The 72,089-nt window shown below is 38.2% G+C and overlaps 1 protein-coding gene and 1 pseudogene across 2 annotated transcripts; one reads left to right on the forward strand and one right to left on the reverse strand.

Moving 5' to 3' along the window:
* The first annotated feature begins 10,791 nt into the window (after nucleotides 1-10,791).
* On the forward strand, nucleotides 10,792-46,525 carry CLEC2D (C-type lectin domain family 2 member D). Of its 2 annotated transcripts, none has more exons than XM_044385234.3 (5): nucleotides 10,792-10,982; nucleotides 29,672-29,785; nucleotides 35,513-35,697; nucleotides 41,419-41,522; nucleotides 43,070-46,525. In XM_044385234.3, exons 1-5 carry the CDS (start codon nucleotides 10,955-10,957, stop codon nucleotides 43,206-43,208), a joined length of 570 nt encoding a protein of 189 aa, XP_044241169.2. In that variant the 5' UTR covers nucleotides 10,792-10,954; the 3' UTR covers nucleotides 43,209-46,525. The 2 variants fall into 2 exon arrangements, with proteins under 2 accessions (XP_044241169.2, XP_026358268.2); XM_026502483.4 differs by lacking the exon at nucleotides 10,792-10,982 and adding an exon at nucleotides 26,477-26,713.
* A 15,871-nt stretch (nucleotides 46,526-62,396) lies between these two features.
* On the reverse strand, nucleotides 62,397-62,831 carry LOC123001243 (60S ribosomal protein L27-like; annotated as a pseudogene).
* Nucleotides 62,832-72,089: the final 9,258 nt, after the last annotated feature.

Consider the following 72,089-nt stretch of genomic DNA (forward strand, 5'->3'; position numbering starts at 1 on the left):
AGTGTGGGAGATGGTGGCAAAGGTAAGAAAATTTATCTGAAGGAAAAAAAAAGCCTTAAAACAAAAGATGCTTGGGTTTTGAGCACCATGCAATGTAGAAAATTACATAAAACAATTGTTTATGTTATTTATGAACACATATTTATGGTGAGAAAAAAGGATGCATGCAAATTGTCCACATCAAGCTCAGATTAGATGTTAACTTTGGGAGAAAGGAAAGAGAAAAAAACAGCTTTAGTGGGATCTGTACATTTTGTTCATTTTTTAACTTGATGCAAAGGAAGTCTGGGGACAAGTATTAATACATGTTATATATGTGAGGTCTTATTTTATTGACTCTCTTATTTATTTATTTATTTATTTATTTATTTATTTATTTATTTAACTATAAGTCCCAAATGTGTACTGGGCCATATTTTTATTTTCGATATCTTTAGTCATTTTGCTTACATGCATTTCATAATCAGCAATTTTTATTTTACACAAGTGGCAATGAATTTTGGTTGCTATAACAGATTGCCCCAAATTTTATCTCCTTATTTTGTGCCTGTGTTTGTGCATATGTGTGTTGAAATTATCTTTTGCCATACGATCTATGTTTTCTTTGTTTGCATAGTACGTAAGTGCACATCCTTCTTTTGGAAATTTGGAAGTTTTTTAACCTTATTAAGGTCTTTGGTGGTAACATTTTATCTATATCTATCTATCTATCTATCTATCTATCTATCTATCTATCTATCATCTATCATCACCTATCATCTACCTATCAACCTATTTGGTTAAAAATTTATATTGCTTTTATTTTGAGTGAATTAAGAATCTGCTCAATGCTTTGGAGCCATTTGTAGATCCTTTTGGTAAATTTTCTGTTTTTGACATTTGACTATTTTCATATTGGATTGCTAGAGGTTTTCTTAATGACTATTTAAAACTCTTAATATATTAGAGAAATGAACCCATTTAATGCAGATTTATATGTAATAGTTGTTTTGTTTGTACTCAAACAGTTAAAGGATGTTATCACTTGACTCAAGCTCTTCCGATTTATAACCTTTATATCAGGGATCGATGAATCAGTCAAATCTTCCTGCCACCTGCTTTTTTATAGCCAGCAAACTAGAAACATTTTTTATTTTTACATTTTTTGTTGCTGGAAAAAAATTTTTAAAGAGTAGTTTATACTCAATTCAAATTTAAATATCTGGAAGTAAAGATTTTTTAAAAAGATTTATTTATTTATTTATTTATTTATTTATTTATTTGAGAGAGAGAGAGAGCGCGTGCACGAGCCCATGCCAGAGGCAATGGGGGGGGGACTTGCAAGCAGAGGGAGGGGAGAGAATCTCAAGCAGACTCCCTGCTGAGCAAGAAGCTGAGTGGGGCTCAATCTCACAACCCTGAGATCATGACCTGAGCGGAAGTCAAGAGCCAGAAGCTTAACTGACTAGGTCACCCAGGCACCCCCAGAAGTAAAGATTTTTTGTTTCATTTTTTAAAAAGATTTTATTTATTTATTTGAGAGAGAGAGCGAGAACACGAGCAGGGTGAGGGGCAGAGGGATAAGCAGATTCCCCGCTGAGCAGGGAGCCTGATGTAGGGCTCGATCCTGGGACTCTGGGATCATGACCTGAGCAGAGGGTGGACGCTTAACCAACTGAGCCACCCAGGCGCCCCTCAGTTTTTTTTTTTTTTGATTGAAATAAGATCAAAATATAAGATTGTGTAAGTTTAAGTGTAAAACAGGTTGATTTGATACATTTATATATTGTGATACGAGTACCCTCTTAGCAGTAGTGAACATTTCCACCACATTGTATGATTATCGTTGCTTTTATGTGGTGAGAATTTTACAGATCTAGTCTCTGACAACTTTAAAGTATATAAAACAGCACTGTTAGCTATAATCACTATGCCGTGCATTAGATCCTCATAACTTATTCATTCTCTAATTGCAGGTTTGTACTCTTTGACCAACACCTCTCCAATTTTCTGAATCCCAGCCGTTGATAACCACTGTTCTATCGTGTTTCTACAAGTTTGACTCCTTTGGATTCCACATAGGGGTGCAATCATACAATATTTATCATTTTGTCTGATTTATCTTACCATAAGGTCCATCCATGTTGTTGCAAATGGCAGGCTTTCCTTCTTTCTCATGGCTGACTGACAAATTCCATCCTAAGTATTTACATATTTTTTATCCATTCATTTGTTGATGGACACTTAGGTTATTTCCATATCTTGGCTATTGTGAATAATGCTGCAATAAATATGAGAGTACAATATCTTGTCTCCCCCACCAGTTTTATTGAGATATAACTGATATATAACATTATATTACTTTAAGGTATATAACATAATGACTTCATAAATGTATATACTTTGAAATGATTACAATGGATTTAGTTAATGTGCATCACCTCACATAGTTATAATTTTTTTCCTGTGAGTAGATCTTTTAAGAAATCATTTAAGTAGATCTCCTAAGATCTACTCACTTAGCAACTATCAAATATACAATACAGTAGTATTAACTATAATCACCATGATGTACATTACTTTAACTGTTTGTTTGTACCTTTTCACCACCTTCACCCACTTCTTCTGTCCAACGTGCTCTTCCTCTGGCAATCACCAATCTATTATTGGTTTCTGTGAGTTCAGTTTTTTTGAATTCTACATGTAAGTAAAAGATAAAGTATTTGTCTTTCACCGTCTGACTTAATTCCTTTGCATAATGCCCTTAAATTTCATTCATGTTGTTGCAAATGGCAGGATTTCCATCTTTTTTGATAGCTGAATAATATCCCACTATATATCTACCAATCTATATCACATTTATAATATCTCTCTCACATTTTTTAATCCATTCATCTGTTGATGGACGGTTAGTTTGTTTCTGTCTTGGCTATTGTGAATAAAGCTGCAGTAAACATGGGGGTGCAGATATCTCTTCAAGATCGTGTTTTCTTTTTCTTGGATATATACCCCAAAGTGGGCTCACTGGATCATATGGTAGTTCTACCTTTGATTTTTTGAGGAATCTCCATATTGTGTTCCGTAGTGGCTGATCCACGAATTTACATTTCCACCAACAGGACAAAAGTGTTCCCTTTTCTCTACCTCCTCACTAACACTTGTTATTTGACTTTTTAAAAAAATTAAGCCCTTTTTTTTCAGCCCCAATGCAGGACTTGAGCTCACAACCCTGAGATCAAGACCTGAGCTGAACATGGACAGGACTGGAGGAGATTATGCTAAGTGAAATAAGTCAAGCAGAGAAAGACAATTATCATATGGTTTCACTCATTTATGGAACATAAGAAATAGCAGAAAGATCGGTAGGAGAAGGAAGGGAAGAATGAAGGGGGGTAAACAGAAGGGGGAATGAACCATGAGAGATGATGGACTCTGGGAAACAAACTGAGGGTTTCAGAGGGGAGGAGGGTAGGGGATTGGGCTAGGCCGGTTATGGGTATTAAGGAGGGCACATATTGCATGGTGCACTGGGTGTTATATGCAAATAATGAATCATGGACCACTACATCAAAAACTAAGGATATACTGTATGGTGACTAACATAACATAATAAAAAATTATTATTAAAAAAAAGACAAAAAAAAAAAAAAAGACCTGAGCTGAGATCAAGAGTCAGACGCTTAACCAACTGAGCCACCCAGGTGCCCCTGTTATGTCTTGACTTTTTGATGATAACCATTCTAACAGGTATAAGGTGGTATCTTATTATGGTTTTCATTTGCATTACTCTGATGATTAGTGACATTGAACATCTTTTCAGTTACTGTTGGCCATCTGCATGTCTTCTTGAAGGAAATTCTATTCAGATCCTCTGCTCATTTTCTTTGTTTTTGTTTTTGTATTGAGTTGTATGAGTTTTTTATATATTTTCGGTATTAACCCTTTATCAGATAGATGGTTTGCAAACATTTTCTCTACTTCTACAGATTGCTTTTCATTTTGTTGATTGTTTCTTTTGCTATACAGGAACTTTTAATTGGATGGACTCTTACTTATTGATTTTGCTTTTGTTGCTTGTGCTTTTGGTATTATATCCAAAATATTATTTTGAAGACCAATGTCAAAGAGATTCTTTCCTATGTTTTCTTCTAGATGTTTTATGGTTTGGAGTCTTATGTTTAAGACTTTTATCCATTTTTAGTTAATTTTTGAGTGGTATAAGGGTCTAATTCTATTTTCTACATGTGGATATCCAGTTTTCCCTACACCATTTATTGAACAGACCATCCTTTTTCCATTGCATCTTCTTGGCTACTTTGTCAAATATTAATAGACATTATTGGGAAGTTATTTCTGGGCTTTCGATTCTGTCTGATTGATCTTTGCGACCATTTTATGTTTGTAGCATAGCATTTTGATTATTATCACTTTAGTGTATACTTTGAAATAAGAAGTGTGATAACTCCCTTTTTGTTCTTTCCGAGGATTAATTTGACTATTTGGCTATGCATACAAATTCTAGGATTTTTTTTTTCTATTTCTTTGAACAATTCCCATTGGAATTTAAGAGGGATAGCATCGGATCTACAGATGGCTTTGAGTAATATGGACATTTTGACAAATTAGTTCTTCCAATCTGGGAACACAGGATATTTTCCATTTGTTTGTGTCTTCTTCAATTTATTTCTTAAATTTATCCAGGTCTTTTATTTTTTGGTTAAATTTATTCCTAAGTATCTTATTGTTTTTAATGTTATTATGCATGGGATTGTATTATTGATTTCTTTTTCAGATATTTCATTGTTGGTATATAGAAATACAACTAATTTCTATATGTTAATTTTATATCCTATGACTTTTTTGAATTTGTTGATTAGTTCCAACAGTTTTTTGGTTGAGTCTTTAGGATTTTCTATATATAAGATCATATGATCTGCAAGTAAAGACAATTTCACTTTTTCCTTTCAGATGTGGATATTTCCTATTTCTTTCTTTTTTTTTAAATAAGATTTTAGTTATTTATTTGTGAGAGAGAGAGAGAGAAAGAGAGAGAGAGAAAGCATGAGCCAGGGCAGGGAGGGGCAGAGGGAAAGGGAGAAGCATACTCCCTGCTGAGCAGGGAGCCTGATCTGGGGTTCAATCCCAGGACCTTGGGATCATGACCTGAGCTGAAGGCAGACACTTAACTGATAAGCCACCCAGGTGCCCCATCTATTTCTTTATCTTAACTGATTGCTTTAGCTAGTACTTTCAGTACTATGTTGAGTGTGAATGGTGAGAATGGCATCCTTGGATTGTTTCTGATCTTAGAGGAAAAGCTTTCAACCTTTCACCACAGACTATGATGTTAGCTGTGGGCTTGTTCCATATGGCCTTTATTATATGGAGATATCTCTTTCTGTAGCCAAGCGTCGAGAGTTTTTATTATGGAAGAATGTTGTAATATGTCAGGTGCTTTTTCTGCATCTATTGAGATGATCATATAATTTTTAAATTTTGTTCTATTAACATAGTGTATCATATTTGTTGATTTGCATATGTTAGACCATCCTTGCATCTCAGAAATAAATCCCACTTGATCTTGCTGTATGATCCTTTTCATGTGCTGTTGATCTTGTTTTGCTAATTATTTTGTTGAGAACATTTGTATCTATGTTCATCAGGGATATTGGTCAATTTTCATCAGGATAATGCTAGACTCATAAAGTGACTTTGAAAGTATCTCTTCTGCCCAATTTTTAAGAAAAATTTGAGAAACATTGATATTAATTCTTCTCTAATGTTGGTAGAATTCACCAGTAAAATCATCTGGTCCTGGGATTTCCTATGTTCCTGTGTGGGCTCTTGATTACTGATATGATCTCTTCACTTGCTATTGGTCTGTTCAGATACTCTAATTTTTTGTGATTAATTCCTAGTAAAATGGAATTTATCCATTTCTTTTAGGTTATCCAGTTTGCTGGCATATAATTGCTTATAACAGTCTCTTATGATTTTTTTATTTCTGTGCTATCAAAAGCTAAAGCGAGTCTCTTACAGTCTCCTTCTTCTTCTTCTTTCCATCTGGCCACTCTGCCTTTTCATTTCATAATTAAACCCATTTGCTTTTAGAGTAATTATTTATATGTAAGGACTTCATAATGCTATCTTATTAATGCTTCTGACTATTTTGTAATTCCATTGTACTTTTTTCCCCTCACTTGCTGCCGTCCTTTGTGAGTTGGTGATTTTCTGTGGTAACATGCTCTGATTCCCTTCTCTTTGTTTTTTTGTGAATCTCCTATAGTTTTTTGCTTTGTAGTTGCTATGAGGCTTACGTAAAATATAGGTATAAGAGCCCATTTTATACTGATAGTTACTTAACTTAGATAACATACAGGGACTCTATCACTTAGCTTTCTATGCTTTGAATATAAAAATTTGCCTCTTTACATTTTGTATTTAAGTAGTTATAGTAGCTACAAGTGATTTTTTTTTAAAGATTTTATTTATTTATTTGACAGAGAGAGACACAGCGAGAGAGGGAACACAAGCAGGGGGAGTGGGAGAGGGAGAAGCAGGCTTCCCGCTGAGCAGGGAGCCCGACACAGGGCTCGATCCCAGAACCCTGGGATCACACCCTGAGCCGAAGGCAGACACTTAACAACTAAGCCACCCAGGCGCTCCTATAATTGATTTTAATACTCTTTTTCTTTAATCTTTGTAATATAGTTCAGTGATTAACACACTATCATGTTACAGAAGTAAAGTTTTCTGAATCTATTAATTGGAGTTTTGCATTACTATTTTCATATTTGAAGTAGCAGTCACCTCTTTCAATCTTTACTAGCTGCCTTCTAGTGAGAGGTACTTTTTTTTTTTTTTATGGTATGTTAGTCACCATACAGTACACCATTCATTTTTGATGTAGTGTTGCATGATTCATTGTTTGCCTATAACACCCAGTGCTCCATGCAATACGTGCCCTCCCTAATACCCATCACCTGCCTATCCCATCCCCCCACCCCCCACCCCTCTAAAACCCGAAGTCTCTCGTGGTTCATTCCCCCTCTGTTCCCCGCCCCCCCTTCATTTTTCCCTTCTCCTATCTCCCTGCTAATCCTTGTGTTCCGCAAATAAGTGAAACCATATGATAATTGTCTTTTTCTGCTTGACTTATTTCACTCAGCATAATCTCCTCAAATGAGAGGTACGTTCTGTTGCTCCTGCTCGAATTTTGAGGCTTTCTCTGACCTTGAGTGGATACACTCGCTCCATGCTTCTTACTCCCTATTTTGGTATAATTCTTACGCTTGTGTTTTGCCCTCCCCTCCCCCCACTTCCAACAGAGCAGTTTGGGCTTGGTAACCTCCCTTTTTATTCCTGAGGGTGGTGCTAGAGCTGAAGATGGGGTTTTCTCTCTTGCCTTCTGCGCATACTCTCTATCTGACCTCCTCTTGCCATCCTGGGGAGTGAGCACAAAGAGCCAGCTACAAAGTTGGGGGTGGTGTGGGTTTGGCACTTAGGACTTTGGGTGTGCCCGTCCACCAGTTGGGGTGGATCCTCAAGTGAAGTTTTCCCAGCAGCTCTTGGGCAGACCTCCTACTGGAGTCTAGAAGGCAGTTAGTAGGACTGGTGTTCTTTTAATCCCCTCTCATATTCTCACCTCTCTCTCCCAATCTCCTCCCTTCCCTGAGTCACAGAACTCTTGCTTTAATACTTCAGGTTGTGTGGGAGAGAAGGGTTTCTCTAGCAGCGTCCTGTCCGTGGGTAAGCCAGGCACTCCCTTGCGGTTCTACCTTTTCCCTAATGGGAGGAGTCCTAGGTCTCCTTTTTCTCTAAACTGTGCCCTTTCAGGCTTTACATTTCCTTACCCACTCCAAGACCTCCAAACTCTTCGGGTTTTGTTTTGTTTTTGTGCTCCAGTGGAGTACTGGAACTTTTCCTCTAGAAACCAGAACTTACATAAAGACTCTTGTGTCTGTGAATATCTGCCCAAGTTAGCGTTTTCCAGGCACTGTGGCCAAAAGGGATTGGACCCCGTTCACAGGACCCTGCTGGCTCCACAGCCACACTGGGGTCTGTCTGCCAATTCATAGGCAAGCGAGACTTCTGACTCCCGGGGCATATGGTGCTGGATAACACAAGCTCCCAAAAAAGCACTTTGCTCATGGATGGATGCTAGATTTTCAACGTTAAGAGGCGACAAAATGAGGGTTTTTTATGCTGCTATGACGTTGATGTCACTGGAACTTTTACAATGTAAATGAATTTTCTTAATTTCGTATTTGTTGGCTGATCAAAAGTCTAGCAAATGAATTTCTACCTTTTGCCAGAGGAAGAATTTAGCTACTTTTAAATTTCCTATATTTACATATATTTTTTTAGGTAATAATTTCCATTGTGGTTTAGCCTTAGTTTTTACTGTTGTAGGATTTCTTTTCCCTTAGCGCCCACGGTTCCTCGTCACGCTGCTTTAAAGAATGAAGAGGCAGACCAGAGGGAGTGGTGGGCAGCAAACCAGAACTTGTTCAGCCTTAACACAAAGCTCCCGAAAAAGGAAGGTGATTCAAGCGGGGTTTCTACATCTAGGGGTTTTTATGCACTTGTGGGCCGCCACGCGCCTGTCACCCAATCAGGTTTTTGTCCACGTGCTCAGCTACCAATCAAGTCGTTGTTCACGTGGCAAAGGGTGGCAAGCTCCTTCCAGGCTGGTGTTAAGATCCTTTTAGGGGAGGTTTACTCTTAGGGCCTGTCCCTTTGTCCCTGCCTGTCTTTCTTTTCTTTTTGAGAGAAAAGGCTTAAGACAAAATCTAAATAGAAAGACAATTATAAAAGTTTTGTACAGGGATATCTTTAATTTTTTGGTTTTTTTTTCTTTTTTTAGATTTAAATTCAATTAATTAACATACAGTGTATTATTAGTTTCAGAGGTAGAGTTCAGTGATTCACCTGCCTGTCTTCTGATCATCCTTCATCATTACTTCGTCATACATAGTTTAATCATAGTTATGCAGCACTTAAACTTCGTATTAAATACAGTCATTAGCCCTAGTAAAGAATCTATAGTTCCATTCATTTCATACAACGTCTTTATCTTTCCTGACATCCTTATTTTTAACTATCCATTAGTTAGCTGTATCTATTTAGTCATCAAGTAGTTTATTTTAGAAGGATCTATGTTGTGTATGTTGTATTCAGTAAGTTCCTCATGTTGTTTTGGGTTTAATTTGCCTGCGAACTAAATGGGTATAAGAACTTGCCTCCCTCAATGTTTTTCTCAGACAGTGTTGACATTTTTCTTTTATTCACAGCCATTGATGTGGCTGTGGCAAAGTCTAAGGGGGGGGGGGTTGGCATTCCCCATTGTAAGCAACATACTTTATCTTTATATTGAAAACTAAGAAACTGTACCAAGATGTGCTTTATTTATTTATCGAATGCTCAGATTTAGTTGTCTTCTTATTTCAGGACAGTTTTCTTCTATTAATGCTTAGCTGTTTTCTACTGTGGGCTGGTCTTCAGGAACACACATTTTATGCATGTCAGAACTTTTCTTTCTTAAGAATCACTTTTTAGTCGCTTTGACTTGGTTTGCAGAATCAATAGTACATCATGATATGTCTAACATAGTTTTTCTTTATGAGATATCGGTGGGCATTCGTCTCTTTCTGATAAGACTATCAGAGGTAAATTTCATTTTCCTTTTCTGTGCTGAGTGCTGCCGGCTCATTTTTCATTTCCGTATTATGCCTTACCCTTTTAATTTTGTCTGTTACAGGAGTTCTTTTTTCAGTCTAAATTTGTTCCATACTGTATTTATCCATCTATCTATTGACAGGCATCTTGGCTGCTTCCAAATTTTGACACTTACGAACATAGCTGCTACAAACAGGCTTGGGCAGGTTTCTTGTGGACATCAGTTTGCAAATCAATTTTCAACTCATTTGTGTAAATGCCAAGGAGCAACGTTGCTGGATTGTAGCATAAGTGTATTTAGTTTTTTCTTTCTTTTTTTTTTTTTTTTCTTAATGATTTTACTATTTATTTATTAGAGAGGGAGCAAGCAAGCAAGAGAGAGCATGAGCCAGGGGCTAGGGGAAGAGGGAGAGGGAGAAGCAGGATCCCCACTGAGCAGGGAACCAGATGCAGGGCTGGATCCCAGGACCCTGGTATCATGACTTGAGCCACCCAGGCGCCTCAAGTATATTTAGTTTCTTAAGAAACTGCCAACTGTCTTTCAAAGTCATGTGCTTTTTATTATTACCCCATGCTGAAACTTCTAAAAAAAATCTTCGAGATTAAAATAGTCCACGGGACAAAAAATGTCATTGACCTAAGACTGATTTCTGCAGTTAACTGTCTTGTTTTAACTATCTGAACGTATGTAAAGGCTGCTCCAACTCAACAAATCTCACTGTGGGCAACCCTCAGCTTTGAAATCTAATCACCCCAAGGAAATCCAAGAGAAGGGGATGGAGACAGACTTAATCCAAGAGGCGGAGCCCCGCCCCTAACTTTGCTAGGCCAGGCCATGCCCAGGATGCGGAGCCCTGAGCAGACTTTTACCTGCTGATTCCAGCAGGGACTGGCAGGGACCATTTGGTCCCTGGGCCTGGGAAGAGACTGTGCCCCACATCAGGACCATCTGATATGGACATCCCTCTGGTCCACAGCTGTCCACCAGAATGGCAAAAAGGCACTACAGGCAAGGGGGGTTAAGTGCCCCCACTGCGTGTGGAGGGAACACAGTGACCTGCCAGGTTTCCTGTTTATGAAGTTTTGGCTTCCTGTTCTTTTATTTCAAAAGCTATGCAGGGAAATGCAAGCCACAGACACAAAACTGAAAGTAAGAACTTGGTCTGGTGGCCGATACCTCAGGGGGGCCTGGGAAGCTGCTGGTGCTGCTTCCCCTGGACTGAAGAGGTGATTGTGGCCTGGAAGTGGGGGCACTGGGCTCAGGGGGTCTGCAGCCCCGGAGGAGTCTGGGGCACAGATGGGAGAAGGACAGGCCACATGCAGAGGTCAGCAGCTGTAAGACCCCCCCCTAACTGCACTCTTCCGCTTTGTCCAGAGCTTCCCGTTGGAGTGAAAGAGGAACTACCACCAGGAAGGGGGAAAAAAAGAGGAAAAAAGAAAATACTTTCTGAGTTTCTCTCAGGGTTTGACTTCCCAGGGCCTTCTTAGCCTGGTAAACTTCTGCTCTGGCCAGGCCATTTGAAAAATCTGACCTGATTCCCCCAGCCCCTTCCAGATGTCTTGAGGCCCTGACCTGCTTGTTTTTTTTCATCAGAGTGTTCAGAGCTTCAGGGGTGGGTGGGTGGGAGAGTAGTGGAGTCCCTGGGACCAGGTCCCTTGGTTTGAAGCTTAAGGACTTTTGGAAAGGCTGCAGTGTGTTTAGTGTTCTGGTTCAGACCCCCTCTCTCTCATATTTCTCAATCTCCTCCCTCCCCTCCCCCAACTCCTTGGCCTTCGTGGGTTGAAAATTTGTGAAAGCTGCTCTCAAGAAGCATTGGTATTTTAAATGGAAGATAGAGATCCATTTGAAACTGGGCCAGGTCTCCTTTTCCAAGAACACAAATGCCTCAACTTTGGGGCAGAGACTTGTCTTAAAACTGGGTGTGGGTTCCTGTGTCACATTTAGGTCTTTTATCCATTTTGAGTTTATCTTTGTGTATGGTGTAAGGAAATGGTCCAGTTTCATTCTTCTGCATGTGGCTGTCCAATTCTTCCAGGATCATTTATTGAGGAGACTGTCTTTTTTCCATTGGTTAGTCTTTCCTGCTTTGTCGAAGATTAGTTGACCGTAGAGTTGAGGGTCCATTTCTGGGTTCTCTATTCTGTTCCATTGATCCGTGTGTCTGTGTTTGTGCCAGTATCGTGCTGTCTTGGTGATCACAGCTTTGTAGTAGAGGTTGAAGTCAGGCATTGTGCTGCCCCCAGCTTTGGTTTACTTTTTCAACATTCCCCTGGCTATTAGGGGTCTGGTTGCAGAAGGGGAGGTGAGTGGGGGGATGGAATAACTGGGTGATGGGCATTAAGGAGGGCATGTGATCTGATGAGCACTGGGTGTTATATGCAACTGATAAATCATTGAACACTACATCTGAAACTAATGATGTACTATATGTTGGCTATTTCTATTTAAATACAAACAAACAAACAAAAACTGGGTCCGGGTATCCTCAAGCACTCTGGCAGAGTAAGGATGTGTTAAAAAATTTGTTCCTTTCCAGATGTTGGGCAGCCTACCTGTGCCACTGTTTTCATAACATATCGCTCTTGGCTCTGTCATAGTTTTCATGGTGCAGACACCCCAGCTGCCTGATCCCTGCCCTGGCTACTTCCGAGTATGCAAAACTTTTGGTTCTCAGATGGACCACAGCAGTAAACATTCTGCAATTCTGCAAATATTTGGTGATTGGATAAGAAATGATTAGTTCCATCTTGTTTTTAAATCCTTCTAGCCACCCTGTGCCTTTTGATTGGAGAATTAAAGTCAATACTGATAAGTAGGGGCTTGCTAACACCACCTTACTGGTTTCCGACTGTTTTGTGGTACTCTGTTCCTTTCATTTCCTTTGCTGTCTTTGTAGATTATTGATTTTCTGTAGTAGTATACGTTAATTCTGTTTCGTTTATGCTTTGTGAATTCACCATAGGTTTGGCTTTGTGGTTACTATGAGGATTACATAACATGTCTTATAGATATACTAGTCTATTTTATGCTGATAACTATTTAACTTTGCTTACAAAAACTTTACCCTTTTATTTCCCCCTCAATGATTTGTGTTTTCAGTGTCATAATTTACTTCTTTTTATAATGTTGTATCCATGAAAAAATTGCTGTGACTATAGTTATTCTTAACAGTTTTGTCCTTTAAACCTCTATGCTCAAGTTGTGTTACATTCCACCTATTACAGTATTAGAATATTCTGAATTTGACTGCATATATTTGCTGTATGTATCTTTACCAGCATGTTTTCTAATTTCATGTGTTTTCTTGTTACTGATTAGCCTCCTTTTGTTTCATCTTGAAGAACGCCTTTCAGCATGTCTTGTAAGGTAGTTCCAGTGGCGATGAACTCCCTCAGCTTTTGTTGGTTTGGGAAAGTCTTTATCTCTCCTTCATTCCTGAAAGACAACTTTGCTGGGTAAAATATTCTTGCAGGTTTTTTTTTATGCCCAGCACTTTAAATATATCATCCTGGTCTCCTAGCCTGCAAGGTATTTGTAAGAAATTTGTTTTCTCTTGCTTCTTTAACGATGCTCTCTTTGTCTTTGATTTTAGACAGTTTTGTTATTTTGTGTTTTAGGTTGAAAGTTTGGGGTGACCTGTTAGCTTCATAAACTTGGATATCTAAGACTCTCCCCAGATTCGGAAAGTTATCAGTTATTATTTCTTTAAATAAGCTTTCTGCTCATTCCTCCTTCTCTTCTCCTTCCGAGAGTCCACCAATGCATAGATTATTTCTTTGAATGATATCATATAATTCATATAGGCTTTCTTCACTCTGTTTCTTTCCTTTTCGTTTTGCTTCTCTGGCTGTATGATTTTAATAGACCTGTATTCTAGTTCACTGATTCTTCTGCTTGGTTGAGTCTGCTGCTGAAGCTCTCATTGAATTCTTCATGCTGTCATCGTAGTCTTCCTCTCTAGGGTTTCTGCTTGACTTACTACAATGCTTTTTATTTCTTTGTTGAACATCTCATGTTGTTCATGCATTGTTTTCCTAATTTAATTTAGTCGTCTATCTGTGTTTTCTTATAATTCACTGAGTTTCTTTAGGAGGGTTCTTCTGAATTACTTGTCAGACACTTCATAGATTTCTGTTTCTTTAGGGTCCATCATTGGAATTTTATTAGTTTCCTTTGGAGATGGTGTCATGTTTCTTTGCTTATTCATGATTCCTGTGGCCTTGTGTTGGAGTCCGTGCATTTGAGGATATAGGCACCTCTCCAGTCTTCATAGACTAGCTTTGGAAGGCCAGCTCTTCACTAGTCAGTTTGTCCAGAGATTTGGGTGGGAAGTCTAATGGTGCCCGTGGGTGGGCTTGCTGTTGGAGTCCCTGGGTGGCCTGATGCTGAAAGTAGTTGAAAGTCTGGAATGGCTGTACTCAGCCTGATGTTGAGCCCTAGTGGGACCCTGGGTTCATAGGTGCTGCTCCATGGACCTGAGGTTTGTGGGTATTGGTTGGGAGCCTGAGTTCACAGGAGTCATCCAGGGCCATGGGAGTGAGCTGGTGCTGGCATGTGCCAAGAGCCTGAGTTTGCTGGAGCCCACCATGAGCCTGTCAGGTGACATAGGAGCTGAGAAGGGCTGGGTGAGCCGGGAATGTGGGTTCACGGGAGCCCATTGGAACTGCCTGTGGCCATAGGAACATTGTAGGTAATGGAGTGGATCAGGAACCTGCATTCATGGGAACCCTTTAGGAGCCTGAAGCTGTCAAAGATACCTGGAGTTATGAGGTTTCTCTGTGGCCCCTGAGCCACCAGGGGCTGCTGGAGCTAGCTGGCATATGGGTGGGCCAGGAGCCTAATTTCACAGGGGCCCATGAATCTGCCTGGAGCATGCAGCTTGCCTGGAGCCACTGGAACTGGAAGGTTCCAGGGTGAACCAGCAGGGTCTGGTTTCGTGGGGCCTTGTACAGCCTGGTGCTATGGGAGCTGCCTAGGGCCCTGGGTGCCGCCAAGCATGAGCCAAGGATTCCACCTGGGGCTGCTGGAGCTGTCAGATGACTGGGTGCAATGAGGGCCTAGATTCTTGGGAGCCTGCAGGGAGTCCTGCCTTGGAAGCTGCTGGATCCGTGGATGGTGTCTGGGACCTCTGGATCAGGCAGGCATTGGGGTGAGCTGGTTTCTTGACTCATGGGAGCCTGCAAGGGAGTCACAGAGTAGTCTAGGGACACTGGATCCAGCAGGTACTTGAATGAAATGAGCCTGCCAGGACCCTGGTTTAAGAGGAGTTACCTGCTCATTAAAACTGGCAAGCACTGGCAGGGAGGAGGCCCTGGGTTAGTGGGAGCCTGCAGGGAGCTGCTTAGACCTTCTGTGCCTCAAGCTGATATTGCTCAGTTTGAACTCCTGGAAGAACTGGTAAGAAATGTTTTTGGATCATGTTGTTTGTTGAATACTCTGAGAGGGGTAGGCTGCATAGGGTTAAAGTGAAAGACAAGGAAAGATCCCATTCTAGTCAGACTTTGGGGCCAGGGATGCATATTAGTGCCTAACATTTGTTGTATTCTCTGCCTGGAACACTGTAGCATATTTTAGATACATTCATTCATGTAATCTGTATAATTAACCTACAAGACTAGTTGTATTGCTCCCATTGTACAAAGAAGTGTGGTAATCATATAGTTTACCATCCAGATTGGGACATTTTAAGACATGAAAGTGACAATAGTGTTCTAGAACAATAGACATAAACCGGGACTTTCCTAAACTGGGATGTTGGGTCACTTTCACTAAAGTAATTTAGGATCAGAGACATTGAATGAGTTAAACTCAAAATTGGGACAAACTGAACTCCAAAGTCTACACTTCTCAATATTACTGCACCACCACCCACAAAGAGAAGGCTGTAGGGAAGAAAGGCTCAAGAATAATATGAAAGAAAGATACACACATGTTCACTTTCCGTGTTTTACAATAGGACTTCCTGAAAAGATATAAAGGCCCTTCTGACCATTGGATAGCCTTAGCAGAGAATTATCACATCATATTTGGAAATGGACAGACAACACTGAATATAGTGTCTTGTACATTTTGAGATTTCTTTCTACTGTGATTATGTCTGGTCATAGATATGCACTGTATTTATTAGAAAAATTTAGTATCATATACTGCAAAATGGGGTAAGAAATATAAATCCTTTTTATGCTCTTCTATTTATTAAATGACTTTAATAAATAATGGGAGAAAATTACAAACTGGCCTGTGACCTTTTAAAAAATTTTGTTAACACATTCAAAATTCTCTTACTGGCAGTTACAGATATATAGGAAACTTTTTAATGTGCTAAAACTAACATTTATTTTATGCTTTGTATTTTAAAACATTAGAAACACTGACAAAGTGCTTTTTATGCTTTAATTCTCAGTGTTTATGTTTTAAATTACTGAGTGCTAAATAAATATTATGCTGATAAAAAAATACTATTCTTTATTTTACCCTTCATTGGATTTAAAATTCTGCTTTTATCCCAGATTAAATCACAAACAGTTAATTACTTGAAGCCTTTAAGCATTCAATACCCAATGTTAAAGCTGTTTATGTACTATAAAAATGTTAAAAATTTTTATAGCATTAGCTACATTGTATTGATGAGTTTCCAAAAGGACAAAATAGCAATTTATAGAGCATCCTTTCTCTTGTGTACTTCCATTTCTTCTTCTTTGTTGGTATTTCTGTCAATTTCTTCTTGTCTGTGAAATTTTTATCATATATATATATTTTTTAAAGATTTTATTTATTTATTTGACAGAGATAGAGACAGCCAGCGAGAGAGGGAACACAAGCAGGGGGAGTGGGAGAGGAAGAAGCAGGCTCATAGCGGAGGAGCCTGATGTGGGGCTCGATCCCATAACGCCGGGATCACGCCCTGAGCCGAAGGCAGACGCTTAACCACTGTGCCACCCAGGCGCACCTATCATATATATATTTTTAAGGCCTTGTTATTGGATGCGTACAAATTCATCTCATTTAGGAATTAAATCTTTTTTCCAGTTAGAAGTAACTTTAGTTCATCCTAATAATGCTTTTTGCCTAACAATCTGCTCTATTGTGGGTTTTCAAAGAGGAGGAACTAGATATAGGGACTAGCACAGTGTCTCAAATATAGTATATGTTCAAAACATGTCTGTGGATACGCCTTCATGATTGTAAGACTCTGTCTTACTTGCTTAGTTTCTGCTTTTTGATAAAAAAGAAAAAAAGCAAAATTTCTCCAGATGTCTGGAAAGTGAAAAACAAACTAAAAAACTGCAAGATTTTATATTGATGAACTGTGTGTGACTGACTCACAGATGAAATTTGAGTCAAACTGTGGCCCTAAATGACCTAGTATTTTTTTACAAACTAGGTTCCAAGGCATCTATCTGAGGCATGGATTCCATTTCTTTCTTTTTTTTTGTAAATTTAAATTCAATTAACCAACATATAGTACATCATTAGTTTTTGATGTAGTGTTCAACGATTCATTAGTTGCCTATAAACCCAGTGCTCATCACATCACATGCCCTCCTTAATGCTTATCACCCAGTTACACCATCTTCTCACCCACTTCCCTTTCTGCACATCTTAGTTTGTTTCCTGGATCCAAGAGTCTCTCATGGTTTGTCTCCCTCTCTGATTTCTTCCCATTCAGTTTTCCTTTCCTTCCCCTATTGTCTTCTGCACTATTCCTTGTATTCCACATATGAGTGAAACCATGTGATAATTGTCTTTCTCTGCTTGACTTATTTCACTTAGCATAATCCTCTCCAGTTCCATCCATGTCAATATAAATGATAGGTATTCATCCTTTCTGATGCCTGAATAATATTCCATTGTATATATGAACCACATCTTGTTTGTCTATTCATTTGTTGAAGGACATCTTGGCTCCATCCACAGTTTGGCTATTGTGGACATTGCTGCTGTGAACATTGGGGTGGAAGTGCCCCTTCTTTTCACTACATCTGTATCTTTGGGGTAAATACCCAGTAGTGCAATTGCTGGGCCATAGGGTAGCTCTATTTTTAGCTTAAGGAACCTCCATACTGTTTTCCAGAGTGTCTACACCAGCTTGCATTCCCACCAACAATGTAAGAGGGTTCCCCTTTTTCCACATCCTCTCCAACATTTGTTGTTTCCTGCCTTGTCAATTTTTGCCATTCTAACTGGCGTAAGGTGGTATCTTAGTGTGGTTTTGATTTGTATTTCCCTGATGGCTAGTGATGGGGAGCATTTTTTTCATGTGTCTGTTGGCCATTTGCATACCTTCTTTGGAGAAGTGTCTGTTCATATCTTCTGCCTATTTCTTTTCTTTTTTTTTTTTTGGTGGTTTTTTTTTTTTTTAATGATTTTTTATTATATTATGTTAGTCACCATACAGTACATCCCCGGTTCCGATGTAATGAAACTAATGTTTCATTAGTTGCATATAACACCCAGTGCACCATGCAATACATGCCCTCCTTACTACCCATCACCGGTCTATCCCATTCCCCCACCCCCCTCCCCTCTGAGGCCTCAGTTTGTTTCTCATAGTCCATAGTCTCTCATGCTTCATTCTCCCTTCTTATTACCCCCCCCTTCTTTATCCCTTTCTTCCCCTACTGATCATCCTAGTTCTTATGTTCCATAGATGTGAGAAATCATATGATAGTTGTCTTTCTCTGCTTGACTTATTTCACTTAGCATTATCTCCTCCAGTGCCGTCCATGTTGCAGCAAATGTTGAGAATTCGTTCTTTCTGATAGCTGAGTAATATTCCATCGTATATATGGACCACAGCTTCTTAATCCAGTCATCTGTTGAAGGGCATCTCGGCTCCTTCCACGATTTAGCTATTGTGGACATTGCTGCTATGAACATTGGGGTGCATATGGCCCTTCTCTTCGCTACGTCTGTATCTTTGGGGTAAACACCCAGTAGTGCAATGGCTGGATCATAGGGTAGCTCAATTTTTAACTTTTTAAGGGACTTCCACACTGTTTTCCAGAGTGGCTGTACCAGCTTGCATTCCCACCAACAATGTAGGAGGGATCCCCTTTCTCCACATCCTCTCCAACAATTGTCTCTTGCCTTGTCTATTTTTGCCATTCTAACTCTTCTGCCTATTTCTTGACTGGATTATTTATTTTAGGTGTTGAGTTTGATAAGCTCTTTATATATCTTGGCTATCAGCCTTTATCTGTTATGTCATTTGCAAATATCTTCTCCCATTCTGCAGGTTGCCTTTTAGTTTTGTTAGCTGCTTCCTTTGCCGTGCAGAAGACTTTTATCTTGATGAAGTCCCCATAGTTCATTTTTGCTTTTGTTTCCCTTGCTTAGAGATGGGTCTTGAAAGAAGTTGCTGCATCTGAGCTCGAAGAGGTTACTGCCTGTTTTCTCTAGGATTTTGATGGATTCCTGTCTCACATTTAGGTCTTTCATCCATTTTGAGTTTATCTTTGTGTGTGGTGTAAGGAAATGTCCAGTTTCATTCTTCTGCATGTGGCTATTCAGTTTTCCCAACACCATTTGTTGAAGAGACTGTCTTTTTTCCATTGGATATTCTTTCCTCCTTTGTCAAAGATTAGTTGACCATAGAGTTGAGGGTCCATTTCTGGGTTCTCTATTCTGCTCCATTGATCTATGTGCCTGTTTTTGTGCCACTACCATGCTGCCTTGATGATCACAGCTTTGTGATATAGCTTGAAGTCAGGCATTGTGCTGCCCCAGCTTTGGTTTTCTTTTTCAACGTTTCCCTGGCTATTTAGGGTCTTTTATGGTTCCATACAAATTTTAGGATTATTTGTTCCAGATCTGTGAAAAATGTCGATGGTTTTTGATAGGGACTGCATTGAATGAGTAGATTGCTCTGGGCAGCACAGACATTTTAACAATGTTTATTCTTCCAATCCATGAGCATGGAATATTTTTCCATCTCTTTGTGTCTTCCTCCATTTCTTTCATAAGTGTTTTGTAGTTTTTAGAGTACAGATCCTTTACCTGTTTGGTTATGTTTATTCCTAGGTATCTTATGGTTTTTGGTGCAATTGTAAATGGGACGGATTCCTCAATTTCTCTTTCTTCAGTCACAGTGTTAATGTATAGAAATGCCACTGGTTTCTGTGCATTGATTTTTTTTTTTTTAAAGATTTTATTTATTTATTCGACGGAGATAGAGACAGCCAGCGAGAGAGGGAACACAGCAGGGGGAGTGGGAGAGGAAGAAGCAGGCTCATAGCGGAGGAGCCTGATGTGGGGCTCAATCCCAGAACGCTGGGACCACGCCCTGAGCCGAAGGCAGATGCTTAACCGCTGTGCTACCCAGGCGCCCCCTGTGTGCATTGATTTGGGATCCTGCTATGTTGCTGAATTGCTAGCATTTTTGGGGTGGAGTCTTTTGGGTTTTCTGCATAAAGTATTGTGTCATCTGTGAAGAGAGAGAGTTTGACTTCTTCCTTGGTATTATGAATGCCTTTTATTTCTTTTTGTTGTCTGATTGCTGAGGCTAGGACTTCTAGTACTATGTTGAACAACAGTAGTGATAGTGGGCATCCTTGTAGGGTTCCTGAACTTAAGGGTAAAGCTCTCCATTTTTCCCCATTGAGAATGATTAGCTGTGGGCTTTTCATAGATGGTTTTTATGACGTTGGGTTATGTTCCCTCTATCTCTATACTTTGAAGAGTTTTAATCAAGAAAGGATGCGTATTTTGTCAAATGCTTTTTCTACACCGAGAGGATAATATGGTTCTTGTCTTTTCTTTTATTAATGTAATCTATCACGTTGATTGATGTGCTAATGTTGAACCACCCTTGCAGCCCAGGAATAAATTCCACCTGGTAGTGGTGAATAATCCTTTTAACGTACTGTTGGATCCTATTGGCTAGTATCTTGGTGAGTATTTTGACATCCATGTTCATCAGGGACATTGGTCTGTAATTCTCCTTTTTGATGGGGTCTTTGTCTGGTTTTGGGATCAAGGTAATGCTGGCCTCATAGGATGAGTTTGGAAGTTTTTCTTTCACTTCTATTTTTTGAAACAGCTTCAGTAGAATAGGTATTATTTCTTCTTTGAAAGTTTGGTAGAATTCCCCCGGGAAGCCATCTGGCTCTGAACTCTTGCTTTTTGGGGGAGGTTTTTGATTACTGCTTCAGTTTCCTTGCTGGTTATTGGTTTGTTCAGATTTTCTACCTCTTCCTGTTTCAGTCTTCGTAGTTTATAAGTTTCCAGGAATGCATCCATTTCTTCTAGATTATCTAATTTGTTGGCATATAGTTGCTCATAAAAATTGTCTGTATTTCCTTGGTGTCGGTCATTATCTCTCCCCTTTCATTCATAATTTTATTAATTTGAGTCCTTTCTCTTTTCTTTTGGATAAGGCTGGCCAGAGGTTTCTGGATCTTATTAATTTGTTCAGGGAAGCAGCTTCTAGTTTCTTTGATCTGTTCTACTGTTCTTTTGGTTTCTGTTACATTGATTTCTGCTCTAATCTTTATTATTTCTCTTCTCCTGCTTAGTTTAGGCTTTGTTTGCTGTTCTTTCTCCATGTCCTTTAAGCGTAAGGTTAGTTTGTATATTAGGATTTTTTCTAATTTTTGAGAGAGGCTTGTATTTCTATGTACCTCCTTCTTAGCCTTAGCCTTTGCTAAATCTCAGAGGTTTAGAACCCATGTGTTTTCATTCTCTTTAGTTTCCATGAATTTTTTAAGCTCCTCTTTAATTTTCTGATTGACTTATTCATTCTTTAGCAGGATGCTCTTTAACTTCCAAGTGTTTGAGTTCCTTCCAAATTTCCTCTTGTGATTGAGTTCCAGTTTCAAAGCACTGTGGTCTGAAAATATGCAGGAAATAATCTCAATCTTTTGTTATCAGCTGAGACCTGATTGTGACCCAGCATGTGGTCTTTTCTGGAGAAAGTTCCATGTGCAGTCAAGAAGAATGACTCTTCTGTTACTTTAGGATGGAATATTCTGTATATATCCACAAAGTCCATCTGGTCCAGTGTGTCATTCAAAGCCCTTGTTTCTTTGTTGATCTTCTGCTTAGATGATCTGTCCATGCTGAGAGTGGAGTGTTGAAGTCCCCTACTATTAATGTACTATTATCAATATGTTTCTTTACTTTGGTTATTAATTTGTTTATATAATTGGCTGCTCCCATGTTGAGGGCATAAATATTTACAATTGTTAGATCTTCTTGTTGGGTAGACCTTTTAAGTATGATATAGTGTCCTTTTACATCTCTTAATACAGTCTTTGTTGTAAAATCAATTTGTCTGATATGAGGATTGCTACCCCAGCTTTCTCTTGAGGTCCATTAGTGTGGTAAAAGGTTTTCCACCCTCTTACTTTCAGTCTGGAGATGTCCTTAGGTCTAAAATGAGTCTCTTGTAGACAGCATATGGATGATTCTTGCTTTTTTATCCAATCTGATACCCTGTGTCTTTTGGTTGGAGCATTTATCCCATTTATATTCAGAGTAACTATTGAACGATATGACTTTAGTGCCATTGTATTGCCCATAAAGTCCCTGTTTCTGTAGATTGTCTCTGTTTCTTTCTGGTCTGTGTTACTCTTGGGGCGTCTCTTCATTTACAGTGTCCCACTTAATATTTCTTGAAGGGCTGGATGGCTTGCTGGTCACATATTCTTTCAGTTTCTGCCTGTCCTGGAAGCTCTTTATCTCTCCTTCAATTCTGAATGACAGCCTTTCTGGATAAAGTATTCTTGGCTGCATGTTCTTCTCATTTAATACCCTGAATATATCTTGCCAGTCCTTTCTGGCCTGCTAGGTCTCTGTGGATAGGTCTTATGTTATTCTGATAATCCTCCTTCCATACACAAGGAACCTCCTCTCCCTAGCTGCTCTCAGGATAGCTTATTTTTCTCTGTTTGCAAGCTTCACTGTTATATGTTGGGGTGTTGGTCTATTTTGATTGATTTTGGGAGGAGTTCTCTCTGCCTCTTGGACATGAATGCTTATTTCTTCCCCAGATTATGGAAGTTCTCAGCCATGATTTGCTCAAATATACTTTCTGTCCCTCTCTCTCCACCCCCTCAGGAACCTCAACAATTCTGACATTAGTTAATTCAGGGCATCATTAATTTCTCAAAGACTTTCTTCATGGGATATTCGTTGTCTTTCTCTCTTTTCCTCAATTTCCTTCCTTTCCATTAGCCTGTCCTCTAGATCATTATTCTCTCTTCTGCCTCATTCACCCTAGCTGTTAGAGCATCCAATTTTGATTGCATTTCATTCACAGCATTTTTAAATTTGACCTGATTAGATCTATCTCTGCCCTTAGAGATTCTGTACTGTCATTTATGCTTTTTTGCAAGCTTAGCTATTAACTTTGTAATTGCTATCCTGAATTCCATCTATGACATCTTGCTTATATCCATATCATTTAGCTCTGTGTCAGAGAACATTGCCTCTGGTTTTTTCTTTTGTTGTGAATTCTTCCTTCTAGTAATTTTTCCCAAAGAAGAATAGGTGAGCGAGTGAGGAGAGTCCAAAATATCAACCAGGACCCACAAAATACACCCTAGACAAATACAAAGTGGTCAGAAACCATAACCGAAAAGCAAATAAAACCAAAAATGAAACAAAACAAAAAAAGAGGGGAGGGAAGAGACTATTATCCTGCACGGTGGAAAAAGCAAGGTAATCCACTTGTTTCTGAATGAATTTGGTCTGCTTGTTAGAAGACATTACATCCCCAGATTGCAAAGAAAACTGTATATATATATATATATATATATACACACACATATATGTATATATATATATATAATTGAATAGAGTGAAAAAAGTACTAAAATGAAGCATATATCTATAAAATATAGATGTATAAAATAAAAGTTAAAAAGCAATTTAAAAACATAAGTTGGTACAATAAGAATCTAGTTGAAATGGGAAAAAGATAAGAAAAAGAAGTGGAAAATTTTAGACCGAAAGATAAATGAATTGTGAGAAAACACCTGGAACTCAATATACTATTTTCCCCTGGTGAAAAATAGTATATTTACAGTCTTGTGGAATCCATAAGCTTATCGTTCACCTATTCTAACAATCTGTCTTCTGGGGAAGGGGACTGCTGTGCTGCTTCTCAAGTGTCTTTGCCTGGGCAGAGTTGCCCCACCCCTTGCCAGAGGGCTGGTTTCAGTGTAAACTGGTCCTGCTTGTGGCTTTTTTACCCTGGAGGCTTTTTGAGCCTCTTTAGAGGATCAGAGTAAGTATGGTTGTGCCTAGTTGTCCTGGCAACTAGGCACAACCAACTAGATCAACAGAGCTGAAAGATCTCGGTTCCCCTCTTCAATAAACCCTCTGGGACATACAGTTTTCACTTTTGCGTGTGCCAAACTCTGCAGACTCTTGTGGTGCTTGTCCACCATGATCCTACCAAGGGGAGTCCTAGGGACCTGCGTCACTGCCCTTTGTGTGTCCAAGAACTGAGAGCGGTTGTGGGCTCCTGGGTGTACCCACTCTGATGCTCTGGGCGGAGTGCTGGGTGTCCCCCCTACTGTCCTTTCTGGGGCCACCACCGCCCTGAGAATTGTTGCCTGGTTGTGGGAGCAGCTGTTTTGCTCCTCCCAGGGGATGGTAAATGGCCCTCGAGTTCCAGTCCTTTTCAGGGTGCTCAGGTAAAGAGTGGTCACCTGACCAGCCTGGCTCATGGTTTATGGCAACCTGAGCTGAGAGTCCCCTCCTGGACTCACTGACTGTAACCAGTTTCCTGCTCTCCCACTTGGGCACTCCACTAGTTCAGGCATCCCCATTCCTTCTGTGTCTCTTTAGATCCTCAGACCACAATGACCCACCTAGAATTCTGCCCTTTTCATGCCCTGACCCCCTTTCAGAAAGAGAGATCTCTCACTACAGCAGATTTCTAAGGGTTCTGATTTTGCACCCCAGTGTTATATCACTTTCTGGTAGCCAGCTTATGGAGGCTCCCTCCCCTCCATTAATCTTCTGCTATATCCCCACAGATTCAGGTCTCCGCACCTCCTACCTTGCAGAAAGCAGTCGCTTTTCTACTTGTAGACTTCCAGATATATTTTTTTATATCTCAGGCTGAATTTGTGGGTGTTCAGAATGGTTTGACAGATATCCAGCTAAATTCAATGGACTGGATTAAATGAGGTCCCCTACTCTTCCACCATTCCATTTCTTACCAGCTGTGACCTTGATCAATTACCAAGCCCCTTAAGCAGAGTTTTTTCATATGAAAAGTAAGTATAAAATACCAGTTTCACTGCCTAGCTATCAGATTCGAATGAGCTAACAGATAAAAGTCTTTGCCAGTGTATCTGGCTCATAGTAAATGTTTAATAAATTGTTATTCTTCCATTATAAGTCTCTGGAAAGAAAAATAAAGTAGCAGCAGTAGTTCTGCCACCAGTGTGGGGACATCTAAGTGACATTAAATTCATCTTCATTTTCTTACTGCCCCCAGCAGGAAGTCAATGAGGTATTTACTTACTTATTTATTTATTTATTTTAAAGATTTTATTTATTTATTCGACAGAGATAGAGACAGCCAGCGAGAGAGGGAACACAAGCAGGGGGAGTGGGAGAGGAAGAAGCAGGCTCATAGTGGAGGAGCATGACGTGGGGCTCGATCCCGTAACGCCAGGATCACGCCCTGAGCCGAAGGCAGACGCTTAACCGCTGTGCCAACCAGGCGCCCCTCAATGAGGTATTTAAATCAGTTTCTGATGCCTCTGTAGAAATCATTACTGGTTGAATTACTCATTCAAAGCACATGTGGGAAGCAATTCTTCATAGGAACAAGCTTGTAAAAGTACATGAGTTTTATGGTTTTGCACTTTACCATTAAGTCTCTGATCTATTTTGAGTTGATTTTGGGGGAGGGTGTTCCGCATGTGTCTAGGTTATTTTTTCCATCCCTTCACCTTCAATCTGCGTGTGTCTCTTGTAGGCAGCTTATAGATGTGTCTTCCTTTTGTATCTATTCAGTCACCTATGTCTTTTGATTGGAGTGTTTAATCCTTTCACATGCAAAGTAATTATTGTTAAGTATGTACTTATTTCCACTGTTACTTGTTTTATGGTTGTTTTTGTAGTTCTTTTCTGTTCCTTTCTTCTCTTGCTATACTCCATGTTCTCTTCTCTTGGGCCATAGATGAACACAGTTCCTTTCACCTGGAGCCCTCAGCCATTTCAGCTTCATAGTTTCGTTCAGCTAACACATCATCATGACTGCAAGAACTAATTTTTCTGTTTCTTTTTCTCACAGTGAGGAGCTGTTTTAGGAAAAGAAAGAGAGATTTTATGAGTGTATGACTGACTCAGAAATGTCACAGGAGTCACAGGAGTCAACATTTGACCTTTACTGACTATGTAGGGTCTTTCTTTCAGAGTAGTTCCTAAATCAATCATTTAATCATGGGGTCTGTTAGTAACTGTGACCTTAGACAAATTACTTAGTCCTTACCCAAGGAGCTCATTTTAAAATAAGAGTAATAATATTAGCCTCATTATTTAGTTGTACTGATTAAATGAGAACACGTGTTTAAGTCTTTTACCAGTACTTCTGGATCATGGTAAGTCACAATAAACCATAGTTTTATATTATCACGCCATGAGAATAGTAGTAAAAGTATTGTTATTAGTTCTGCCATCTGTGTAGGAATTTCAAGACAATGTGAAATTTATCAAGGTTTACTTTCTGTCCTCTTTGACAACAAAATCATGAAGAAATGCAAAAAGTATAAACCTGAAAATTTATATTTACTTCTGCTGATGGTAATACACGTTGAGAGATACCACGTTTATGCTGAGAACTAGAAGAGTCATTTGCTGCAGCAAGCTGTTTTCTGTCACTTCTCTTCCTGTTTAAGCATGTAAAACTGAAGCCGAAGTTTCAGTTAGAGGAAGTTCTAACCAGAATGTGAACTCTTTGTCTTACTTCTTCACATTCTGGAGCTGAAACCGCCGACTGAGTGAGCTGTCCTGTAAAAACTGGGCACAAAATGCATGAGAGCAATCGACTAGGGAAAGACTTTGTACCAGTTGATTTGCGGCCAACCTCAAGTAAGATGCTGGACTGTTGTCATGAATGTGGGAACTGAGGTGGTAAGATTATAGCAGTGAAGGGATCTAGTTTCTGCACAGGGAAAATGGTTAACAGTCTTTTAAAGAGTTTTCAAGGATGAGAGATGGAGTGCTAGAGGTTATAAATTAGTTTATAATTTGTGTAAAAATATGCAGATACTTAAGTGACTTGTCCTAACAACTAAGGAGTGAGAACTATTAGAGAAAGATGTAAGAGAATGGGGTCAGGTTAAATTTATGATTGAGAAGAAATATTTAAAAATTAATGTCACTGAAACATATACTAATATTTTATTAATGTTATTAATAATTCATCAACCAGCTAGTGAATATTAAAATTTAAAATAAATTAAACTAATGATGAAATTAAAAATTAATAAGCATTAATAAAAATTAATTTCACTGAGGGGTGCCTGGGTGGTACAGTTGGTTAAGCACCCAACTCTTGATTTTGGCTCAGGTCATGATCTCAGGGCCATGAGATGGAGCTCCACGTTGGGCTCCAGTTTCTGTGTGGACTCTGCTTAAGACTCTGTCTTTCTCTGTCCTTCCCCCCAACTCTCTCTCTCTCTCTAAAATAAATAAATTCATTATTTATTATAAAATATTTATTAGTATTATTTTATAACAATATTAATATTAAATATTAATTTTATTTATTATTAATTTAAGATTATCTCTTATTGGCTTAAATTATTTATTAATATTATTAATATTAATTATTATTTATTATACACTTATTGTTTATTATTAAAATTAATTTCACTGAAAAGAACAAATACACAGTTGAAAGTGTTATATAGACACAGGGTATTATCATTATTAAATAAGGAAAAAAGGGGGCACCTGAGTGGCTTAGTTGGTTAAGTGTTTGCCTTAGGCTCAGGTCATGCATGACCTCAGTGTTCTGGGATCAATCCCCATCAGACTCCCTGCTCAGGGAGGAGTCTGCTTCTCCTTCTTCCTCTGCCCCTTCCCCCAGCTCGTGGACTCTCTCTCTCTCAAATAAATAAATAAAATCTTTAACAATAAATAAATAATTAAATAATTAAATAAAGGTATAAAATCTATCATGAAAGCTCATAGGAAAGAAAGAATTAAAAAGTAAAGAAAAGGTAAAATAAAGAGTTTTCTTAACAAATAGAAAACATAAACAGAGGTCAAAGGAAAAACAGTGGAGCATTCAAATGGAATTATCTTACATTGAATGCATAGTAAGAAGAAAATATGTAAATATACATATATAATCTCATATATTATGCATTTATATGAAGCTCAAAACTTTTAAAAAAACACTTGTATTTGGGGCTTTATATGATGATTTAATAAGTGAGAAAAAGTATTTTGTAGCTGCTGGGGAAAACTGAAGTGTCATAATTTGGGACTGAAAAAAATGTTTTTGTCTTTGGTAGAGGTAGTAATCAATTTAGAGAGAAGGCAGTTCTGATGAGGAAAAGATGATTTCTAATTTTGTTAAATGGCTTCATTTATCTCTTTATTCCTTTGGTATTTCGAGTATTTCTATAACAGCTGCTTTAAGTATATGTCAGGTAATTCCAACATCTGTGTCATCTCAGCCTTGGCTTCTCTTGATTGTCTTTTCCCATGGAAGTTGAAGTTTCCATGCTTATTCATATGCTGAGTAATTTTGGACCGTATTCTGGACATTTTGAACGAATCTTTTGTGAGTCTTTTGACTTTATTTAAATTTTTGGAGTACCTTAATGTTTTTGGTTTTAGCAAGCAATTACTCTGTCTAGGTTCAGGCGCTCTGTAGGCTTTGATTCGAATGTCAGGTTGCTTTTTGGACCCTTTGTAGTGTTATTCATATCTCTCCTGCATGTACATCAGCCAGCGGTCAATCTGGTAAACTTTAATGAAAAGCTTTCTAGTGTGGATAGAATGTTAGAGAGAAATATGCTTGTTTAGCCAAGAATATCTCCAAATATAGTAGCTAAAAGTGTGTGTGGTAGCCAAGAGATATAGTGAGAAGAGGGTTCCAATGATAAAATTTACAAGAGGTTTTAGATAATGTAGGATGTTTTGAGATACAACGCAAATGTAGAAAACTGTACAAAACAAATATACAGCTTAACAGAGGGGAGGGGGGTGGGGGAATGGGATAGACCGGTGATGGGTAGTAAGGAGGGCACATATTGCATGGTGCACTGGGTGTTATACACAACTAATGAATCATCGAGCCTTACATCGAAAACCGGGGATGTACTGTATGGTGACTAACATAATATAATAAAAAATCATTATTAATAAAAAAAAAAAAAACAAAACAAAAAAAACAAATATACAGCTTAATGTATTGTTCTAAGGTGAGCATCCTTGTTAAATACTGTCTTTGTCAGAGAAAGAAGCTTGCTCTCCAGCTCAGAAGACCTCCAGGTATTCTCTCGAATCACACACTAACTTGACTTGTACGAGAATCATTTTCTCACTTTAAGTTTGACTTTAAAAAAAGAAAAAAGCCTTTTAAGTCCCTTTTAATCAAAAGAGTCCCCCATTATTGCTTTTTAAAATTTGCATTTCAGTTTTTTCTTTAAGATTCAACATAAATTTATTATGTAGAATTTCCAACAGTCTGGAGTTTGTTGATTTCATTCCTGTTGTTTAATTGACATGATTCTCTCTCTATGTATTTCTATTACATTGGTAGCTGGATCTGGAAGTTTAATGAGATTTGTATTTAGTTTTTGGAAGGGGTGCAAAGCTGTTCATGGGTTATGTGTTAAGATCAATTTTAATTTCTGTGAACAAACTCCAGAGAGAAATATTGTAAATTCACAAAATGACAGGCCAATTGCCCCCTCTGGTGGAAAGGAATGAAGTGGAAATAACATTTTGATGTTAATGTTTCTACTAGTCTGATGTCCTGCATTTAATGTAAACAAAAACAAAAACATGTTTTCAATATTTTTTTTCCAGATTACCTGCATCCAAGGAAATATTCTAGTAACATTACCCTGAATGGAGGCTTAATTTTTCTCGCAGTCATATGTTTGTTACTTATAGTGGTTGGAGTGATTGTGAGTTTGTTAGGTAAGTGAATTGTAATCTTTGTTCATCTAGAGAAGTCCACTTTCCAAAAGAAGAAAGGACTTATTGATAATTTTCCTGTTCTTTACACTTCCTAATTTTGTTTTAATTTCACTAATTGAGTTAAATTCCAATTACCTTGTAAGTGCGGTCTTAGATTTTAATTGTGTAAATACAGAGGTCATATGATTGCAAGCTTAAAAGAAGGACCAAAGTCTGTATATGGTAGAACCCAGTTGCCAATCATATTGTGCTTTGATTTATATTACTGCTAGGCCTTTTATCATGTAGTTTTGCTATATATATATACATATATATTTATATATTCGTATATTTTATTTACAAACATATATTTATATACTTTATATATTTCATATATACAGTTTAGTCTCAAATTACTTTTCTTTTTTAAAATTTTTTCTTTGGATTAAGGATATATGAAAAATGAACTATAATTGACATCTAACATTATATTAGTTTCAGGTGTACAATATAATTGAAATTTCATTTTCGATTAAAATTACTTCAAAGGTATTGTGTGTAGATCCTAATGGAGAACACATCGAAATAAGACTGCAGGAGCTGAATGTGTATGATTTATGAAATTGTGTTTATGCTTAAACATTGGCCAAGAATTCAGTCATTTTTACACAATATATTAATGAGGATATAAGCTGAGATGATAATAGAAAGAAGAGAAGACAAATACATGGTGGTTTACAAAATATAGACCTCTTTGGCCGTTCAATAATCCTATCATGTGTGTATAGGACTGTGGGGTGCTATTTTCCATCATTCTCTACGATGTCATTGGCTTCCGTAAGATGTCACTGTCAAGCTGGGTTTCCCAAAAGAAAGGAAAAGGGTGCATTGAAGAGGGATGCTCAGTCTTTTAAAGGCTGGGACAGAAATGGCATACAACCCTTTCACTCAAGTTTCATTTGTAGAAACGTAGTAAGAACGTCACACAGAAATGAGAAGGATCTGGGAAATGTGAATTTGCTCATGTTCTGCTAGATTATTATGGAATGAGAAGAAAACAGAAATTTAAAACCTCCCCATAATCTGCTATACTGCCTGTATCCTGCCGGATCTTCCTTCTGTGTTTTACGTTTTGTGGGAGTACTTATTTTTCTTTTATTTTTTGAATTGTGGTAAAATATACATAATATAAAAGTTACCTTTTTAACTGTTTTTAAGTGTTCAATTCCATGGCATTAAATACACTCACAGCATTATCCAACCATAACCACTATTCAGTTCTAGAACTTTTTCATCATCCCGGCAGATACTCTGTATCACTTAAACTATAAATTCCCATTGCCTCCTTGCCTTAGCCCTGGTAACCATTATTCTAATTTATATCTTTATGAATTTACCTTTTCTAGATACCCCCACGAGTGGGATCATACAATGTTTGTATGTTTGGCTTATTTCATTTAGCATAATGTTTTAAAGGTCTCCATTTTGTAGCTATATTAGATTTTCATGGCTGTTTAAAGCTGAAAACTATCCCAGTGCAAGTACAAATGATGAATTATTTACCCATTCATCTGTTGATGGACATTCATGTTGTTTCACCTTTTGGTAATATTGTGAATAATGCTGTTGTGAATATTGGTGTACACATATCTGAGTCCGCTTTCAATTTTGGGGGGTCTATATGTAGAAGTGGAATTGCTGGGTTATATGCTAATTCCATGTTCAACTTTTTGAGGAAATATCAAACTGTTTCCACAGTGGTTTCACCCTTTTACATTTCCACCAGCAATACACAGTAGTTCCAGTTTTTCTACATCCTTGTACTTTATTTTCCTTGTTTTTATAATTACCACCCTAGTGGGAATGAAATTTTGTCTCCTTGTGATTTGGGTTTGCATTTCCCTAATAGTTGATTAGTGAGGTTGAGCATTTTTTTCATGTATTATTTAGCAATTTGCATATCTTCTTTGGAGAAATGACTGTTCAAATTTTTTGCCCATTTTTTAAATTGGGTTGTTTGTTTTTTGCTATTTAGTTGTAAGAATTCTTTATGTATTCTGTGTTCAATTCCGTATTAAATAAGATTTTTAACTATTTCCTTCCATTCCATGGCTTGTCTTTTCACTCTGTTGATGATGTCCTTTGAGACACAGAAGTTTTTTATTTGATATGATCCAGTTTATCTATTGTTTCTTTGTTGCCTGTGTTTTGCTTGTCATATCCAAGAAATCATTGCCAAATCCAATGTAATGTACTTTCTCCAGTATGTTTTCTTCTAAGGGTTTTATAGTTCCAGCTCTTAGGTTTAAGGTCTTTGATCCATTTTAAGTAAATTTTTATATATGGTTTATGGTAAGGGTCCAACTTTATTCCTCTGAATGTGGATATCCAGTTTCACAAGCCATTTGTTGACAACACTATCCTTTTCCCATTGAAAGGTCTTGGTACCCTTGTCAAGAACCATTTGGCCACATATGCAAGGGTTTATTTCTGGACTCTATCATATTCATTGGTCTGTATATCTGTCTTTATGCCAAGACCATACTTTTTTGGTAACTGTACTTTTTAGTAAGTTTTAATGTCAAAAAGTGTAGGTTCTTCGACTTTTTTTTCTTCTTTTTCAAGATTGTTTTGGATATTCAGAGTCCCTTAAGATTCCAAATGATTTTTGTAATGAATTTTTCTATTTGTGCAAACATATCCTTGGGCTTTTGATAAAGATAGCATCAATCTATAGATCTCTCTAGGAAGTATTGCCATTTTAACAATAAGTCTAATCTATGACCATCAGATGTCTTTCCATGTATTTGTGTCTCCTTTAATTTCCTTTAGCATTGTTTTATAGTTTTCAGTGTATCAGTCTTTAGTCTCCTTTGTGAGGTTTATTCCTAATTACGTTATCCTTTTTGATGCTGTAATAATAGAACTGTTTTCTTAATTTCATTTTGCATTGTTCATTGCTGATGTGTGTAGATAGAACAGTTTTTTTCTGGGTTGATTTTGTATCCTGCAACTTTACTGAATTTGTTTATTAGTTTTAAAATATTTTTGGTGGAATTTTTAGGGATTTCTACATATAGGATCATGTTGTTAGTGAATGGAGATAATTTTATTTCTCATTTTCCAATCTGGGTGTCTTATATATATATATATATTTTTCTTGATGAATTGTTCTGGCTAAAACTTCCAATACTATGTTGCACAGAAGTGGTGAAAGTGGGCATCCTTGTCTTGTCCTTATATTAAGGTAATATAATTGGTATTAAGATGAGCTAAGTATTAAAGCTTAGGTGAAAAGATTTCAGTATTTCACTACTGAATATGTTAACTGCAGGTTTTTCATATATGGGCTTTATCATATTAAGGGAATTTCCTTCTATTCCTAATATTTTTGTGTGTATTTATCTTCTTTTAATGAAGAGGTATTAAATTTTGTCAAGTGGTTTTTCTGCATCAATTTAGATGATCAGTTTTTTTGTTTTGTTTTTTAACTTTTTCTATTGCTATGCTATACAAGGTTAATTGGCTTTTGTGTATTGAACAATCCTTGCATTCTGGGATTAATTGCACTTAGTCATGATGTTTAATCTCTGCACCCCTCCCCCAATTCATTGAGGTATAATTAAAACTTGTGTATGTTTAAGGTGTATAACTTGACGCTTTGATATCTGTATACACATGAAATAATCACCATAAACTAATCAACATATCCATCACTTCACAGTTACCTTTCTGTTGTCAAGAACACTTAAGATCTACCCTCTTAACAAATTTTAAGTATACAATACAGCATTGTTAACTATAGTCATGTTGCGTACATTATATATCCAGAACTTATTCTTCTTGCATGACTGAAACTTGGTACACCTTGCCCGAAACCTCAGTATTTCCCCCACTTCCTATTCCTAGCAACCACCATTCTGCTCTTTTCTTCTATGATTTTGACTTATTTTATGTTCCATATATAAAGTAAGATCATACAGTACTTGTATTTCTGCATCTGATTTATTTGACTTAGTACAGTGTTGTGCAGGCTTATCCAAGTTGTCACAAATGGCAGGATTGCTTTCACTTTAAAGGTTGAGTATTATTTATGTATCTTGGGTATTTTGAATAATGCTGCAATGAATAGGGGAATGCAGATATTTCTTTAAGATAGTGATATCCTTTCTTTTGGATATATGCCCAGAAGCGGGGTTACTAGATCACAAGGTAGTTCTATTTCTAATTTTTTGAGAAACCTTCATACTGTTTTCCATAATGGCTGTTGCAATTTACATTCTTATGAACAGTGTGCAACAGTTCCTTTTTCTCTACATTCTTGCCAGCACTGATTGTCTTTTGTCTTTTTAAAAATAGGCATTTTAACAAGTGTGAGGTGATAACTCATTGTGGTTTTCAGGGACAAAATTGGGCTTTCAGGGACAAAGATTTATTTTACTTCTATAACACACATGCTTGCATGAATACAAGCGAATCAGATGGGGAGAGAGAGATAGCAGTGAGAGAATATCAAAGCTACTAACTGGCTGTATAATAGTGCAGGCATAGAGGTATTGTGGTCTTCTCGTCCAGATACTCTAGCATCTTCCAGCCCCCACTTTTTGGGAAGATATAGCCAGTTTTCCCGGACAACACATTCTTTCTTGGATTGCATACCCTGGAAGCAATTTAGCTAATGAGGATGCTCTTATAGCTTAGAACATGCTTGCACTGTATCTAATGTGAATCAAGTTTTGATGTGGAAAACTATAAGAATATTCCTCTAAGCCTCCACCCTAACCTGATTAATAACCTAAAACCCACCCTGCTATTATTACAACCAGAGGCAATATCCTAACAAGGTCTTCAAGTGCTGCTTACATATCCTAGAGTCAATAACACTTGGAATATTCCATGATCCAGGGGATCCTTATTTATTTTTTTAATATTTTTATGATTCCATAGAGAATGATGTATTCTTGCCATTCTACAACCAAAAATAAAATATACATTGGTGGAGCAAAAATAGAGATTTAAATTAACATTACTTAATAAAGAAGCTGTGAATAGGAGATAATGGTCATAGAAGTGGAAAAGTCAGCTACTAGCAGATCAATAAATACCATCTGAAGACTTTCCATGCTCTGAATCCTCCTTGGAGAGAGAATCTCTCCTGGTTGTATCTGAAGTGTATGAGAAAAAGCCTGTCCAATGGAGTATTGTCCGCTTCAAAATATAGAAAACCTGACAAAATCTCCTTAGCAGAAGGAAGCTCCTTAGTAGAAGAAAGCTCAGTGTAAAACTACCCCTTTTATCCTCATGGGACTATTTAGACACGTATCCAACCATTTCATCTCAAGAACCTTTATTCACAAAAGGTATCTATACCCTGCCCCTCATTTTATTTAGGAGAGCATCTAGAGCTCTTGAACTATCTGTTCTCTAAGGCTGATAAAATGCTGCTATTGATGTACCTAATATTTTAAGGAAAAGTAACATTGTTGAAATCCAAGTAGACAGGTATCTAGTCAAGAGTTTAAGGCATTATTAATTCTTTTTTCAATTCATCCACTAACTAAAGCATTAGTTGAATCGTAGCTTTGACATTTCCTGTGTAATATACACAATGACTTTCAGAATTCGATTCCTCGTTTGAAAAATAAGGATAATACATTTAGTATTTCACATGACTATTGAAAAATGTATTAAAAGCACTTGGTAATATATAGAGAGGAAAATATAAAAGCAAGCTGTTTTTATTTTTAGTAACTGGAAGAAAACTGCATAAGATATCATCAGAGTGTCTTGAAGCTGCATGCCCAGAAAGCTGGATTGGTTTCCAAAGAAAATGTTTCTATTTTTCTGAGGACATCAAGAATTGGACCTTCAGCCAGAGGTTTTGTGACTCACATGGTGCTGATCTTGTTCAGGTTGAAACCATCCAGGAACTGGTAAGAAAATAGTTTTACCTAGAATTAAAAAAAAAAAAAAAGGCCACTCTAATATGCTATGTAACTGTATGTGAGAATGTCTAAAATACAGGTTTAGATACCAGCCTAGACATTGATTTTTTTAACATAAGGAGAGAAAAACTGGCAGGTGCTACATTCTGCAGTGGGCCATCTACAGGTACCTCAACATTCATAGCAGGAAGGTGGCCAGAGAGCAGGCCAGTGCTTTCTTTGACTTATGATCAAGAACTGTGCAAATATGGGGCACCTGGGTGGCTCAGTTGTTAAGTCTCTGCCTTCGGCTCAGAGCGTGATCCCAGAGTCCTGGGATCGAGTCCCACATCAGGCTCCTCTGCTGGGAGCCTGTTTCTTCCTCTCCCACTCCCCCTGCTTGTCTCTCTCTCACTGGCTGTCTCTCTCACTGGCTGTCTCTCTGTCAAATAAATAAATAAAATCTTAAAAAAAAAAGAACTGTGCAAATAGAATTAGAAAATTAGAGAGGGAAACATAATTTTAAATTTGTATGAAGTTAACATTGCTTCAAAATGAATCGGGCAGGAATGATGTCAGAGAAGATGGCAGAGTAGAAAGCTCCTGGAATCTGTACCTAAACAACTATTGAGCTGGCAGAAACTCTCTCAAGTAACTGATTTGGAACTCTGGAGTCTTGCAGCATCCAAGGGATAACTTAATGAAGATGTTAGTAAATTTCACTTAATCCCAGTGAATTTCAGCTTTCCCACTCAGTGGCTACCATTCCCCACACTTCAACATGGCTGAGAGCCATGGAGACTTCTAGCCATGATCCTGATAAAACTCTCTGGAGTCAGGATGGCCAATAAGAACATCATTCTTCAAATATTGTGGTTATGTGTTGTTATTTTTGAGTGCTGCTTTTCATTGCTGAGGGGCAGATACAGAGGTGAGCTGCCATTTTTTTCTTCAACTGCTACCAACGGAAGTGATTTCCAAAGGATTTAAAGAAACAGTACTTGTTTTTTCCCCTTTGGGGAGCCAGGCATTTAAAAAAATCTTTGGCGGGTAACTGGCTGACCATAGAAGTAACAGAATAAAAATTTCAGTGACCACACACAGTAGGGAATACACATTTCGCAAAAACGATTAGGAAAAGTCACAAACAGATGGCTCCAAATCTCAATAATCTAAATTCAACAATCTCTAAAGAAAAGAATTATATTTCCAGAGTTAACACAATAAAATATTTGTAATGTCCAATTCTGAACAAAAAAATTATAAAACATACAGATGAATACAAAGGCATAGCCATTCACGGGGAGATATATCTGACAGAAACCATTCCTGAGGGAGCCCAGACATTGGAAATACTAGTCAAAGATGTCCTAAATATGGCCAATGGGCTAAAGAAAACTATAGACAGAAAGAGTAAAAGAAATCAGGAAAAAGATATATAAATAAAATGAGAATATCAATAAAGAGGTAGAAATTATTAAAAGGAACCAAATAGAAATTCTGGAGCTTAAAGTACAATAATTGAAATGAAAAACTTACTAGAGGAGTCAAAAGCATATTTCAATAGGAAGAAGAAAGGATCAGCAAACTTGAAGATGAGACAATTAAAAGTATCCTGTTTGGGAATAGAAAGAAAAACGAAAAAAGAAAAAACAAACAAAAGCAAAGATAAATGAACAGATCCTGAAGGAACTGTAGTATCATCAAACAAACCAATATATGCATTGTAGGGATCTCAGAAGGAAAAGAGAAAAAGAAGTAGGAGAAATATAGAAAGAAACAATGCCCCCAAAGCTTCCCAAAGTTGAGGAAGAAGATAAATATACACGTCCAAGAGTCTCAACCAACTCCTAAGCAAGATAAATGCAAAGAAATCCACATGGAGACAAATTAGAGTCAAGTTGTCAAAACCGAAGGAGAGAAATTTGAAAGCAGCAAGAAAAGGGACTAGTCAGGTACCTGGGATCCCTAGTAAGATTAACAGTTGATTTATCCTGAGATACTATAGAAGCCAGAAAGCAGTGGAACGACATATTTTAAATTCTGCCCCCAAAACCCCCCAAAACCCTTCCAATCAAGAATTCTGTATCTGTTAGGACACCTGGACACCAGTTGGTTAAGCATCTGCCTTTGGCTCAGGTCATGATCCTAGGGTCCTGGGATTGAGCCCCACATTAGGCTCCTTGCTCAGTGGGGATTGTGCTTCTCCCTTTGCCTGCTACTCCCCCTGTTTGTGCTCTCTCTCTGTTATGTCAAATAAATAAATCTTAAAAAAAAAAAAAAAGAATTCTGTATCTGTCAAAACTATCTTTCAGAATAGGGAAAAAATTAAGATCCTTCTAGACAAACAACAGCTAAGGGAGTTTCTTAGCAGTAGACCTATCCTTAAGCAATGGTAAAGTCTGAAATTAAAGTACATTAGATAGTAACTCAAGGCCAAAATAATAAAGAACACTCATAGAGGTAATCACACAAATAAATATAAAAGCCAGTATTATTATACTCTTGGTTTAGTTTGTAACTTCTCTCTTTTCACGTATGATTTAACAGGTGAATTCATAATACAATATTATAGATCTATGTTAATGGGCATACAATGTATACATACATAATCTGTGACAATAATATAAAGATGGGGTTGGAGATGTATAGGAGCAAAATGGTTATATACTATTAAAACCAAGTTCATATTATAAACTAGGTTGTTATAAGTTTAAGGTGTTAATTGCAATCCCCAAGGTAACCAATAATAAAATTACTAAAATATATACAGAAAAAGAAAGAGGGAATAAAAATGGCACTTACAAAAACTCAACTAAATAAAAAATGCAATAATAGAAGAATTGGAGAATAAAGAACATATAAGACGTATAAAAAATAAAGAGATATGGATTTCCTGCTGGGCATAGAGCCTAATTACAACAAAAAAGTTTACCAAAATAAATAGATAAATGGTAGAAGTACGTCCTTCTTTATGGGTAATCACATTAAATAAGAATGGATGAAACTATCTGATTAAAAGGTGGAGACTGGCAGTTGGCTAAAAACAAAACAAGATCCATCATTTTACTATCAGAGACTCATCATAGGTGTAAGGACACAAAGAAGTTTAAAGTGAAAGGATGGAAAAAGATATTACATGCAAATAGTAATCAAAATAGAGCTGTGTGACTTTGTCCTTGTTGGACGAAATAGACAAAAACAGAAAAGTTTATGACACAAAGAAGGATACAAATTTTGATACAGGAAGGTCTAATAATTATAAACATATAGTACCATAATAACACGGCCCCCAAATATAAGAAGGAACAATTGACAGAATTGAAATGGGAAACAGATAGTTTTATTATAATAGTTGAAGACTTCATGATTCCACTTTCAATAATGGGTAGAACAACCAGACAGAGCAGTGAGGAAATAGAAGTCTTGAACTGTTCTACAAACCAATTAGACCTAAAAGACATGCAGAACACTCTTTCCAAAAACAGCAGAATACCTATCCTTCTCAAATGCACATGGAACGTTTTTCAGGATAGATCATATGATAGGCCACAAAACAAGTTAATAAATTTGGGGGATTGAAATCATATAAAGGTCTTTTTGCAATCACCATGGAATGAAACTAGAAATCAACTCCAGAAGGAAAACTGGAAAATTCACAAATATGTAGAAATTAAACAACCCACTGTTAAACATCCAGTGAACAAGAAAGAAATCACAAGAGAAATTAGAAGATACAGACGTAGTGAAGAGAAGGGCCATATGCACCCCAATGTTCATAGCAGCATTGTCCACAACAGCGAAATTGTGGAAGGATCCAAGATGCCCTTCAACAGATGATTGGATTAAGAAGATGTGGTCCAGGGGCACCTGGGTGGCACAGCGGTTAAGCGTCCGCCTTGGGCTCAGGGCATGATCCCGGCGTTATGTGATCGAGCCCCATGTCAGGCTCTTCCGCTATGAGCCTGCTTCTTCCTCTCCCACTCCCCCTGCTTGTGTTCTCTCTCTCGCTGGCTGTCTCTGTCTCTGTCAAATAAATAAATAAAATCTTTAAAAAAAAAGATGTCGTCCATATATACAATGGAATATTACTCAGCCATCAGAAAGAACGATTATCCAACATTTGAGGCAACATGGACAGGACTGGAGGAGATTATACTAAGTGAAATCAGTCAATCAGAGAAAGACAAATCATATGGTTTCACTCATTTATGGAACATAAGAAATAGCAGGAAGATCGGTAGGAGAAGGAAGGGAAGAATGAAGGGGGGGGTAGACAGAAGGAGGAATGAACAATGAGAGACTATGGACTCTGGGAAACAAACTGAGGGCTTCAGAGGGGTGGGGGGTTGGGGATTGGGATAGGCCAGTGATGGGTATTAAGGAGGGCACATACTGAATGGAGCACTGGGTATTATACACAAACAATGAATCATGGACCACCAAAAACTAAGGATATACTGTATGGTGACTAACATAACATAATAAAAAATTGTTAACAAAAAAAAAAAAGAAAGAAAATACTTTGAGACAAATGAAATGAAAACACGACATACCAAAACTTATGATATGTGGTAGAAGCAATATTAAGAGGGAAATTTAGAGCTGTAAATGTATACCTTAAAGAAAAAAAAAAAGAAAAAAGAAATATCTAAAATCAGTATCCCAGGGCGCCCAGGTGGCACAGCGGTTAAGCGTCTGCCTTCGACTCAGGGTGTGATCCCAGCGTTCTGGGATCGAGCCCCACATCGGGCTCCTCTGCTAGGAGCCTGCTTCTTCCTCTCCCACTCCCCCTGCTTGTGTTCCCTCTCTCGCTGGCTGTCTCTGTCAAATAAATAAATAAAATCTTTAAAACAATATATAAATAAAATCAAATCAGTATCCCAACTGTATACCTCAAGGAAAAGCAAAAATAAATATCATCTTTATGACTTCCAAAGAGTAAAAATTCCCCTAAGAAGTCATTAAATCCACTAATCATAAAGGAAAATCATATATTTAATTATATTGAAATTAATAATTGTAATCATAAAAAGATACTCTAAGTGTTAACAAGGATGTGTGGCACAGAAAACTGGCCGATAATGCTGGTGTGAGTATAATTTGTTACAATGACATCAGAAAAGAGTTTGGTGTCATTTGGTAAAATTGACAACAAGTATTCACTGTGGCCTGATCATTCACTCCAGGACAGGTGCCAAGAATGTCATAATAGCATTCATAATAACTTCAAACTTGAAATAATACTAGTGGAAACCAATAATAGAATAGATAAACAAATTGTGGAATATTAATACAAAGTGACACTATGCTGATTTAAAAGCAAACAAATTATCAGCAATTTCTCTCAGTTTTAATATTTATGTTTGTATCCTACTGTAGCATAACTGTTCTTTATGTATTATCAAACAATACAAAATTAAAAAGAAGAAAATTATAAGAGCAGTTAAGAATATAGTATAGAGAGACACCTGAGTGGCTCAGTCCATTAAGTGTCTGCCTTTGGCTCAGGTAGTGATCCTAGGGTCCTGGGATGGGGCCCTGCATCGGGCTCCCTGCTCCGTGGGGAGTCTGCTTCTCCCTCTCCCTCTGTCACTACCTACTGCTTGTGTGTTCTCTCTCTCTGTGTCAAATAAATAAAATATTTAAAAAATAGCATAGAAGCAACACTTCTTCTGGGAGAGGCAAGACAATGACAGGTAAATGCATATCATCTTTGTTTTCTAAAAGAATTTCCTATTGCGGTATAAAGGCCCTTATGACCACTGGATTGGGCTCAGCAGAGAACAAGGCCAACCATGGAAATGGATAAATGGCACTGAATGGACCAGCTGGTAAGTTCTGAAAAATATGATAGCAATATTTGTATTTGAATTTACTTTGCATGAAACCAAATGTGTTCTCCAGTTATATCCTCTAAAAATTTTTATTTTAAGATGAGTTATAAAGGAATAAGGTGAAAAATTGTAGGTTGCAGAGGTTTCAAAATCTCCTCCAACCAATACAAAACCTATCATACATGGCATGGTAGGATGGTGAACTTGACAACAACCTCATCTATGTCATTGACCAACTCTTTCACGTTGAGCAAACTACACACTATCTTTAAGTCTGTTGCTTACCTCTACAATAAAATTAATTAAACTTGCTTGATTGATCTCACAGGGTTGATGCGAATCAGAGATTTTGATGTATATGGCTGCATTACTTAAACTTTAAAATCTTATATAAATGCAAGTTAAATTACTATATTAAATTATCACTGCATCAGTCTTCAATCATTCACACAGGGATGAAGGATGGTAATGACATCCATTATTTATAAGATCATAATTACAACATTTGGGACATGTACGGTTTGGCATTGTCAAATTTCATCTCAATCGTGTGTCTGTTGGATCTTTATGTTACTGGAAAAGTTTTGGATAATGCTGGAAGAGTTGGATTCAGACAATTTTGCTGAATGTTTTCTTGTCTGAGGACATAGGATGTTTTGAAAAGATGCTTTATGAGGTTCTGAAAAGCAGTCGGCATTGGAAATATCACTTTATTTGGTGCAAAGGGCACTGGCTAGGACATTGGTAGTTTTGAAAACTAGTTCTTACCTACTAGCTTTTTGATCTCAGGCAGATGCTAAGTTTTAGGAATTAGAATTAATATTTATATACTGCTGTATGGACAGTGCCTGGCACATTGTGGATGCTTGTAAAATATTTAGTATTAACCTTTACTGCTTCCTCTTAATACCAAAATAGTAATGTTCACTTCATCTAATTCTCTAAGTGTTTAAAGGAGCAAATATATTGTTAACCATTCAGTTGTTGAAAACTGTTCATCACTACAGAAGTGAAAAATAAATTTACTAAGGACTAGCATGTCTCAACAATAGGGAAATCATGTCACACTATAGCAGTTTCACACAGTACAGAGGAAAAACCTTATAGTCTAAATGCTGACCCAGATGTCTGCGTCAGGCCATTTAAATGCTGATGAATACCATAGGAGAATATCAGGGTGCAGGAACAACAACAAAATTACCTATAATATAGCAGCATTTCTTCCCTCTTCTCTTTCCCAAAGTGAAGAAGGTAGGAATAGCATGGGCCCTGTATTTTTATCAATTTAGTTATGAATCCTAGTTCTACTTGGTACAGAATCTTGGGCAATTGTGTTGTTTTGGTTTGTTTGTTTTTGTTTTGGTCCATAAAAAGAGATGATACATATCTCAGAGGGTAATTTTTAGTATTAAAGAGATGACATGTTAGAGGCTTATGTTTAGAGGCTGATTTAATATTAGTCTCCTCATTTTCTCCTCTTATTCCCTCTGCTTTTGGAGAACTATCTGGTGGCCAACTGATTGACTCTGCTTCTTGCATTGCAGTTTTCCTATCAGAGGAGGAGGAGAATGTGCCTATTTAAATGACAAAGGTGCCAGCAGTGCTAGGCATTACACAGAGAGGAAGTGGATCTGCTCCAGACCAGACACATATGCCCAGACGCAGAGACAAAGCTCTTTCTGATCTTCATACAATCCTTACATCACTAACTGTTTGTTTCTTTTTGCTTATTGTAAATAATATTTTTTTTATCCTCTCCAAGTTTTGTTATATGGTGATTTCTGTGGGCTCAGGCCCCACTTTGGTTTCCCTGCTGGGTGTGGAATCTACTTAAATAAAAACCAAACCAAAACAACTCCCCCCCCCAAAAAACCCCAAAACAACAAAACAAAACAAAAAACAACGTCCCAAAGAAACACAAAACACACACAAAAACACCCCCGAACTCCAAAAACAAAACACCCCCTTTTGCATGGAAAAATAAAAAAACTAAAAAAATTTAAAACTTCAAGTTTAAAAAAAAAAGACATAACTATAACCTGAAGTTCTTTGTATATAGCTGGCATTTTGTTATAAAGTTTATAAATTTTCTCTCAAAACCCTGTGCAGGACAAAAAGCTTTTATTTTAGAATTACTTATTGAAAGAGTAGAAGCGGTTTTCTTTGTATTTGACTTCTTAGTCTTATTACACTCTCAGAACATTCTCTAATGTTACTCATATTACACTATGTGTTAACTAGTTAGAATTTAAATAAAAACTCGAAGCAAACAAACAAAGAAAAAAAATGACAAGTGTACTCTTAATCCGCTTCACCTCTTTCACCCATCCGTCCAACCCACCTCCCCTGGGGTAACCATCAGTTTATTCTCTATAGTTAAGAGTCTGTTTGTCTCTCTCTCTTTTTCCTTTGCTCATTTGTTTTGCTTCTTAAATTCTATATATGAGTGAAATTATATGGTATTTGTCTTTCTCTGACATATTTTGCTTACATTATACTCTATAGCTTCATCCATATTTTTGCAAATGGCAAGATTTCATTTTTTATGGCTGAATAATATTCCACTGTATATATGACATCTTTGTTTGTTTGTTTCAAGTTTTTATTTAAATTCTAGTTAGTTAACATATAGTATAATATTGGCTTCAGTAGTAGAATTTAATGATTTATCATTTACATATAACACCCAGTCCTCATCACAACAAGTGCCCTCCTTAATACTCATCACCCATTTATCCCATCCTCTGCCCACCTCCCCTCCAGAAACCTTCAGTTTGTTCTCTGTAATTAAGAATGCCTTATGGTTTGCTTCCCTCTCTTTTTTTCCCCTTCACCTATTTTCATCTGTTTTAAGAATCTATTTTCTTTCTTCCCCTATGCTCATCTGTTTGTTTCTTAAATGCCATATAAGAGTAAAATCATATGGTATTTGTTGTTCTCTGGCTGACTTATTTCACTTAGCATAATACCTCTAGCTCCATCCATGTCATTGCAAATGCTAAGATATCATTCTTTTTGATGGCTGGAATAATATTCCATTATATATATAAATCACATCTTCTTTATACACACACACACACCACATTTTCTTTATCCATTCATCAGTCAATGGACCTTTGGCCTCTTTCCATAATTTGGCTATTATTGATAATGGTGATATAAACATTGGAGTGCATGTACCCCTTCGAATCTGTATTTTTGTATACTTTGGGTAAATACCTAGTAGTGCAATTGCTGGATTGTAGGGTAGTTCTATTTTTAACTTTTTGAGGAAACTTCATACTGCTTTCCAGAGTGGCTGCACCAGTTGGCATTCCCACCTACAGTGTAAGAGGGTTTCCCTTTCTCCACATCCTCTCCAACATCTATTGTTTCCTGTGTTGTTAATTTTACCTGTGCCAACTGGTGTAAGATGGTACCTCATTGTGGTTTTGATTTGTATTTCCCAATGATGAGTGATCTTGAGCATTTTTTTCATGTGTCCATTAGCCATTTGTATGTCTTTTTTGGGATCATGACCTGAGCTGAAGGCAGATGTTTAACCAACTGAACCACCCAGGGTCCCTGAGTTTGATAAGTTATTTATAGATTTTGGTACTAGCCCTTTATTTGACATGTCATTTGCAAATATCTTCTCCCATTCCATAGGTTGCCTTTTAGTTTCGTTGATTGTTTCCTTTGCTGTGCAAAAGACTTTTATCTTGACAAAGTACCACTAGTTCATTTTTTGCTTTTGTTTCCCTTGCCTTTGGAGATGTGTCTAGCAATAAGTTGCTGCGACCAAGGTCAAAGAATTTGCTGCCTGTGTTCTCCTCTAGGATTTTGATGGTTTCCTGTCTCACATTGAGGTCTTTCATCCATTTTGAATTTATTTTTGTGTATGGTATAAGAAAGTAAGGTAGAGTTTCATTCTTCTGCATGTTGCTGTCCAATATTCCCAACACAATTTGTTGAAGAGACTGTCTTTTTTCCATTGGATATTCTTCCCTGTTTTGTTGAAGATTAGTTGACCTTAGAGTTGAGGGTCCATTTCTGGGTTTTCTATTCTGTTCCATTCATCTATGTGTCTGTTTTTGTGCCACTACCATACTGTCTTGCTAACTACAGCATTATAATATAGCTTGAAGCCCAGAATTGTGATGCCTTCGGTTCTGTTTTTCTTTTTCAAGATTGCTTTGGCTATTTGGGGTCTTTTGTGGTTCCATACGAATTTTAGGATTGTTTGTTCTAGCTCTGTGAAAAATGATGGTGGTATTTTAATAGGGATTGCATTAAATGTGTAGGTTGCTTTGGGTAGTATAGACATTTTAACAATATTTCTTCCAATCTATGAGCATGGAATGTTTTTCCATTTCTTTGTGTGTTCTTCAGTTTCTTTCACAAGTGTTCTATAGTTTTCAGAGTACATATCTTTTACCTCTTTGGTTAGGTTTATTCCTAGGCATCTTATTGTTTTTAGTGTAATTGCAAATGGGGTTGATTCCTTGCTTTCTTTTTCTGCTGCTTCATTATTGGTGTATAGAAATGCAACAGATTTCTGTACATTGATTTTGTATCCTGAAATTTTATTGAATTTTTTTTATCAGCTCTAGCGGTTTTTTGGTGAGTCTCTTGGGTTTTCTACATAGAGCATCATGTTGTCTGCATATAGTGAAAGTTTGATTTCTTCCTTGCTGATTTGGATGCCTTTTATTTCTTTCTGTTGTCTAACTATACCACGTTTTTTCTTATCCATTCATCTATCAATGGACACTTAAGCTGTTTCTATAGTTTAGCTATTATAAATAATACTTTTCATTAAAGTTTAAAGAAAAAATTAGGGACACTTGTGTGTCTCAGTTGGTTAAGCATCTGCCTTTGACTCAGGTTATGATCATAGGGTCCTGGAATTGAGCCCTGTATTAGGCTCTCTGCTCAGCAGAGAGTCTGCTTCTCCCTCTCAGTCTCCCTCTGTGATCTCGCTCTCTCTTTCAAATAAATAAATAAAATCTTAAAAAAAACCTAGAAGGACTTAATATTGTGAGTTTTTACAATCAGTGGAGTTTATAACTGGGAACCTTAAAAATCGGTGGGCTCGGCTCTGGGAAAGCCTTAGAGTAATAAGAAACTGAGTCCATCCCCTTAAAGAGCCAGAGTAACAAACAACCTCACCAAGGTACAGCATAGAAGCAGCAGTTTGAGAGGTGTATTCAGGAGTATTCAGGGAGATGTATCTACTGGTCTCAGAACAAGCACAGGAAGGGCAAGGATCTTTGGAGACTTCTCTAAAAACAAAGGAACTGACTGGCACTATTTCAGTCCCCCCCTCCGGACTGAATACACCAACACCTGCAAGAACCAGAATGAATACTCCCCACCTAGCTTTGCTAACATCACACCCTGTCCCTGCATTCTCCTTGGACTGCCCAATCCAACCCATCCCTCTCTGTAGGAGTTCCTCCAAAGCACCTCCACATCTCTGCCCACAAGCAGACCAACAACCCACCTTGCTAACGCTGTGAAGCCTACCTCTGGCTCTCCTGCCTATCCATTCCATCCAACCAGCCCACTTGGCAGGAGTCCATCCAAAACTGAACAACAAGTGTGGTGTTGTGTAAGCAGCCCCAAGAGTGGCAAGCACCACTTAAGAGAGACTTTTCCCTTGGGTAGAGGGGAAGATAACCACATATATCAGGTCAACTGCTGCCCCAGCAGTAGGCTGGGGTAGACATCTGATTTGACTGCTGTTTCCACTAACTAACAAAAACTTTACAAGGCACAGTACAAAGAGAGACTCCAGCAGTTTGGGGTCACTGCAACCCTAACAGACATCTAGTCTGACTGCAGGCTCCACCCACCAATGAAAGCCTCTTAGGGGACAATACAGAAAGAATACCCTGCAGTTCAGTGTGACCACAGTTTTGGCAAGTGAGCTGACAGTGGGCAACTGGTCTCACCCAATTCAAGCTAAAGGAAGACCCAGTCTGGCCCCTTAACATCACAGAGACCAAACACTGTCCGTAACAGGCAAAGAGAGCCATTGAAGATAACTGGCCTGAAGGCAAACATATCTCAATCACAACAGTAGGGCACACACAACACTCTTAGGAGACACCCCTGGAGCATAAAGTTCTGATGCACAGGGATCATTGCACTACAGGGCACTACTGGACTTCTTCATAAGGCCACTATTTTCAAGAGCAGGAAATGTTGCTGACTTTCTTAACACATAGAAACAGACACAGATAGTTAGACAAAATGAGGAGACTGAGGAATATGTCCCAAATGAAAGAACAGGACAAAATTATAGCCAAAGAGCTAAACAAAATGGAGATAAGCAATATGCCAGAGAATTCAAAGAAATGGTTATGAAGATACTCACTAGACTTCAGAAAAGGGTGGAAGGTCCAGTGAGACCCTAATCAAAGAGATAGAAAATATAAAAATAACCAACTAGAGATAAAACAATAACTGAAATTAAAAATTCACTTGGGGAATAAATATTAGACTAGATGAAGCAGAAGAGTATATAAGTGAGCTGGGAAACGGAGTAATGGAAAGAAGCCAAATGAAACAGAAAAAGAAAAAAGAATAATAAAAAATGAGAATAGTTTAAGGGAGTTTAAGTGACACCAACAAGCATAGTAACATTTGCAGTATCGGAATCCCAGAAGGAGAAGAGAGCAAAAAAACAGAGGTTGAAATTTATTTGAAGAAAGAGTAGCTGAAAACTTCCCTAATCTGGGGAAGGCAACAACCATGCAGATCCAGGAGACACAGGGAACTCCCCCAAAAAATCAACCCAAGGAGGTCCACACTAAGACACATGATAATTAAAATGGCAAAAGGTAGTGATAAAGAGAGAATTTTAAAAGGAGCAAGAAAATGGGGTGCCTGGGTGGCTCAGTCCTTCAAGCATCCATCTCTTGATTTTGGCTCAGGTAATGATCTCAGGGTCATCGGATCAAAACCCACACTGGGCTCTGTGCTGGGTGTGGAGCCTGCTTAAGATTCTCTCTTTCATTCTCCCTCTTCCCCTCCACCCCATCTCTCTCTCTCTCTCTCATTCTCTCTCTCTCCCTCTCAAATAAATAAATAAATAAATCTGCAAGAGAAAAACAAAAAACAAAGCAAAACAAAAAAATGAGTAACATACCATGGAAACCCCATGAGGCTATCAGCTGATTTTTTAGTAGAAACTTTGCAGGCCAGAAAGGAGTGGCATGATATATTGAAAGTGCTAAATGGAAAAGATCTGTAATGAAAATTATCCTTTCCAGCAAGGCTATCATTGAGAAAGAAGCAGAGGTCAAGAGTTTCCTAAACAAACAAAAGTTAAAGGAATTCATCACCACTAAACCAGCCTTAAATTACAGGGTATTCTTTGAGTGAAAAGGAAAGAACATAAGGAGAAATAAGAAAAATAGGAAAGGAAAATATTTCACAGATACATACAAACATAATAAAAGTAGTAGATCAATCATTTATAAAACGAGTATGGAAGTTAAAGCACAAAAGCAGTAAAATTAAATATATCTGTAATGATCAGCCAAAGGATTCACAAAATAAAAGGATGTCACCATGAACCCAAAATGTGGGGAGAAATGGAATAAAAATTTAGTGATTTTAGAATGGGTTCAAACAAGCAACCTCCAAATTAAAATAGACTAGTGTATGCCAAAGATGTTATATACAAACCTAATGGTAGCCACAACTCAAAAAACCTGTATTAGATATGCAAAAATAAAGAGAAATGAATTCAAGCATATCCCTATAGAAGGCCATCAAGCCACAAGAAAGAGAGCAAAAGAAGAAAAGAATAGAAAAATACAAAACAATCCTAAAACATGTAACAAAATGGCAATAAGTACATACCTATCAAAAAATTACTTTGAATGTAAGTGGAATAAACATTCCAATCAAAAGACATAGGGTGACAAAATGGATAAAAAAGCAAGATTCATTTATATGTTGCCTACAAGAGACTCATTTCAGACTTAAAAACACATGCAGATTGAAAGCGAAGGGATGGAAAAACATTTATCATGCAAATGAAAGCAAAAAGGAAGCTGGGTAATAGTATTTGTATTGGACAAAATAGACTTTAAAACAACGACTGTACCAAGAGACAAAGAATAGCACTACATAATCATAAAAAGCACAATCCAGTAAGAAAATATAATAATTGTAAATATTTATGCCCCCAACAGGGAAGCACTCAAACACATAAAGCACCTGTTAACAAACATAAAGGAAGAAATCAAGAGTAATATAATAATAATAGGGAACTTTAACATCCTACCTACATGAATGGATAGATCATCCACACAGAAAATCACCCAGAGGGATGCCTGAGTGGCTCAGTCAGTTAAGCATCTGCCTTTGGCTCAGATCATGATCCCAAGGTCCTGGGATTGAGTCCCACATCAGGCTCCTTGCTCAGTGGGGAGCCTGCTTCTCCCTCTGCCTGCCACTCCCCCTGATTGTGCTCGCTCTCTCTCTCTCTGACAAATAAATAAATAAAATCTTAAGAGAGACAGAGAGAGAGAATCACCCAGAGAACATTGGCTTTGAATGACACATTGGACTAGATGGATCGAACATATATATTAGGAACATTCCAACCCAAAACAGCAGAATACACATTCTTTTCAAGTACACATGGAACATTCTCCAGAATAGATCACATATTAGGTCACAAGACAAGTCTCAATAAATTAAAAAAGACTGAAACCATCATGCATTTTTTCTGACCATAAATCTATGAAACAAGAAACCAACCATTAGAAAAAAATCTGGAAACAACACAAATACATGGAGGTTAAATAACATGATACTAATCAATGAATGGGTCAACCCTGAAATTAAAGAGGAAAGGAGAAATTCTGGAGACAAATGAAAATGAAAGCAACAATCCGAAATCTTTGTGATGCAGCAAAAGCTATTCTAAGAGGGAAAGTTATAGCAATTCAGGCCTACCTCAAGAAGCATGAAGAATCTCAAACAACCTAACTTAATACCTAAATAAGGTAGAAAAAGAACACACGAAGCCCAAATCTAGTAGAAGAAGGAAATAATAAAGATTAGAACAAAAATAAATGAAATAGAGACTTAAAAAATGATAGAACAAATCAATGAAAACAGGAGCTTACTCTTTGAGAAGATCAAAAAAATTCATAAACTGTTAACCAGACTAATGTGAAGAAGAAGTAGAAGCAGAAGAAGAAGTAAAAGGGGAAGGAGAGGGTGCAGGAGGGGGAGGAGGAGGGGGAGAGGAAGGAGGAAAAAAAAAGAAAGAAAGAAAGAACTAAAATATATAAAATCAGAAATGAAAGAAGAGAAATAACAACCAGCATCACAATAATAAAAAAAAAATTAGGAGGACTTTCATTCCAAGATGGTGGAGGAGCAGGAGACCTAAAGTTCGTCTAATCCCAGGAATTCAGCTAGAGAGCTACCAAACCATTCTGAATACCTATGAATGCAACTGGAGAAAGAAGCAAAGAGCAGCAGAAACTCTATGAACAGAAAAGCGACCACTTTCTACAAGGCAGAGAAAAGATGGCGGAGGAGTAGGGGCCCCCTTTCTCAGCTGGTCCCCTGAGTCGAGCTGGATATCTACCAGACCATCCTGAAAACCCACGAAATCAGCCTGAGATGCAGGAAGATACATCTGGATCTCTACAAATGAACATCTCCAGTGCTGAATACGAAGCGGGGAGCCATGAAGCCACGCACAGATATCGGAAGATAAACGGAAGGGGGAGGGAGCCGACACACTCGGGCGCCAGGAAGGAGTAGCCACTTGCACTGGAGAGCGGGCCGGACTTGCGGACTGGCACCCACAAGAGAGTAGACTGAGACCATGAGCCTGGGAATGCCCACGCATCCAAACTGAAAACCAGAGCTCCGGAGTGCTCGCTCGAACTAGACTGAAACCGAGAGCTCAGGAGCGTGCGTGTGACCAGACTGAAAACCAGAGCTCCAGAGCACTCACCGGAACTGGACTAAAACTGGGAGCTTGGGAGCACGTGCGTCCAAACTGAAAACCAGAACTCTGGAGCGCACACTTGAACTAGACTGAAACTGAGAGCTCGGGAGTATGCGCTTGCATGCACACGCATGACTGGACTGAAAACTGGAGCTCCAGAGTGCTCATTGGAACTGGACTGATACCAGGAGTTCGGGAGCACGTGTGCCACCAGACTGAAAACAGGCGCTCCGGAGTGTGCGCGAACCACACTGAAAGAGGGAGCTCAGGATCGGGCGTGGGAACGGGGTGGGGGCATGGTGTGAGAAGTGCAAAGGACAGAGACATTCCGGCCCTGGAAATGAGGGCTGGGAGAGTGGCTGTAGGGCGCACAACCCAGGACGCTGCAAGGTTTTTAGCACCACCGATGGAAACAGAGTTAGAGTGGCCAGAAGAGCTCAGTGGAGAGCGGACTGCGATCTCTCTGTTCTGAGACAGAGGATAGGATACGGCCACTGCTGCTCTGACTCTCAGAAGAGTCACAGAAAACTGCCAGGGAAAGCCGCCAGAAAACAAAAGCCTGGAAATACCGGCTCACATTGTGCCCATCCCCATCCCCCCCCCCCACACAAGGGACAGGGCGACTCTACCCAAACAGGGTTGCCTGACTATCAGCGTGGCAGGCCCCTCACCCAGAAGGCAGGCTGAAAAATCAAGAAGCCCATATCCCTAAGGTCCCTATAAAACAAGTGCACACTGCCTGGGTCCTGGTCAATAATTGGGCTCTGGGCATCCTCAACCTCCCCTCATCAGAATGAGGAGGAGAAATCCCCTCCCAGCAAAGAAAAGAAAATGAGTCTGTGGCCTCTGCCACAGAACTGATGGATATGGATATAACCAAATTATCAGAAATGGAGTTCAGAGTAACAATGGTCAAGATGATATGTAGGCTTGAAAAAAGTATTAACGAAAATATGAATGAGAATATAGAATCTGTAAGGGCAGAAATGAGAGTGAATCTGGCAGAAATTAAAAATGCTATGAATCGAATGCAGTCTAAAGTAGATGTTCTGACTGCCAGGGTAAATGAGGCAGAAGAATGAATTAGTGAATTGGAGGATGGGATGGTAGAAGAGAAAGTTAAAACAGAAACGGCTCAAAAAATTCCAATCTCAAGAATGTAGATTATGGGAGATTACTGACTCAATGAAGTGTTCCAATGTCAGAATCATCGGCATCCCCAAGGGGGTGGAGAAAGAGAGATCTAGAAGAGATATTTGAACAAATTGTAGCTGAGAATTTCCCTAATCTGGCAAAGGAAACAAGCATTCGTGTCCAAAAAGCAGAGAGGACCCCTCCCAAGGTCAATGAGGAAAGACCCACACCACGTCACGTTATAGTACAATTCACAAATATTAGATCCAAGGATACAGTATTGAAAGTAGCCAGGGGGAAGAAAATCCTTATGTACAGAGAGAAAAATATCAGAATAATGTCAGACCTGTCTACACAGACCTGGCAGGCTGGGAAGGGTTGGCAGTGTATTTTCAAAGCTCTATCCGAGAAGAACAGGCAGCCAAGGATCCTTTATCCAGCAAGGCTGTCATTCAGAATTGATGGAGAGATAAGGACCTTCCAGGATTGGCAGAAACTGAAGGAATTCGTAACCACCAAGCCAGCCCTACAAGAGATATTAAGGGGGGTTCTATAAAAGTAAAAAGGCCCCAAGAGTGATACAGAACAGAAATTTACACTCTATAGAAACAAAGACTTAACAGGCAACATGACATCATTAAAATCATATCTCTCAATAATCACTCTCCATGTGAATGGCCTAAATGGTCCCATAAATGCCACAGGGTTGCAGATTGGATAAAAAGACAAGACCCATCCGTTTGCTGTCTACAAGAGACTCATTTTGAATGTAAAGATACATCCAGACTGAAAGTGAAGAGATGGAAAACCATTTTTCATGCCAATGGACCTCAAAAGAAAGCTGAGGTAGCAATTCTCATATTAGACAGATTAGATTTTAAACTAAAGACTGTAGTTAGAGATACAGAAGGACACTATATTATTCTTAAAGGAAGTATCCAACAAGTGGATATGACAATTATAAATATCTATGCCCCGAACAGGGGAGCAGCTAGATACACAAGCCAACTCTTAACCAGAATAAAGAGACATATAGATAAATATACATTCATAGTAGGGGACCTCAACACTCCACTCTCAGCAATAGACAGATCACCTAAGCAGAAAATCAACAAAGAAACAAGAGCTTTGAATGATGTACTGGACCAGATGGACCTCATAGATATATATAGAACACTACACCCCAGAACAACAGAATACTCATTCTTTTTGAATGCTCATGGAACTTTCTCCAGAATAGACCATATACTGGGTCACAAAACAGGTCTCAACTGATATCAAACACTGAGATTATTCCCTGAATATTCTCAGACCACAATGCTTTGAAACTGGAACTCAATGACAAGGAAAAATTTGGAAGAAACTCAAACACTTGGAAACTAAGAACCATCCTGCTCAAGAATAATTGGGTAAACCAGGAAATTAAAAATCAGTTTAAACAATTTTTGGAGACCAATGAAAATAAAAACACATCGGTCCAAAACCTGTGAGACATTGCAAAGGCGGTCCTAAGGGGAAAATACATAGCCATCCAAGCCTCAATCAAAAGAATAAAAAAAATCTAAAATGCAGTTTTTATAGTCTCACCTCAAGAAGCTGGAGCTGGAATAGAACAGGCCTAACCCACGCACGAGAAGGCAGGTGATCAAGATTAAAGCAGAGATCAATGAATTAGAAACCAGGAGCACAGTAGAGCAGATCAATAGAACTAGAAGCTGGTTCTTTGAAAGAATAAATAAGATTGATAAGCCACTGGCCAGACTTATTCAAAAGAATAGAGAAAGGACCCAAATTAATAAAATTATGAATAAAAGAGGAGAGATCACAACCAACACCAACGAAATAGGAAGGATCATTAGAAACTTTTATCAACAGCTTTATGCCAATACATCAAACAATCTGGAAGAAATGGATGCCTTCCTGGAAACTTATAAACTACCGAGACTGAAACAGGAAGAAATTGATTATTTAAACAGACTGATTAATTATGAAGAGATTGAAGCAGTGATCAAAAACCTCCCCCAAAACAAGAGTCCAGGGCCTGACAGATTCCCTGGGGAATTCTACCAAACACTTAAAGAAGAAATAATACCTATTCTCCTGAAGCTGTTTCAAAAAATAGAAACAGAAGGAAAACTACCAAACTCATTCTAGGAGGCCAGTATTACCTTGATCCCCAAACCAGACAAAGACCCCATCAAAAAGGAGAATTACAGACCGATATCCCTGATGAATATGGATGCCAAAATGCTCAACAAGATCCTAGCTAATAGGATCCAACAGTACATTAAAAGGATTATCCATCAAGACCAACTGGGATTCATCCCTGGGATGCAAGGTTGGTTCACCATTTGCAAATTGCTCAGTGTGATAGATCATATCAACAAGAAAAGAGTCAAGAACCATATGAACCTCTCAATTGATGCAGAAAAAGCATTTAACAAAATACAGCATCCTTTCCTGATTAAAACCCTTCAGAGTATAGGGATAAAGGGTACATCCCTCAATTTCATAAAAACCATCTAGGAAAAGCCTACAGTGAATATCATTCTCAATGGGGAAAAGCTGGAAGCTGTTCCCTTAAGATCAGGAACATGACGAGGATGCCCACTCTCGCCATTATTATTCAACATAGTATTAGAAGTCCTTGCAACAGCAATCAGACAACAAAAAGCGATAAAATGTATCCAAATCGGCAAAGAAGAAGTCAAACTGTCTCTCTTTGCAGATGACATGATACTCTATATGGAAAACCCAAAAGACTCCACACCCAAACTACTAGAAGTTATAGAGCAATTCAGTAATATGGCAGGATACAAAATCAGTGCTCAGAAATCAGTTGCATTTCTATATATGAACAATGAGACTGAAGAAAGAGAAATTAGGGAATCCATTCCATTTACAATAGCACCAAAAATCATATGTTATCTTGGAATTAACTTAACCAGAGGTGTAAAGGATCTTTATTCTAGAAACTACAAATCACTCTTGAAAGACATTGAAGAAGAAACAAAAAGATGGAAAAATATTCCATGCTCATGGATTGGAAGAATAAACATAGTTAAAATGTCTATGCTACCCAGAGCAATCTACACTTTCAATGCCATCCCGATCAAAATACCAATGACATTTTTCAAAGAACTGGAACAAACAGCCCTTAAATTTGTGTGGAACCAGAAAAGGCCCCGAATCGCAAAGGAATTGTTGAAAAGGCAAAACAAAGCTGGGGGCATCACAATGCCGGATTTCAAGCTATACTACAAAGCTGTGATTACAAAGACAGCATGGTACTGGCACAAAAACAGACACATAGACCAATAAAACAGAACAGAGAACCCAGAAATGACACTCAGCTCTTTGGGCAACTAATCTTTGACAAAGCAGGAAAAAACATCCAGTGGAAAAAAGACAGTCTCTTCAATAAATGGTGCTGGGAAAATTGGACAGCTACAGGCAAAAGAATGAAACTTGACCACTCTCTCACACCATACAGAAAGATAAACTCCAAATGGATGAAAGACCTCGATGTGAGACAGGAATCCATAAAAATCCTAAAGGAGAACATAGGCAGCAACTTCTTTGACATCGGCCACAGCAATTTTTTTCATGACACATCTCCAAAGGCAAGAGAAACAAAAGAAAAAATGAACTTGTGGGACTTCATCAAGATAAAAGCTTCTGCACAGCCAAGGAAAGAGTCAAAAAAACTAAGAGGCAGCCCATGGAATGGGAGAAGATATTTGCAAATGACACCACAGATAAAAGACTGGTATCCAAGATCTACAAAGAACTTCTCAAACTCAATACACAAGAAACAAATAATCAAATCAAAAAATGGGCAGAAGATATGAACAGACACTTTTCCAATGAAGACATACAAATGGCTAACAGACACATGAAAAAGTGTTCAAAATCAGTAGCCATCAGGAAAATTCAAATCAAAACCACCTTGAGATGTCACCTTACGCCAGTTAGAATGGCAAAAATTGACAAAGCAGGAAAAACAAATGTTGGAGAGGATGTGGAGAAAGGGGATCCCTCTTACACTGTTGGTGGGAATGCAAGTTGGTATAGCCACTCTGGAAAACAGTGTGGAGGTCCCTTAAAAATTTAAAAATAGAGCTACCCTATGATCCAGCCATTGCACTACTGGTTATTTACCCCAAAGATACAGACATAGTGAAGAGAAGGGCCATATGCACCCCAATGTTCATAGCAGCGTTGTCCACAATAGCAAAATTGTGGAAGGAGCCGAGATGCCCTTCAACAGATGACTGGATTAAGAAGATGTGGTCCATATATACAATGGAATATTACTCAACAATTAGAAAGAACGATTACCCAACATTTGTAGCAACATGGACGGGACTGGAGGAGATAATTCTAAGTGAAATAAATCAAGCAAAGAAAGACAATTATCACATGGTTTCACTCATTTATGGAACATAAGAAATAGGAAGATCGGTAGGAGAAGGAAGGGAAGAATGAAGGGAGGGTAAACAGAAGGGGGAATGAACCATGAGAGAGTCTGTGGACTCTGGGAAACAAACTGAGGGCTTCAGAGGGGAAGGGGGTGGGGGATTGGGATAGGCTGGTGATGGGTAGTAAGGAGGGCACATATTGCATTGTGCACTGGGTGTTATACACAAATAATGAATCATGGAACATTGCATCAAAAACTGATGTACTGTATGATGACTAATATAACAAAATAAAAATTATTTAAAAAATTATGAGAATATAATGAAAAGTTATTTGCCAACAAATTTCATAATCTAGAAGAAACGCATAAATTCCTAGACACATGTAGCCTCCCAAAACTGAATCAAAAAGAAATAGAAAATTTGAAGAGATTACCTGCAAAGTAATTGAGTCAGTAATCTAAAAACTCTCAACAAAAGTCCAGAACCAGACAGCTTCTCAGGAGACTTGTATCAAACATTTAAAGAAGAGTTAATACCTATACTTCTCAAACCTTTCCAAAAACAGATGAAGAAGGAAAGCTTTCAAGTTCATTCTGTGCGGCCAGCATTACCCTGATTACAGATTAAAATACTACAAAAGAAAGAAAACTACAGGCCAATATCTCTGATGAATATAGATGCAAAAATCCTTAACAAAACATTGGAAAACCAACTCAACAATACATTAAAAAAAATAATTCACCATGATCAAGTGGGATTTATTCCTGGGATCCAAGGATGGTTCAATATTCACAAGTCAGTTAGTGTGATACATCACCTCAACAAGAGAAAAGGTAAAAACCATATGATCATTTCTAGATGCAGAAAGTTTCTTGACAAAGTACAACATCCTTTCATGTTAAAAACTCTCAACAAACTAGATTTAGAGGGAATCTACCTCAACATAATGAGAGCCATATGTGAAAAACCGCAACACACATCATACTCAATGGTGAAAAACTATTTCTCTAAGATCAGGACCAAGACAAGGATGTCCACCCTCACCATTTTTATTCAACATAGTACTGAAAGTCCCAGCAACAGCAATCAGTCAAGAAAAAGAAATAACAGGCATCCAAATTTATAGGGTAAAACGTAAAACTTTTACTATTTGTAGGTGATATAACACTATATACAGAAAACTCTAAAGACTCCACCAAAAAACTACTAGAACTCGTAAAAGTTCAGTAAAGTCACAGGATAAAAAACCAATAGAGAGAAATCTGTAGCATTACTATACACTAACAATGATGTAGCAGAAAGAGAAATTAAGAAAACAGTCCCATTTACAATTACACCAAAAATAATAAAATACCTAGGAACAAACTTAACCAAAGAGGTGAAAGACGTGTACTCTGAAAATTACTAAACACTGATAAAATAAATTGAAGATGAAAAGCAAATGGAAAGATATTGCATGCTCATGGATTGGGAGGACAGATACTGTTAAAATGTCCATATTACCCAGAGCAGTCTACAGATTTAATGCAAACCCTATCAAAATATCAACGGCATTTTTTACAGAACTAGAACAAATAATCCTAAAATTTGTATGGAACCACAAAAGACCCCAAAAGAAAGAATAAAACTGGAGGTATCATTATCCCAGATTTCAAGATATACTACAAAGCTGTAGTAGTCAAAAGAGTACAGTGTTGGCACAAAAACAGACAGAGCAATAGAACAGACTAGAGAGCCAGAAATAAACCCACAATTACATGGTCAATTAATCTATGACAAAGAAGGCAATTATATAAAATGGGAAGAAGTCTTTTCAACAAATGACGTTGGTAAAACCACACAGCTACATGCAGAAGAATGCAACTAGACGCCTTTCTTATCCAGTACACAAAAATAAACTCAAGGTAGATTAAGCACTTAAATGTGAGATATGAAACCATAAAATTCCTAGAGGAAAATACAGGCACTAATCTTGACATCAGCTGTAGAAACATTTTTAATGTTTCTCCTTTGGCAAGGAAAACGAAAGCAAAATAGAATGATTGGTCTGTACACCAATCTTTTGCACAGAGAAGGAAACAACAAAATAAAAAGACAACCCACTGAATGGGAGAAGATACTTGCAAATGATATATCCAATAAGGGGTTTATATCCAAAACATATAAAGAACTTATACAACTCAACACCAAAAAAACAAATAATCGAATTAAAAATGGGCAGAAGACGTGAACATTTTTCCAAAGAAGACATACAGATGGCCGATAAACACATGAAAAGATGCTTAATATCACTGATCATCAGGGAAAAGCAAATCAAAACTACAATGAGGTATCACCTCACACATGTCAGAATGAGTATAATAAAAAACACAAGAAGATGTGGAGAAAAAGGATCCTCTGTGCACTGTTGGTGGGAATGTGAACTGGTGCAGCTATGGTGGAAAACAGTATGGAGGTTCCTCAAATATTAAATGTAACATTATCATATGGTCCAGTAATTCTACTACTGGGTATTTTACCCAAAGAAAACAAAAAACACTAATTAGGAAAGATACACATCCTGATGTTTATTGCACATTATTTACAATAGCCAAGATACGGAAGCAACCCAAGTGTCCATCAATAGAAGAATGGATAAGGAAGATGAGCTACATATATACAATGAAATATTACTTGGCCACAAAAGAATGAAATCTTGCCATTTGCAACAACATGGATGGATCTAGAGGATATAATAATAACTAAGTGAAATAAGGCAGTGAGAGGAAGACAAATACCACAGGGTACACTCGTGTGTGGAATTTAAGAAACAAAACAAAGAAAAAAAGAGACAAATGAAAAAACAGAATCATAAATATAGAGAACAAACTGGTGGTTGCCAGAGGGGAGGTGTGTGGGAGGATGAGTGAAACAGGTGAAGGGGATTAAGAGCACACTTATTATGATGAGCACTGAGTAATGCATAGAACTGCTGAATCATTATATGGTACACCTGAAACCAATATAACACTGTATGTTAATTATATTGTAAAGTAAAATAAACAAACAAACAAAAGTTTTTAAAAATTTAAAATCCATGGTGATCTGATTTCTTGGTTGTGGTGAAGGTAAAATTTGGTAGCACCAAAATAAACCTGTTTATTGAGATTAAAATGTATTTAATGGGTTAGCTCTTGTTAATAATCATGTATTTTCTGTTAAAAAAATTCCACATCTCAGCAGATAGATGGGGTTTCTAATTCTGTGTTGACACCAAAAGTTATGGTTTAGAAAGATCTACTCAGGCACTTGAATTTTCTCAGCAGTCTTTTTGTGTTGTCTTTTTTTTTTTTTTTTTGGTGCATCAAAATCTATTCCCAGGTAAGGGTTTACTTAAAAAAAAAAAAAAATCAGTAAGATCATCTTATATTGAACCTGGCCAAGGCACTCTAATTTTCCCATATGCCTATTGTGATAGAGCGCCCCCTCACATTCACTTTATAAAAATACGATTTTTGTCCTAGGATCTGATATTTCTTATAAATGAGTCAACATTATATTTTTAGCAAAGCTCTATTTTAGCTCCATTCTACTTGTTTGTAGAAAACTAATGAGAGAAAAGAGAAGCACAGTCATTTTGGGCTTTAGATCTTAGCCTCCTGCTGAAGAAATTATGGATTATTTGTGATACGGTGGTCAGTTGTATCATTTATGGACCGAAGATTTAGTTTCCATTTTCCCCTTTTGTGTACACTCTGTTCAACAGATGTGAATGGGGAATGCCTTCCTCCACTTCTCTCCAGTATCCCTCAGGTTACAGAAAACACCTGTTTTCACCAATAATCTTACGATGTGATGGTGTGTTGTTAGCATTTGAAGGAGTCAAATAAAGATTTACACTAGTCTACCTTTCACATTCTTAGTCAAACGGCAGAGTCTTGCAAAGGAACCGTACTCCACGGAGGGGCCCGGAAGCCTAAAGGAGGCATCAGCAAGAATGCCAGCTTGTAGCCAAGCCTGCTGCAGTGGAGAGGGGTCAGCCATCCTGGAACTGCCTCATCAGGAAGTCATCTCATCCCAAGAAAGGAGTTCGTATGTGAAATTTACCAAATGTTTGAGGAAGATGAACAAAATTATTTGTTTCTGGGGAAATAGTGCACATAGAAGAATTTGTAAAAACAAACAAATGGAAAATAATCTCAACCTCCCCCCCTCAACAAAAACCTTTAAAAATGATTATATTTATTATTCCTGAGGAGATAAAGGAATAGGGAATAAAATAGGCAAAACAGTCTAAGAAATCTGATCATAATCTTGAAAATAAAATTTATTGTTGAAACGTACTCAATAGAAAAGCTACATCTAAGAAAGGACCCAGCTGACAAAACAATGAAGGAGCAGATTGGGTTGAAGATATCACGGAGCAATGAGAATGAAGAGTTGAAGAGTTGACCAATATGAAAAAATTAAGACACACAGATGATTCATGGAGAATCTCAAATATCCATCTACTATAAATGTTAAAAGGGCACATCGGAGAAATGAGAATAGAACCATCTGAAGAACTTACAAGGTGCACGTCATACCATCACTGGGAACCATGGGGTTCTTGGCCAGCCGAGGCTCCACACGACAAGCACAGGCAATATACCTGCCATGACCCTCAAGAGTGCGTTTGAGATAAAAGAAAAACGGGGGGGGGGGGGAGGAAGAAAAAGGAAAAGTGCATACAATGGTTGGTTTTATTTTCTGTTGTAAATACCTTTCTTGGGTACAAACTGAAACGTGGTGAACTAGTAACTTCTGTTTACAGTCGGGGCTTACATGTAGAAATTGAATAGAATAGTACGTAGACTAAAATGCAGAATCATCAGCTACATCCTACGGAATGTAAGTGGCCAAGAAAAGCTATGACTTCTATGGTTTTACCCATTTCAAAACATGTTCAGTTTTATATTTTATGGTTGACTCTAATGGTATAGAAAGGGAATGAGAAACTAGTAAAGATTTTCAGCAATCCCTGATGAACTTGAAATGATGCATTATTAGCTTTTATACAACAGATATTCCCAGATTATAAAACAGCTAAAATCACATTCAAACTAATGCTGGATTTTCGATACTATAGAAAGTGACACATCGAGGCCGTCTGTATGATCACTAAATTCAGGCGATATGGAAGACTAGATATCCCTGATCTTTTAGCTCATAACCGAAATATTTTCTCCTCATAGAGGTTTCTCCCTAACAGAGGGAAGTCACTCCCAGTCTGTGCCAGGTATCGGGTTAGTGTCCTATGCAGGACCGGGCTTCTTCTCTCTCTCTTTCTTATTTATTTATTTATTTATTTATTTATTTATTTATTTATAATGACTGAAACAATATGGATCTAAAACTGCACTTCTGAAAGAACCATTTGTTCTTGCCAGTCTTGTATCTTTCCTTGCACTTGACCTTGGCCTCTTGTTGGGTGTTGCATTTAAGAGCAGGGTCTGTGAAGACATCCTGTTGATGACGGTTTTGTCCAGGGGGATATCCACAGAGTCCCTTGTGGGCATGAGGTGATTGTAGTTATAAACTTTCACAAAAGACTTGATCTTTGACCTCTTGGTGATTTTTCTCGTTGCCCATGGCAGCTGTCACTTTGCGGGGATAGCGGTCAATTCCAGCCATCAGAGCATGGCTGGAGGAACGGTGTGAGGTGCCGTCATCAACATTCTTCACGAGGATCACTTTGCATCCCAAGCAGCATCAGGCCAGGACCAGCACCACCTTTCCAGGGTTCATGAACTTGCCCATCTTGACATCAGCCACTCGAGTCTACAGCAGAAAGGAAGAAATGGCCAGAGCTTCTCTTCTTCTTCTTTTTTTTTTTTTTAAGATTTTATTTATTTATTTGACAGAGATAGAGACAGCCAGCGAGAGAGGGAACACAGGCAGGGGGAGTGGGAGAGGAAGAAGCAAGCTCATAGCAGAAGAGCCTGATGTGGGGCTCGATCCCAGATTGCCTGGATCATGCCCTGAGCCGAAGGCAGACGCTTAACCGCTGTGCTACCCAGGCGCCCCTAGAGCTTCTCTTCTTGATTCTGATATTTCTGTTTTGTTCTTTTTTGCTCTTGCTACACTGGGGCATGAAACTGACACGCACCAAAACTGATGCTAAATCATCAATAACTCTGTGGTAACAAGCAGAGACAAATGCTACGTTATTTCTGGAGTGGGAATATTATTTAGACATAAAAAAATGAAGTATTGGGCCGCCTGAGTGAGTCAGCCGGTGAAGCATCCGACTTTTGGTTTCAGCTTAGGTCATGATCTCAGGGTCGTGAGATCGAGCCTTGCAAGATTGAGCCTCACATCAGTTTCCATGCTCAGTGTGGAGTCTGCTTCAGATTCTCTCTCCCTCTGCCACTCCCTCTGTTCATTCTCTCTCTCAAATAAATAAAGAAATGAAATTGGGAAAAAAAATGAAGTATTGACACATGCTACAATGTGGATAATGCTTGAAAGCATGATGCTAAGTGAAAGAAATCACACAAAAAAGATCACACAGTGTGTGATTACATGAAATATCCCGAATAGGTGACAATATAGAAACAGGTGCAGGGGCTGTGTGTGGTGATGAGGAACAGAGAGCAGGGCTGAGTGGGTTTGGGGGTTTGTCTTGGGGTGATCAAAATGTTTTGAAACTAGATAGAGGCGGCGGTTGCACGATATTGTGAGTGTGCTAAATGCCACCGAGTTATTCACTTTAAAAGAGTTAATTTTACATCATGCCAATTTTACCTCAATTAAAAAAAAAAATTCTGGAGTGACACTTCCACTATGTGGGAAAATCCACACCGAAATTTAGCTGGGAGTAGAAAACCAAACTACGTCCTAGGAGAGTTACCAAAAGGAACAAAAAGGAAGATTAGAAAGAGAAAACCCCAAAACCATGTAAGTAATGACATGAAATGGTATAGGAGGAGGTGAAGGAAATTATAATGAAAGAACAAGACTCTATGAAAACAAGAACAACTTTTTACATAACTACACCAAACTTTTAGAAATGACAAATATAATAGTAATTTTTTAAATGAACTGGGCAACTGATTAAATTAAACCAAAGGGACAATTGATGTAATGAAACTTAAAGCTGGGGATAATAAAAAGATCGAAAATATGTAAGACATTTAAAAACTTGGAAAATAGAATAAGAATATTCCAGGACACGTCTAATAAAAAGTGTAAGAGAAGGGGCGCCTGGGTGGCACAGCGGTTAAGCATCTGCCTTCGGCTCAGGGCGTGATCCCGGCGTTATGGGATTGAGCCCCACATCAGGCTCCTCCGCTATGAGCCTGCTTCTTCCTCTCCCACTCCCCCTGCTTGTGTTCCCTCTCTCGCTGGCTGACTGTCTCTCTGTCGAATAAATAAATAAAATCTTAAAAAAAAAGAAGTGTAAGAGAAAACAATAAAATAAAAAAATTAGAGGCGCAATATTTGAGGAATCAGTGACCAACAATTTTCCACAATTCTCATTATTATCTAATAAAATATGTTATTACAATTACTTTTACGAAAAATTTAACAATATCTAATAAAGTTGAAGAATGTTTATATACTTGCAATCCTACTTGTACTTTTCTATTGGACAGAAGTTCTTAGAATATGTGGTGATGTACCTTGCAGCCTTATCTGTCATAGGGAAAAGACAGAACCCTATTAACTGAATCATTCCCAGGACATCTTTGACTCTAATTTTATACATTAGGAAATCTGCATTTAGTCACTAGAGACTATATACTACTCAAGAATTAAAACATTTGACTAATTAAATTTTATTTGAGGAAAAATTCTTGTAATTGAGTTTAAAATAAAATACATTAATAAGTAATAAGTAGAGACATAAATACTTTATTAATTTATAAAGTAAATAAAGGTCTGCTGAAACAAGGTGCTCCAAATAAGGCTAATATGTACTATTCAGAAGAGTGTCCCATTGAGATCCTGATTCAAACTCAGTTATGTAGTTACGCACAATTCTAATGGGTTTGATTATCTGATCAGTTCACAAACTATAAATAGTAGATGAGAAGCAAGGGATGAAAACAGGCCGAGGAAGGAACACGAGACTGAGAAGCAAGGGATGACAGCTGGAAGAAAAAACGAGCAATAAAAAGCAGACATATTTAACACAAAAAGCTTGTCACTTTGAGTCCCTTAATTCGGAGGTGTACAGCCCCATGTATGTACTCTCCTTGAAGTCTTCACTATCACGGTATGGTTTTAAAATCCATGTTCAAAGTGGATCATTAGCACAGATTTCATTTTGTTCCATATGCCCTCTTTAAGACAGTAGGTTGAGAAGAATAGAGTAGGGTGTGCAGACAATAAACACATGATTGAAGAAAGATAAGTGGGAAGGTTCTTAGTGGTTACACTGACAGGGTGGCCTCCACGCGTGCTGCTGGGTAAGATAACCTCAGGAGCCATATGTCCTAAACGGGTTGTGATTCTCCTAGACGAACACATACAGGGCAGGGGTGAGATAAAGGAAATGAGCTGTCTGCTCAGCTTTCAAGACACAAGAAATGACACGGAAATAAGAAATGATGTATTTTTTTTAATGGTGTAGCCTATGCACTGTGAACCTTTCCTTTAATGAAGCTCACTATAAAACTTCAAGAGCACATGTGTTCTGCTGATGTTTTGGAATGTAGGATTTGTTAGGGTGACTGGGGATGGTGTTGAGCCCTGCCCAACATGTGGTGACAGTAAAAACTGCCTGCAGGAACAGCTAAGAGCCACGTTCTGGTCAATGCTTTGTCACGGAACTGAGGACACATGGATTGAAGCTGCAGTGTGAAGAGCAAGTCATACTTCATTTGGCAAACAGCAATGAAAAATCTTCGAAACTTGAAAAAAAAAAAGCAAAATTAAATTATCAGCATTTCCGATAGTATATTTGAGCAATTTTCTGACAGTTTCTGAAAGAAAAAATCCTTTACCATCTCTGCTAACTCACCCCATGATGCCTCGGAGATAATATTTTATTACGACCCTGTCTAGTAGACCCATGGAGATACAAAGCCTTTGGCACATATCGGACTCTCTGGAAATGTAAAGGAACAAAGATAGTTCTATGGAAGGAGCTATGGGGCAGGAAAAAAGGAATATACGGGGTCTGGTTATTTGGAAAAGGAGATTATTTGGAAGCGACTTGACTTCTTTCTCCCTGAAAAACCAGTTCTATACTCACTTTCTCAGGTTTTCTTTCATTGTTGTAAAATAAGAGCTACTTAGATCTGGCCTAGCAATGAGGAAGGTGATAGAAACATAGCTTCCACTAAGAAAACCCTCCTCTATTTCCTGCACACCTTCAACCCATCTCGAATTATGTTTTCTCGTTAATAATTTAATTCCATCTCAGGCTTTACCTCTTCAGGTGCACTCATGCTTACCTTCCAGTGTAAGCACTGTGGGTAGAGGGACCTGTCATGTTTCCCAGGAAAAAAAGATTGAGCAACCAGTAGTTGCTCAATGAATGACTCAAAACACCCTTCTGACAATGGGTTGTTAGTTGTTTTTTGTTGGGTCGCACAAAGGAATAACATAAAAATATAATCGCAGAAGAAATTCCTTTTCTAATTAGCTAACTAAAAACTATGGACATTCTCTGGCAGTATTCAAATGCTCAACTATTTGTTTGGACCCTGAGTCATGACCACAGCAGTATGTCTTTCTTTATAGATTATTCTGCTGTCCAGCCAGGCGTCATTTTTCTGTGAAAACCATTAGCTTTTTTCTTGGTAAGGTTTTCTCCCTGATGAACAGAGTAGAGATCTAGAGGCCTGCAGCGGCAAAATGTAAATAAGATAACGAGAAGATTGTCAGCAGGGTGTGCCTTGGGAAAGCTCCTGAAGAACATTCTGTGGTTTTCTACTGCCATTCAGCACTATCCCTTCAGGGCTCTCCTTTCTGGTTCCTAGTACCCACTTGGAAACTTGGACGTTCCAGTCCTGCCTCTGTCCTCTGCGACCAGGAATAAAACAATAGTTTTAAGCTGATTTAACTCCTAAATAAGTTAACATAAACCAGGGTCTAGAAAAGCTAAGGATCCTTCTGGGTTAAATAAACAGCTTTAATCACGACCGCGCTGTATTGATTACAATTCCTAGCTGTCGGTGCATAGCTCTTCAAAAGATGTCCACAGTGCGCTCTTCTCTTCTTTTCAGTTCTCTCTTGAACCCGTTTGGGTAAGTCTGTTTGCTTTTTTCTTACGTCTTCACCAAAGCTTGTCCTGTGCAGGGCAGCGGTGGCTTCCTGTAGAGGGAATCCAGAGCCGGCATCTCCCTCTCCCGCCCCTACCCAGTCCGCGGTCGCGCGAGGCCAGCCCCCTCTACTTCTGGGGGGTGGTCCGGAGGGCGTGGCACCGGGGTCCGAGCTCTGGGCAGGGAAAGCAGCTGAAGGCGAGCGGAGGCGTCGCAGAGCCCCGAGACCTCCGGGGAACTCATCCGCTGGGCAGCGGAGGCGCTGGGCAGAGCTAGGGCGCAGCAGCCACTCGCCACCCCCGAGTCCCCGCTGGACAGCGCCACCGCAAACGCGGGGGACGCGCGGAAGGACAGGCCGGCGACGCGCGCCGCTGCGGGGACCAGCGAGCACAGGATGTCCTTGCGCAGCCAGTCCGCCCCCACCCCCGTCCCCTACTTCCCTGCTCCCCTGCTCCCCGCCGCCCTTGCAAAGAGAAAAATAACTACAGCGGTGTACCACTTCCTCCAGATGAGTCCGAGGGTGTTTCTTCCGCTGATGGTGACGATTCTGCAGAACCGCCTAGTTTCATCATGGAACAGAAAGAAAACACGACAGAGCATTGTTTTGTTTGTTTTTAGCCGGGAATATTATCGCATCTACCGCTAGTCCTGGCAGTAAGCATGATGGATTTGGTATTCCTGTGTGCACAATGTCGTTGAATCCTTCCAGCCGCACAGTCGGTATGCCGTTGGCGGTTGTAAAGAGTCTCACGATCTTTAAGGCAAACTACTCTAGCTGGAATGTTGTACGTGGCGAAGGTAATTTAAAAGCAAACAATTTGGGATTAAAAATAAGCCCATATCTATAATAGGAGAAGACAGCAGGAGGAATGACCAATTTTAAGAAAACCCAGAAGTCCTGCATCTGGGTGGGTTATGGGGGGTGCCCCCTCAGCCCAGAAGGGGCACCTTTTGTAATTCTTCAACTCAGAGGAGATACCTTCCTGAAAAGTACCCCTACCCCCTGCATCCCGGACCCGGGGTGCTTTTTCTCCTGTGTGCGAAGGATACCGCATGGCTCGCAGTGGCTGTCTCAGCTCTTCAGCGTTTACAGGGATTAATCTCGCGGTTCAGTTCTCTCCAGTCATATCTGACAAGACAGCTTCAAACCGTGGGCTCCATGGGGCTTCCCTGAGGAAAGTACCAAAACCAACAGGGAGGTGAGGGACGGTGGAACCTCAACCTCTTGGGACCGGAAGGGCTCCTTTCACTTTGCTCAGAAGGTGAGTGGCTTTGCCAAGAGCTCTAGCATCTAGGCCCCAGACGGTGGTGGTTTGGGATTAGGTAAGCGTGGGAACCAGTCTGAGCGTGGGAGGCCTTGACTTTCTGCTTATTTCCTGTGTGACTCTGGGCAAGCCACTCAACTTCTTTGTAATTCAACTTTACCTTCTAGAGCCATCCTGGCTGAAGTAATAAACATTTAGTGCATATTAAAAATCTCCCCTGAATCAGATTTGGGAAGGGGAACCTTGTAAATGCTGCCTTTCTTCTGTAAAAAAGAGATAGAGCTTGGAATGCTGTGATTTGGGCACTGAGGGAAAATATGACCTGGTGGACGACCCAGGTAGTAAAGATCGAGATATTTGAGGTAATAAAAATAGTAAGATGCTCAATTTCACTTCTCTTTAAACTATCAGTTTCATTTTAGTTAAAGTACATTTATTGAAGTAAAAGGATCACTTTTGTAATAACATACATATGCAATGATTAGTAGAGCAATATGGTATGACAAGAAGAACGCTGGAGGCAGACTCAGGTACACTGTGTACCAGTTTCTCTTCATCACAATTATTTGGGTGACCAGTTAAAACCTTCAGATTTTTTTTTCTTTTCTTTTTCAAAAACAAACTATTAGTTTAGATCAATGGCTCCGTAGTATGATGTGTGTCACAATAATCTAGAGAGTTTTTTTTATTAGAAATATATATCCCTAGGGGCGCCTGGGTGGCTCAATTGGTTAAGCATCAGACTCTTGATTTTGGCTCAGGTCGTGATCTCAGGGTGGTGAGATCGAGCCTGGTGTTGGGCTCCTCACTGAGTGTGGAGCCTGCTTAGGATTCTTTCGTTCTCCCTCTCTTCTGCCCCTCCCCTTCACTCCCAAGCCCTCTCTCTGTCTCTCTCTCTCTCTCTCTCAAAAAAAAAAAAAGTCTGTCTATCTACCAACCTATCATCTATCTATCTATCTATCTATCTATCTATCTATCTATCATCTTCCCATGTACTGTCCCAAGTCTGTTGGATTAGAATCTTCTGGGTTGGGCACCAGTAATCCACACTTTTCAAAAGCTATGATGACAAACTTGGAGCAATGCTTTTATCTATGGTTGATTCCAGCTCCATAGTTACAAATGTAGTTCATTTCATTATCTCTTCCCACACTGAAATTCTATGATTTCATTAGTTACAAAAATATTTTTTACAACACTGTAATTATTTCTACATTGTTTCAGTCTATATTGCCATCGCAGGGTCAACAACTCAAATTTTTATGTTAACAGATATTACCAGAGTATTTATGAGACACAAGCCCAAAAACATGTTTTAGTTCTATTAGCTTAGGATTTATTTTCAATTGTCTTAAGTTTTCATCAACACAAAAAGAACAAAGGAAATTGTTACAGTATATTTGAATTGCTGTGACTAAATCCTGTATAGCTTGTGACTAAGCTCTGCTTTTTGTCTGATGATCAGGTAGAAATAACAGGTTACGTGTGAACAGGAGATGATATCTTTCCTTTTCACAGAAATTGTACTTGATTCTCTGACGAGTGCTTCCTTTCTCTTAATACTCCAGAAAGCAACTCTTTCATTCAGAATTAGTATTATTTCAAAGATGACCATGTCATTATTTTTCATAAGATTGCTCAGAATATGTCGTAATGACTAGAGAAAACAACTGAGAAGTTTTGCACTTGTTAGCTCAGAAAAAATGTAAATTAATAGTTTAAGTGCTCATTTCTGACTTGAGACAGAACTTTTTTTTTCTTCAAAGTATAAGACATTGATGGAATGTGTCGAAATATATCAAGAATCTGAATGGACATTTTAAGTAAAAAAAGTGCACATATTTCTGTTTCATCCTATGCATTTCCTTAGTATAGACCAGTAATTAAAAGCAGTCATTCTTTCTACTTGTGTGATGTGAGTTAGGATTCATCATAGAAAAATAGGTAGCACATATCTTTTTAAAGATTTTATTCATTTATTTGAGAGAGAGAGAGAGATAGTGAGAGAGCTCAGAGCAGAATGGAGGAGCAGAAAAAGAAGCAGACTCCCCACTGAGCAGAGATCCCAATGTGGGGTCCTTCCCAGGACCCTGGGATCATGACCCGAGCCAAAGGCAGATGCTTAACCAACTGAGCCACCCAGGCGCCACCCCCCCACCCCAAGTAGCAAATATATTTAGTTATTTCATAAGAGGAAAGGCATTTCACTATTTCAACTACCTTATTTATAAGGAATAAAACAATTTTAAGATATAAACAGGTATCAATCTGCTGAGGACCTGAATAGAGCAAAAGGCAGAGGAAGGGTGAATTTGCTCTTTGCTTGACCTGGGGCATCCATTTTGTCCTGTGTTTAGGCATTGGAATTCCTGCCTCTCAGGCCTTTGGATTCAGACTGAATTATACCACCAGCTATCCTGGTTTTTCAATTTGCAGACAGAAGATTGCAAGACATCTCAGCCTCTGGAAATGCATGAGTCTATTATTATAATAAGCAAACGAACAAATATCTATTGGTTCTGTTCGTCCCATTTGAAACAACTAAACAAACAGTCTTCGTAAAAATCGCTTTTAGGAACATTGCACATCAGCAGTGGATGATAGGCACCCTGAGAAATGGGAAACAAATGAGGTTTGCTCTATGATTGCTCTGGCTACTGACTTGAGGATGTTTCCAGGCTGCAGGGCAATGAGACACAGACAGAGCCCATCCTGGCAGTCTCCTGAGTAGAAAAGGAGCCTAGAGACAAGAGAAACAAAGGCTGCTGGAGTTCGCAGGACAAGAAAGTAGAGTGTTGCTATTAAGTTTTTGATATCAACATTCATAAGTAGTATCCTAAGGACATATTTTCATGTGCTCATTAGCTACTTAAATAACTTGTTAGGTGAAATGTCTATTCCTATATTTTCAGTATATTTAATTTAGGCTCCTTATTTTATTATTATTGAACTGTAAGTGTTCTTTATACATTCTGAATAAAAGTCCTTTATCAAATATATAATTTACAAATATTTCCCCCTAATCTATGATTTGGATTAATTGACATTTATGGAACACTCCACCCGACACCTGCAGTATACATATGCTTTTCAGGTGCACACAGAATGCTTAACAGGATAGACTATATTCTGGGCCATAAAACAGGACAAATCTTAATAGGGGTAGAATTATTCAAGTTAAACAAAACATCTGTTAGACCAAAATGGAAATAAATTAGAAACCAACAACGGAAAGATATCTAGGAAATTCCCAAATATTTGTAAACTAAATAATGCATTTATCAATAATCTGTGGATCAAATAAAAAATCAAGAGAAAAATTATCAACTATTTGTAAATGAACACAAACATTAAAACTTGTAAGCAGAACTTATTAAATTTAAGGCTCTAAATACCATGTTAAAAAAGAAGAAAGATCTTAAATGAAGGATTATAGTTTTCATCTTACAAAATTGGGGGGGGGAAATCAAGTGAAATCCAATGTAAGCAGAAGAAAGGAAACAGTTAAGATAAAATTGAAAAATCAATGAAATAGAACA

Source organism: Ursus arctos, unplaced genomic scaffold (assembly GCF_023065955.2).
Source record: "Ursus arctos isolate Adak ecotype North America unplaced genomic scaffold, UrsArc2.0 scaffold_26, whole genome shotgun sequence".
NCBI lineage: Eukaryota > Metazoa > Chordata > Mammalia > Carnivora > Ursidae > Ursus > Ursus arctos.

What these genes read in the sequence shown, in the direction of transcription:
- CLEC2D (XM_026502483.4), top strand. Translation starts at nt 26,653, where the DNA reads ATGCATGAGAGCAATCGACTAGGGAAAGACTTTGTACCAGTTGATTTG. An exon ending in AGTGATTGTGAGTTTGTTAG is followed by an intron (nt 29,786 to 35,512) that starts GTAAGTGAATTG and finishes TTTTATTTTTAG; the next exon opens with TAACTGGAAGAAAACTGCAT. An exon ending in GGCACTGAATGGACCAGCTG is followed by an intron (nt 41,523 to 43,069) that starts GTAAGTTCTGAA and finishes CTTGCATTGCAG; the next exon opens with TTTTCCTATCAGAGGAGGAG.